This window comes from Nelumbo nucifera, chromosome 4 (assembly GCF_055504915.1).
Source record: "Nelumbo nucifera cultivar China Antique chromosome 4, China Antique-T2T, whole genome shotgun sequence".
Lineage (NCBI taxonomy): Eukaryota > Viridiplantae > Streptophyta > Magnoliopsida > Proteales > Nelumbonaceae > Nelumbo > Nelumbo nucifera.
This window is the reverse complement of record NC_142652.1, coordinates 72725844-72797583: the sequence shown is the minus strand read 5'-3', so window position 1 is coordinate 72797583 and position 71740 is coordinate 72725844. Positions and strand designations below refer to the sequence as shown.

The 71740-nt window shown below is 39.9% G+C and overlaps 3 protein-coding genes and 2 long non-coding RNA genes across 8 annotated transcripts; all 5 read right to left on the bottom strand.

Annotated features, from left to right (window-relative positions):
* Positions 1-19741: 19741 nt before the first annotated feature.
* On the bottom strand, positions 19742-22782 carry LOC104611236 (polygalacturonase At1g48100-like). 2 transcript variants are annotated; one of them, XM_088904346.1, is made up of 6 exons: positions 21482-22704; positions 21206-21373; positions 21059-21103; positions 20758-20965; positions 20577-20658; positions 19742-20454 (listed from the first exon to the last, which is right to left on the bottom strand). In XM_088904346.1, exons 1-6 carry the CDS (start codon positions 21842-21844, stop codon positions 19953-19955), a joined length of 1368 nt encoding a protein of 455 aa, XP_088760472.1. In that variant the 5' UTR covers positions 21845-22704; the 3' UTR covers positions 19742-19952. The 2 variants fall into 2 exon arrangements, with proteins under 2 accessions (XP_088760472.1, XP_010276513.1); XM_010278211.3 differs by having other exon boundaries at positions 20577-20965; positions 21482-22782.
* Positions 22783-24000: 1218 nt separating this feature from the next.
* On the bottom strand, positions 24001-34348 carry LOC104611238 (C2H2 and C2HC zinc fingers superfamily protein). Of its 2 annotated transcripts, none has more exons than XM_010278213.3 (5): positions 34111-34348; positions 33921-33982; positions 32908-32989; positions 32684-32758; positions 24001-24383 (listed from the first exon to the last, which is right to left on the bottom strand). In XM_010278213.3, the coding sequence occupies exons 1-5, from the start codon at positions 34238-34240 to the stop codon at positions 24274-24276; spliced, it is 459 nt and encodes a 152-aa protein (XP_010276515.1). In that variant the 5' UTR covers positions 34241-34348; the 3' UTR covers positions 24001-24273. The 2 variants fall into 2 exon arrangements, with proteins under 2 accessions (XP_010276515.1, XP_010276516.1); XM_010278214.3 differs by having other exon boundaries at positions 32926-32989; positions 34111-34345.
* Positions 34349-47142: 12794 nt separating this feature from the next.
* Positions 47143-50146, bottom strand: LOC104611239 (polygalacturonase At1g48100-like). Of its 2 annotated transcripts, none has more exons than XM_088904497.1 (6): positions 49311-50146; positions 49020-49226; positions 48886-48930; positions 48576-48783; positions 48393-48474; positions 47143-47882 (listed from the first exon to the last, which is right to left on the bottom strand). In XM_088904497.1, exons 1-6 carry the CDS (start codon positions 49707-49709, stop codon positions 47381-47383), a joined length of 1443 nt encoding a protein of 480 aa, XP_088760623.1. In that variant the 5' UTR covers positions 49710-50146; the 3' UTR covers positions 47143-47380. The 2 variants fall into 2 exon arrangements, with proteins under 2 accessions (XP_088760623.1, XP_010276517.1); XM_010278215.3 differs by having other exon boundaries at positions 49020-49187; positions 49311-50133.
* Positions 50147-59920: 9774 nt separating this feature from the next.
* Positions 59921-62137, bottom strand: LOC148800721 (uncharacterized). Its single transcript, XR_016085139.1, has 6 exons — positions 62034-62137; positions 61847-61941; positions 61102-61147; positions 60928-61006; positions 60263-60331; positions 59921-60147 (listed from the first exon to the last, which is right to left on the bottom strand). It is a non-coding gene; the product is annotated as an uncharacterized LOC148800721 (long non-coding RNA).
* Positions 62138-67511: 5374 nt separating this feature from the next.
* LOC148800720 (uncharacterized) lies at positions 67512-68748 on the bottom strand. The gene is made up of 3 exons (XR_016085487.1): positions 68632-68748; positions 68317-68428; positions 67512-67655 (listed from the first exon to the last, which is right to left on the bottom strand). It is a non-coding gene; the product is annotated as an uncharacterized LOC148800720 (long non-coding RNA).
* Between the last annotated feature and the right edge of the window lie 2992 nt (positions 68749-71740).

The window sequence follows — 71740 nt, the reverse complement described above, 5'->3', positions numbered from 1 at the left end:
CTCGGACCATCCATCTCTTATTCTTTCCGTTCATGGTCAGGTTGCTTTCATCACTTACATAACCTTGTATCTTTCTCATTGATATCATTAACAAGCTTTTTCTGCATCAATGACTCTGATGCCGTGTGGTTTCTAATTGAGCAAGTATACCATAGGCTTAGCTACATGTACATTGTAATCTTGCTGTTAATTTATATATTTTAGTTTTGGTGAAATGGAAAAATCCCTGATTGACATGTAGAACTCGAGTTCAAGTCGAAGAGCAACCATCATATGCACAGGAAAAAAGAAACCTAAAGATTTGGTTTGTAAAATATTGAGATATCCATAATGGTCCACACAGATGTGTGGATACACTCATAGAAAGGCATTTTAAAACTTTTAAAATCTTGGACCGTAAAAAGCATCCCTTTAATCATTATAGAATAGAAAATGGTAAAATGTAAAAAATAACATGTGTTCAGGTCATGGTTGAGTTGGTCTTAAGAGATACATGGTTGTCTAGTCATCGCCCGGTCACATCGGCCTAGTTTGACCATGTCAGCATAGTTCGGCCACATCGGTATAGCTTGACCGAGCTACGCTACTATTGTGGCCCTCCATCTTATCCTTTCAGCCACGTCAGTTACGCGACATACAGATGAGCACAACTACGGATAAAGAAGAGTAAGGAAGATGACTCCGCTGAGGAATGGGATTCTATCCCGAATACCTCGACGGCTAACCTCATCTCGACAACCCTGGAAGCCCAATTCGACCAGGACACGGATCTTCAGCTAAAAAAAGGTACTCCGTGCTCAAGGTTAGGGACCCAACTTCTGATACCCGTACTGCTACTTAGCTCGGACCAGTGTCCACATAGCTTGGCCCAACCATCTACCACCTCCTACTGACTTGAGCGTTGGAGCACTTACTCGGGGATAACTCCTTGGGCCTCTGACTCCTCCTTTCTTGATCATAGGTCTTGAAGCGCGGCCTCGTCCTTGTAGCTTGGCCCTGCCCTACCAGCAAGGACTATCTGCTTGCTCTCCTCAGTTCATGTACCACCTCGGATTGAGCAGCATCAGATTGGTGCTATCTGTGGGAACCACACAAAAAGCATTTCCTAAAAATCATTCTTTCCTTACTACGCAATCAAGAAAGCAATCAAGATGCCCAAGAACCAGCCCGAACGATCAATAGGCCGATCCCCATCTTGGGAGATTCAACACCATAGCCCTCCGCATTAAAATATTCCTTAGCCTCCAGCTGCGATTGATCCTGTGTAGTTCCAAGCAATGCAAGAAAATGTCGACAAGATCTTCGAAATGATGTAGAACCTAGGATCTGCGGCACCGCTCAACAAGACCGTTCCCCCTCATGCTTCGACGTGTATGAAGGATGATCCTCTCCCTGAGGACCCCAAAGCGTGTTGGATGAACAAGGGTAAAGTGTGGTCCAACCAAGAAAAGCAAGACACAACAAGAAGGTCGGCCCACTCCGCCCGTTCTCACAGCAGGACACACCAAACCACATAGATCCCTGCTAAGGAAAGGCTTGGTAGACGAACAATGCCTCATGTGATCTCCATTGTCGAGTCCAGCTCCGTGAAAGACCGCATCACGCGCCCGAAGAAGGAAAGGGAAACGCACACCGCGGTCCCAGACCATAGGGATAACGAGATTCGGGAACTCCGACAGCGCTTGGAAGAGCTAGAGCGCAACCAAGGCCAGAGAAGCATGGCGCCAGTTGTAGATCAATCCGCTGCGCCCACTACCAAGGAACCACCTTTTACCTAGGAGATTGTGGACGAGGTACCTCCCACAGGATGGCGGGCACCTCAGCTTAACAAGTATGACGGAAACACTGATCCTGCCAACCATATCGAAGCACTAAAGGCTCAGCTAATGTTGCATGGATCTTCCGAGGGTCTGATGTGCAAAGCCCTGGTGGCCACCCTCACAGGTCCAGCCCTAACCTGGTATTCCTCCCTGCCTCCACACTCAATAGCGTCATGGGAGTAGTTGGAAACTCAATTCTGTGCACAATTCACAGCGAGTCAAAAGCATTGGAAGACCTCGGCCAGCCTCATGCAGGTGCGACAGAGGAAAAATGAATCTCTCAAGGACTACCTGGTGAGATTCAACAAAGAGGCACTACAGGTCAGAAACCTAAACCTGTTCGTGGCTATCACTGCTATTCAACATGGCCTCTGCCCATCGCCGTTCAACTTCTCCATCTCTAAGAACCCTCCGCAAACCCTGGTTGCACTGATGAGCCATGCATAGAAGTATATCAATGCAGAAGAAGTGCAGACACAACTACGGGACGAGGAGGAGGGGCTTGACAAGAAGAGGAGAGATACTGAGGAGCGGAAGTCAGAAATATTAGATTAGTACCATAAGAGGCAAGATTGCCAAATCGACCATAGACCACAGACACCCCTGCCGACCTATCGAAACTTCACACCCAACATGTTGCGGTCTAAAGTCCTAATGCAAATCCGCGACCGCAACTACGTTTGTTGGCCTGAGAAGATGAAAACGCAAAGGAACAAAAGGAACCGCAACAAGTATTGCGAGTTCCATAGAGATCATGGCCACGATTCGGAGAACTACTTTGACTTGCGCAACCACATTCAAAACTTAATCAGGCGCGGATACCTCGGCGGATTCATTGACAAGAGTAAGAAGCTGGCACAGGAGGAACAACGCATGGAGAATGATCGACCACCACCCTGTGCCCCCCATTGGTGTGATCCACATCATATTAGGAGGAATCATCGTAGGAGGGGAGAGTAGCTCGGGGCGCAAGAAGTATGCATAATTGTGCAAGATCAATAATCGGGGGCATAAGAAGAAGCATGGCCAATCCGTCACATTCATCGATGATGACCTTCGGGGGGGTTCAGACCCCGCACGACGATGCCTTGATAATCACAATTGAGGTTGCCAACTTCGAGATAAGGCGGATCCTAGTTAATACAGGTAGCTCCGCTGATGTACTCTTCGAGGACGCATTTGAGAAGCTCGGCATCGACAAAGAGCGCCTCACCCCGTCATCACTCCCCTGATGGGCTTCTCTGGGGAGTCCCTCCTGCCCACTAGGAGAATAACCCTTCCCCTATTGATCGGAGACGATGACATTACTACGACGACCATGGTGGACTTCATTGTGGTTCGTTGCCCCTCTTCCTACAATGCCATTCTCAGTAGGCCGACCCTTAATGCTCTATAGGCTACGATCTCCACATTCCACCTTGCCATGAAGTTCCCCACTGAATATGGCATAGGGGTAGCATGTGGGGACTAAAGAATTGCATGGAAATGCTATTTGCTCTCCTATCGAGGACCACGCCCAGCCGTAGAAACATTAATGGCAGAAGCTTATGATCTAAGGGACGAGGTGAGGGCACAGTGTGGCCAACCTGTTGAAGACATACGTGGGGACAAAAGAACTGCACGACAGTGCTATTTTCTCTCTTGCCGAGGACCATGCCCAGCCGCGAAAACATTAATGGCAGAAGCTTATGATCTAAGGTACAAGGTGAGGGCACAATGTGGCCAACCTGTCGAAGACATACGTGGGGACCAAAGAACTGCACGGAAGTGCTATTTGCTCTCCTGCCGAGGACAACGCCCAGCCGCGGAAACATTAATGGCAGAAGCTTATGATCTAAGGGACAAGGTGAGGGCACAATGTGGCCAACCTGTCGACGACATCATCCAGGTGCCGCTCAACGAAGAAGACCCCAAGAGGACGGTCCAAGTCGGCTCTCTCTTACATGACCACCTCCGGGCCGAGCTTGTGCAGCTGCGGAGGGACCACGCTGATGTGTTCACCTAGTTGGTGGTGGATATGTCGGGGATTGACCCCGAAGTCATCACACACCACTTGAACGCCGACCCCCACTATCGACCTATCAAGTAGAAGAAGAGGAGTTTCGCAACAGAACAATGGCAAGTGATCACAGACAAAGTGCAAAAGTTGTTCGATGCCGACTTCATTCGGGAAGTCAAGTACCCCAACTAGATAGCCAATGTGGTAATGGTGAAGAAAGTCAATGGGAAGTGGAGAATATGCATCAACTTCACCGACCTAAACAAAGCCTACCCCAAAAACAACTTTCCTCTACCAAGGATCGACCAACTCGTTGATGCAACAACAGGCCATGAACTCCTGAGTTTTATGGATGCCTTCTCAGGGTACAATCAGATCCGAATGCACCCCGATGACCAGGAGAAAACCACTTTTATCACTGACCGCAGCTTGTATTGCTACAAAGTGATTACCTTCGGCCTCAAGAACGCCGACTCCACATACCAACAATTGGTGAATGAGGTGTTCAAGAATTAGCTCGGTTGAAACGTGGAAGCATACGTTGACGACATTCTAGTGAAGAGCAAAAAGGCCAAGCATCACCTTAATGACTTAAAAGAAGTCTTCGGTACCCTCAGGAAGTATAAGAAGAAGTTGAACCCAACCAAATGCGCTTTTGGGGTCGGCTAGGGTAAATTACTGGGATTCATGGTGACATAGAGGGGGATTGAGGCGAATCCAAAGAAAATACAGGCCATCCTCGACATGCAATCACCCTGAACTCACAAAGATGTGCAACAACTCACCAGTAGAGTAGCTGCCCTTAGCAGGTTCATGTCCAAATCCGCGGACCAGTGTTTGCCCTTCTTCAAAGCCCTCAAGCGACCGAAGGACTTCCAATGGATCGAGGAATGTGAACGGTTCTTTTAAGAACTAAAGCAGTACCTAAGCTCGCCGCCTCTCCTCACCAAGACGAGCCCAAGGGATGAGCTATTGCTCTACCTCTAGGCCGGGGATGAAATCGTCAGCTCGGTACTAGTCAAGGAGGAAGACCGAGTACAAAGGCTGATCTACTACACTAGAAAAGTCCTCAGCGGCGCGAAAACCTGGTACTCCAACTTGGAGAAAATGGCTCTGGCTTTGGTCACCTCGGCCAGAAAGCTCAGGCCATACTTTCAGGCCCACAGTATTCGAGTGCTCACCGACCAGTCGCTCAAATAAGTTCTCTAAAGGCCGAAAGCATCTGGCCGCTTGATCAAATGGAGCATAGAGCTAAGTGAATTTGACATCAAATATGCACCCTGACCCGCGATCAAAGCTCAGCCCCTAGCCAACTTCATTGCTGAATGCACATTGATCGCCGATGATCCTGTCCCGCTGCTGCAAGTATGGACCCTGCACGTGGATGACTCATCAAATCAGCAAGGCAGCGGGGCCGACCTCATTCTCCTCAGTCTAGATGACACGGTGTTAGAGCATGCTCTCAGGTTCGAGTTTAAAGAATCCAACAACGAGGCTGAGTATGAGGCCTTGATTGCCGGACTATGCCTCACCCTAGACTTGGGAGCTCGGAGAATATAAGCCTTCAGTGATTCTCAGTTGGTAGTCAACCAGATCCACAGACAGTTTGAGACACAAATGCCCACAATGGAAAGTTATCTACAAAACGTGCAAGAGCTCATCCACTGACTTGAGCACTTCAACATCCAGCAAATTCCTCGAGCCGAGAACATGCAATCCGATACGTTATCCAAGTTAGCTAGCTCTCCGAAAATCGACCTCGGCAAGACAACATGGTTGGACACACTGGCCCAGCTGAGCATCATACCGACAGCTCTCCTCATCCTCCTGGTACAGCACGACCCATCCTGGATGGACCCCGACACACAGTACCTCTGAGAAGATACACTTCTAGAAGATTGGAAAGAAGCAAAGAGACTCCAACATAGGTAAGCTCGGTACTGCCTTATCCAAGGTCAGCTTTACCGCCGCTCACACACTCTCCCCTACCTGAATTACCTCTCCCCATTTGAGGCAAACTACGTCCTCAGGGAGATCCACGAAGGTATCTTCGGAGACCATCCCGTTGCATGCACCCTGGCACACAAGGCACTTTGGCAAGATTATTTCTAGTCGACGATGAAGCAAGACGCAATGCAATTAGTTCGGAAATGCGACAGTTGTCAATGACACTCCAATCTCCACTACCATCCTGCAGTCCCCCTAAAGCCAATCACCAGCCCATGGCTGTTCGTACAGTGGGGGATGGACATCCTCGGCCCCTTCTCCACTGCGTTGGCTCAAAAAAAGTTCCTCATGGTGGCAGTAGATTACTTCACCAAATGGGTGGAAGCCAAAGCTCTGGCACGCATTATTGCGCACAATGCCCAAAACTTTTTCTAGCAAAGTATGGTCTGCTGATTCGGTATTCCACGCATCCTCATCACAGACAACGGGAAACAATTTACCGACCGAAAGTTCAAGGCCCTTTGCTCAAACTTGAAGATCAATCACCAGACCACCGTTTTACACCGACCCCAGAGCAATGGGCAGACCGAGGTAACCAACCAAACCTTATTGCACAGTCTGAAGACTCGGCTAGACCAGGCTAAGGGGAGGTGGGCCAAGGAATAGACGAGCATACTCTGGGCATACAGGACTACTCTGCGGACAACCTCTAGAGAGACACCCTTCAACCTGACCTACGAAGCTGAAGCTATGATACCTGTAGAGATTGGCTCTCCAACTTTCCAGACCGACTTCTTCGATGAAGACCAGAACGACGAGGACCTCCGCGCAGAGTTAGACCTGATTGAGGAAGCCCGGGACCAAGCACATGTCAAGATGGTATCACAACAGCAGAGGATGGCAAAATACTACAACTAGAGGTGTAAATTAGGTCGTGCTACCCATGGTTCGGCACGACGGTCTGCGGGCTGTGCTGGGCCTAGGATTTTAGGTCCACGGGTCGGCAATGCACATCACGACTGAGCGAGTCGTGCCACTAGCGACCTGCGGGCTGGCACGACCCAGCCTACAGCCCGACCTGTGGCACGACCCATATATATTTTATATATATTATAATTATATAATAATATATAGTATATAATATATTAATAAAACAAATATATTTTTTTTACTTTTATTATACTAATTTATTTAGTTATTGCATATATAAGCAATTTTATACATAAAATTCATATAAAATTAAAACTTTAAGTTTTTTTGTCAATTTTTTTAAATAAATAGCTTTGGCCCAATACACGGCCCGACCTGGCCCAAGGCTCGGCCCATGGGCCGGGTTGACCCGTGGGCCCTGTTGGGCCGACCGCAAAATTTTTCACCGGGGAGGGCGGCACGACCTATGCTGTGTTGGCCTGACACAACCCACTTTACACCTCTAACTACGACACCAAAGTTAGAAGACGTGAGTTCAAGACAGGTGACCTCGTCCTCCGCAAAGTCATAGTGCCCACGCCCGGGGAAGGCAAGCTCAGACCAAATTGGGAAGGGCCATATAGAGTCACCAAGGTTCTTGGTCTGGAAACCTACAGGCTCAAATACCTTGATGGCCGACCAATATTGAGGAGTTAGAACATAGGAAACCTTTGGATGTACTATCAATGTTTCGATGATAATAAAGAGCACCTTGTTCAAGCAAAGTGTTGATTACCCGACACACCACACGCACACACACCACAACAGACACACTGCTGCACGAGCATCGCGCTGCACGATCGAGCTACGAGACCACACAACATGTGTGTAGCTTAGTACAACAAACTGACTTGGCTGACCCCTGAATGGCCTGAGCCCACAAAGCATAGCTCAGTAGCGTATTGCCGACCAACTTAACTCAGCTGCCCATGGCCTGAGTCTAAAGTGGAGAAGAACACCCCCACCCATCAAGGCCTGAGGACGGTCAATCAAACTCCTCTCACCTACTGACTAAGTTGGTCAGAGCTAGTCGAGCAACAATTACCCCTCGAAGGGCCCCAAAGGCTCTCGAGACCGGAAATTGAGCATCCCAAAGATGAGAGCTCGGAATGTACTCTCGCCTCACCAGTCAGAGGCTGAAGATCTCGGCCAAGACAAGGCCGAGGAACCCAAAATAAAAATGATGATTGCACACAAGTTCAAAACCAGCAAATTGAATTGAGTTAATATAGCCAGTATAGTAGGTGAAAGCTCGGCATACCGAGCCATTACAGGAACAAAAAAAAAAAGGAAAGAGAGAAAGGAACCCGCAGTAGTGCAATCCGTAGAAGAGAGATTAGCAGCCACGTCACTACCATCTTCATCATCATCACCACCTCCGCCCTCCTCGTCAACAAATTCATCCGAGGCCGGAGGTGTCAGATTTGGAAGATCACCTTGTCAGTAATAGTGGGGATCACGTCGAGTAGGTTTACAGTTATTTCTCAATTTCTTGTCTATCACCCTACAATGTTATCTTAGGCCACCCTCTTTTGCACATGCTTTGAGCCATTGTATCGACTTGCCACCTCACCATGAAGTTCTCAACTGAGTTAGGAATCAATGTTACAGGGCGGCCTTAAAAGGAAAGGGAAAACAATCCCTAGCTATTGACTTAGTTCTGCCCGAAAAGATTGGTAAAAATCGGGGACAACCCATCGAGTAGGTGGTTTCGATGCCTCTTTTTGAGATTGACCTCAAGAAGAAGGTGCATATCAGGTCGCTTCTTTAAGACTCTTTCCGAACTGAATTGGTAAGATTTCTTCAATTAAATTTTGATGTTTTTGCTTAGTCTCCCATTTGTATGCCTGGGATTGACTCATTTATTATAACTCACAAGCTTAATATGAATCTGAATTCTAGACTTGTCAAATAGAAAAAGAGGAACTTCGCCCTAGATCGGTAAGGAACAATTAACGAGGAGGTCGAGAAACTCCTTAATGCTGAATTTATATGAGAAGTGAAGTACTTGGATTGGATTGCCAACATTGTACTTGTCAAGAAGGTGAATGGGAAGTGGCAAATTTGTATTGATCACATCAACTTGAACAAAACTTGCCTGAAGAATAGCTTTTCGCTCCCACAAATAGATCGGTTGGTAGATGCCACCTTGGGATTTGAGTTGTTGAGCTTCATAGATGCCTTTTCGGGCTGCAACCAAATTTTGATGGACTAGAGGACCAGGAGAAGACCTCCTTCATAACTGAAACTATATTGTAATTGAGTCATGCCCTTTGGCCTTAAGAATGCAGGGGCGACCTACTAGCATTAAAGTTTATGTTGATGACATGGTAGCTAAGAGTAGGACTTTTAATTCTCATATAGATGACCTGACCGAAATATTTGAGGTGTTTCGAAAATACCGACTAAAGATCAACCCAAACAAGTGTGTGTTTGGCATTACATCGAGAAAGTTCCTTGGTTATATAGTAAATCAACGTGGTATCAAAGGTAATCTTGAAAAGATCTAGGCTATGTATCCGTCGAGGTCAATAAAGGAAGTCCAAAGACTCATCGACCGAGTTGCGATGCTTAGCCGCTTCATGTCCAAGTCGATGAGAAGATGCTTGCCCTTTTTTCAAGCTATTAAGAAGGAAAAAGACTTTTAGTGGACCAAAGATTTCCAATATGCATTTAAGCCTGGAGACGAGCTCTACTTATACTTGTTAGTTGGTGACAAAATTATAAATTCAGTACTGGTTCAGATAGAAGAGGAAGTGTAAAGATTTGTTTATTACGTAAGCAAAGTCTTACATGCAGCCAAAACCAGATATCCGAACAACGAAAAAACTCACATTCAGCCTGATCATTTTAGTTTAAAAGCTACGACCTTACTTTTAGGCCTATACGATCATTGTACTCATCGACCAACCGCTATGCTAGATCCTATAGAAACCCAAAGTATTAGGAAGGCTCACCAAATGGGCAGTGGAACTCAACGTGTTTGATATCCATTTCAAGCTGTGACCAACTTTCAAGGCTCAGGTCTTAGCTGATTTTATCACCGAATGTATCTTCAACTCGATGATGCCGGAACCAGATGAACCACTAGTCTATTCAGAGGCATCCACTAGCATAGAACTTTCGTCCAACTAGGAATAACTCTGGATCCTCGACATAGATGGCTCGTCTAATCAAAATGGCAGTGGTGCTGGGCTGATCTTTCTTGGACTTGATGAAGTGAGGCTCGAGTATGCCCTTAGGTTCTGATTTAAAGTGTTAAACAATGAAGCTGAGTACAAAGCACTATTAGTCAAACTGTCACTAGCCAAGGAGATCGACGTGAAGAACATAGAGGTCTCTAGTGATTCCCAAGTCGTCAATCAGTCCGATAGACTGTACAAAGCCTGGAAACTGGCAATGATTAAATATATATCAAAGGTACAGGAGCTCACCCAATAATTTGATTCCTTCTCCATTCACCAAATCTTGAGGTTTGAGAATGCACTGACCGACACAATTTCAAAGCTAGCCGGTTCTACAAAAATTGCTAGGAGGATGGTTCACATCAAAGACCTGCCACGCCCTAGCATAGAAAACATGACAGAAGTCAAGGTTTCTCCAATACATGTGACTGAACTGAGTTAGATAGACCCCATTATGGAGTACCTACACCAAGGTATGCTTCCTACCAATGGAGGAGAAGCTCGCAATATTGAATGCAAATTTACTTGTTATGTCATTATAAGCAACCAATTGTATTGGAAGTCTTTCACTCTACCCTACCTTAGATGCCTTCGACCTACTGATGTAGAGTATATGCTCAGAGAAATCCATGAAGAAACCTATGATGGACACTTGGGGGGGCAGGTTGCTAGCTCAAAAATCACTTTGGCAAGAGTACTATTGGCTCACAATGAAGGAATACGCCATTTGATTGGTCCAGTGATGTGACTGATGCCAATGCCACACCAATGTACCTCATGAGCTTTCCAAGAACCTGTTGTACCTCACTATCCCTTGGCCATTCGCCTAGTGAGGAATCAACATCCTCGGTCTTTTCCCACCAACAACATGCCAGTGAAGATTCCTAGTGGTAGTTGTCGACTACTTCACTAAATGGGTAAAAGCTGAACCACTCGCCACCATCACAACTCGGAATATTCAAAACTTCTTCTAGAAGAGCATCATCTGTAGATTTGGACTACCATGGGTTTTGATCTCAGACACTGACAAATAGTTCATGGATATCAAATTCCAAGACTAGTGTGTCAAATTGAGGTGCAGTAGAACTTCACCTCAATTGAATACCATCAAGCCAACGTGACCAACTGAACGATCCTCTGTGGTTTAAAGACTCGCCTTGCCCGATTAAGGAACAATGGGTGGAAGAAATTCCTAGTGTGTTATGGGCCTATTGTACAACAAGCAGAATGACCACCAGGAAAACTCCTTTCAACTTCACATTCGGCACTGAGGCGGTCATCTCAATTGAGATTGAAGTGCTGACCTTATGAGAAGAGACTTATGATGAGGAAGAAAATGACAACAAGCTAAAACTAATTTGGACCTGATAGAAGAAGTATGGGAACAAGCCCGAGTCTGAATTACATCCTACCAACAATGAGTTGCTCAATATCACAACACGAGTCAAGAGACGGTGTTTTCGAATTGGCAAATTATATCTAAAGTCTCGAGCTTGTTCTTTCAATTTGATTTACTTCACTATCTTAATTGATTTATTTCACCTAACTTAGCCCGACCTTGCGAGTTAGAAAACTCACCCTTGTTTTAGCCAACACTGGGATGGGTAACTTGGCCCTGATCAATCGGGGTAGCTCGGGTGGGGGGGGGTGGGGGGGGGGGGGGGGGGGGAATTGTCAAACTACCTGAAAGTTACTTATGTGACCTCCACTTATGCAACCTCACTTTTCGCAACCTTAGTCGGGTAAACGTCATTCCTAAGGAATGAAAAAGTTGAGCTCGGAGGCCTAGAATGCAGTAGTTCATGTATACAAGACCTAAGAAAAGAGGTCAAATTAGGTATCACTAGGGGGCACGTTGTCAACAACCACCTTGTCACCCTTGGTTTCCTCATCTTCCTCCTTGGAGTCCTCCTTCTTGTCAGCCTTCTTCAGCATATCATCAGTAATGACTGACATCTTTAGCTTTGATAGGTTGAACTTTGGATAGAGCGCAACAATGAGTTGGTGAAAAATCATGAACCCTTCACCAAGGAGGGGAGGCATACTTGTTCCTGTTAGCCTGAAACTCGGTGGAGGCAATGTACTCCTCGACAGCCCTCGCCATGACAACCTTCATCTCCTTGACATACTTAGTTCTCTGTTCAGTGAGCTAGGCCTCCTGCTCCAGGTCGTTGAGGAGCACAACAGTGTTCTCCTTCACCTCCACTAGCTTCTCTAGTAGCTTTGCCTTCTCCTTAAGTATGGTAGAGAAGCTTAATTCTGCCTCAATCTGGAAGGTCTACAATGTGCCAATTTCCACCTTGACTGCCTCCACCTTCCCCTTGGATCTCTCCACTTTGGTCGCACTTTTATCTATCTTGGTTATTAGCACGTGAGAGAGAGAAAGAGAGAGAGAGAGAGAGTTGGCTTGAGAAAACATCTAGTTTGCTCGACTTACAAGTAGGAAAGGAAAAAAAGAAATAAGGATAAGTCCTTACCATCATAAGGTGTTGATCCAATCAGAAATCAAGGCCCTAGGATCCCAAGTCTTGTTGGTGGGCTGCATTGTCACCATTGGCCTGACCGGGGGGTGTGCTTGGCCTGACATCGGCTCACTCACATGGGTTTGAAACCCCAAGTTGCTGACCTCATCCATGCTGGGGTCAATAGAAAGTTGCTCTATAGGGGGGACCGCCGAACTTACGAGCTTGATGTGCTCCTCCCGCCTAGGTGGCTCGACGTTGTCTACATCAATGTGAGCCACTTCTTGAGCTCCCCGCTTGCTGATTTGGGCTTGGAGACACTTGGGACTGATGAGTCGAACCTGCAGTCTTCAGGTCATGGGCCTGAAGAGTCGACCAATTCCTCTACCTTGCTTCTTCCCCTTCTCTTTCTTTCACTATTCCCACCTAGCTGAAAAACGGATGCACGCGCTAGCGCGCTAGATCGAGCGGCACCGTTGCTTGCTTTGGTTGCTTGGCCGGGATAGAACCAGCGCTTAGTAAGTGGCGGCAGCGCTCCATTCATTAGGTTGGAGCTCCGCTCTTCCCCTCGCTAGCCCTTCGTGCATGAGCAAAGCCGCCCTCTTTGAGGCTGCTTGGAAAAAAGAAGAGTAGCGCACTACAACTAGCAGCTAGCTGAAAAACGTGAGCGCGCTAGCGTGATACGGCTTTTCAGCCGCATCTTGCTGGCTGCGCTAACAGCATGATTCAAAACTACAACGCAACAAGCAACGGATTGAGTGCTAGCGCGGCGCTAACGTGCAGCCAGCGCAACGGTAGCGTGCTAGCGCATGCATCCATTTTGAATCTTGCTGCTAGCCGCGCTAGTGCTCAAGCAAGTAGGCTCGAAAGCCGGAGTGCGCGTTAGCGCACTGTGGTTTTCTCGTTTGTTGCATCCATTTTCTTGCAGGGCGTTAGCGCAACCGTTTTGAAGCTGGGCGCGCTAGCGCCCAACCTAGGTTAGGGGCTTTCTTCGCATGCTGCTTTTCAGTCTTCGTTTGCAGGCTTAACAGCATACTTGGGAGATTTATAATTTATATTGGATTTAACTCGAACGACTGGCGACATGTGACCCTTGCAGAAGATATGTCAAATGTGGACCTTGTCGATGTCTTCTCAACAGCTTAGAAGAGGAGAAGGAAAGATGACCTACCCATTAGACTGAGACCAGCCCAGATCAACATCTCCTTAGCCAATCCCCAAGTTGCAACTTCTTACCAATAAGGTCATTTACTAGAGCCTTCACGAGCTCATCTAAGGTCTCCTCCCCTAGGTCAGTGATGCCCACTCTCCACTTCAAGGTGAAAGGCCACCCTCCTTCTCCCAAGTCTTGACACTCGAACTCCTCAGGAATTTGATATCATTCCCTAATCCGATGGATGTCGACAGGAGTCAGCTAAGTTGGGCCATACTCGGACCTCTTCCTAGAACTCGTAGCCCCGTTATGGGAACCTCGACGCTCCTGAATCAAGGACCCTTCCTCGACCTGAGTGCTAGCTCGCTCCTCACCCTCAAAACCAGAACTAGACATAATTAAAAAGGAAGGGGGGGAGACTCAGTCGAAAAGACTTAAGACTGACCAACTTGACTTTAACTGGACTTTCCAACCACGCACCGAGCTCTCCAACCTCTCTACATTGCTCCTTCGCAATGGACAAGTGAAAATGAACCCCCTAGCCTCACTATTTGTAGATGGGGATGGCGGATCATTGGCGATTGATATCCCTTTGATTTGACGATTTGTTTCCCGAGGTCCAAAATCAATTTAGCATGTTTTTTGGCATTTGCAACAACTAATTTTCACGTGAAGTCTACACACTTGAGTTAACACGACTTGTCCAACAATCCCAAACCAGTAAACTGAACTAGCACAAATCTGTGGCCTGGCAAGAACCAACCTCCGAAGTGTTTGACAAGAATTGCCTCAGACCAAACTACGTCCTTCCCTCAAGCTGTTCACCTTGATCTTGGAAGTGGGGGACAATTGATGAGGGATGATTTTCCCCTCGGATTATATTCTTCCATGTGGTAGAAGAAACACTTGTATTGCACCTCAACAACACACGTGGTAGGATCTTGCTTGAATGCATCTCGACATATCGACTTATGAAGCTCAAGTGAACTCCAACCTCACTTAAGAGCACCTTAGCAACCAACTTAAGTACACCGTGCTCCCAACTTACCTTTTTGACCTAGGCAGCTCGTGACCTGAGGGACCTCTTCGACCTCAACATGCCTCCGACTTACATGGCATGATCTCTCCCTTATTCGTGGGATGATGCCTACCTACCAACGATAAGCCCGCTTTCCCCCGCTTCGTGGGGAAGTTGATAAGGACACTCATGGTGCGGTGCGGACGCATCCTAGAAGCAACAAACAGATAGACATCAACAACTTGAACATTCCAAACATGTCTCAACCAAGTCTCAAGGTCTATATAAGGGTGAGCCTTCGCCCTCAAAAGGTACGCTTACACATATATGCAAACATATACACTTGCTTTCCTGCTTGCCTATCTATTCACCACCTCGGAGAGTTCGGCCAATATTGACTTGAGTGTCAGAGACCCTTGCCTGAGACATCCACCCAGGTTCTTTGACTTCATTCTTTTTTTAGATCAACTATCATAGTTGGTGTTCGAGCTCCAAGTTGTCTCTACCAATAGGGATCACGAACTTTTGATCATCATCAGATACAAAGCTCATAATGTATGAAGACATGAAGGTTGTACCATCCCATAAAAATGACTCTTTTCTTAGATGAGCGTTCAATATTTTAATGGTACTCTCACTTTGTGCACTTTGGACTATGTTTATGTACAGTATTAAGTTCACCAATAAGATACTGGATAGGCATGAAATAGGCTACGCAATTGGAGAAGTAGTGATTTATTGAAATTATATAATAACGAAACTGAAGAGAATCCACCCTAATAAGCACGTGGGTCATTCCCATCTGTTCCATTATTGTATGGAGATGGAGGTTTAGAGTTAAAATCCATGTCACAAATTCCAGAATTTTCAGTTACTTTGTAAAATTTTAGAATCAGTTAAATGCTTCTCAGTTCTTACATTTCACTTTCTCACTGATATGCATGTCAAAAGAATCATTCAGCCTAAAAACCTTAAGTTGTTATGTCATTAAATGGGTTTTTATTCTCTATTATGCCCTTCACACGAAAGTTCATTGGACTTAAGCATGGACAAGGACAGGCTCACCTATATCTTGTAGTAAAATTTAGGCTATGTTTTGCATGTCTTTCTGAGTGGTTTTTCGGTTGTTTATAAGTTGGGAAGACCGATTTTTGGTTTATTTCTGTTTGGCGTGGGAAAGATCTAGCCGCCAAAAGATGGAATGCTGAAAAGATGCGAAAAGCCTATTTTGGGCTGATTTCGGAAAGCTCCAAATGAAGCTTTTCACGATTTTGGCGTTTTATTCTCATGCAAAAAGACGCACGGAAAGATGTGCATCCGCCATACATACTTCAGGTTACTCAGATCTTAATGTAAAAGCTCAATGCATCTTTTAATTGTCAAAACTACCAAAAGATCTTTCCAAAAAAACACACCAAACAAGACTCTAATACTAGAATGGGGTGAAAATCAAATTAATACTAGACTATTAGGTTAGGTTCTTAGATAGGCTTTGATATCATGTCAAACATCCATTCATCTTAAAATCTTAAGCTGTTAGATGAGGTTAGTGAATAGGTTTTTATTCTCAAATAGTATAAAATGTGTTAAATAATATATTTTTCGATAAATAAAATGTGTTAAATAACATCCTTTTATAAATTTATTTTGTACTATTTTACTCTGTCTGTTCTCTTCTCAATTCTGACGTCAGCACGCCTCCCTCTCATCTGCATGTACAAGAAAAGAATGACACTTTATAATTAATATTATATTTTATGCGGTTCCACTATTATTATTATTTTTTTGAGCGGTTCCACTATTATGTGTGTGTATATATGTATTGCATAAGGGTGATTCTCTTTATAGATTCCTTTCCTTTGTGAATTACTTTTGGGCTTTATTCCATGGCCCCCACATTCCTTCATTCCATGGCAGTCAGGTTCGTACCTCAGATTTAAAATTACAAATGAAAGCACTCATGTCTCTCTTTGTTCCCAGTCCCAAATAAATTTGAGTTGGGCTTCGTTCCCGTTGGAACAGTTTTGATATAACCTTCTGTTAAGAATATCTTCATACTTATATACTTTATTTCATGGAACGGTATTCCTAATGCAAAATTGCAAGAGGCTGTTCGAACGGTCTGAGCATAGGCTTAATTGCATTGACCAAAGTTGAATGATATTCTTAATGCAAGGTTGCAAGAGGCTGATCGAACGGTCTAAGTACAGGCTTGCACTGATCGAAGCTGAATTCCATATATCTCTCTTATCAGACCAGATCCAAATATCAAGAGCTTTCCATAGTTTGTTTATACACAAGAATAAATTGCTGAAACCTTCCTGTACTTTCTAACAGTTGCGGTTTAGTACCCTGTTTTAAGCTAATATCACTCTATTCCTCTAAATTTTTTGACATTGTTGTATCTACATCCCCTCCATTCTCTTGAGCCGAGGGAAAATGGCAAAAAGATATATCCTGGGAAGGAGAACCCAAAATTTTGTTGAGAAAAGAAAGGGAAAAAAGTGGGGGGACATTACACTACACACTGTCATATCTATGCCGACTATCATTGTAAACCCACTATGTGGCCAAGGTCAGTGGGGAATTCACTAGGACTTGTAGTGAGTTCATACCAAATGCATAATGAGCAATTCTACATGGAGTTGGCCACATGAATCCTGTTTAGCAATTCCTTTCTGTGAGTGCCATAGTTTTTGTTAAATTATGAGTACTGAAATCATTTCTTATTGCTCTTTCTCTTATGTGTGCCATGGATGAAAACACACTTTTCAGTAGTGGCACCACAAAATGCACCAAGTGCTATAGATTTTGCTCTATAGCAATGCAAAATTGCACCTTGCCATGAGTGCAATGTTACGTTTTAGCATTGGTTTGCAAAGGGACATGAACATGATGCAAAAATGTGGGCTTCATGTTGAAATATTTACAGATTGAGGTGCATTTCACTGCACTGATCTCCAAAAATATATTTCTATACAATAGAATTTGTATTATATCTTGTGACCTGTGGAGTAAGTTCTCTGTACACAGCAGTAAACTTTAGAAGGAGTACAAACCTTATATTTTGTATTGTTTTATACGTATTTGCACTCTGTACTCGTTCCAAACTGAGCAAGGAATGAATCCCAAGGAGAAATCATCAAATGGAGCTGGGCCTTTTTAAAATATTTTCATTGTTATAATCTCTGGATGAATCATGCATCTTCCTGCAGTCCTCTGTTTATTTTCCTCAAATTTCCTTGTTCTCATCTAGTGAAAATACTATATATACTATATAGTCCAAAATGGGTTCTTGGAGAGAAAACCCCACCAAGTTTCAGAATTTTTCTTTGTCTATCTTCCTATTCGATCCCATAAAGAATAAACAGAGCAGCAAGCACTGAGATACAGACATCAAATTTGTCAAAACTTCTGAAGCGATGTGCGTGCTTGCGAGAGACAAAGAGAATAAAATGAAAAAGTTGAGTTTGGTGGGTGGCTTTTGGAATTTAGCTCGTGCACCGCCCTCACCTTACTAATGATTATTGTAGCCGTTACGCGTGAGAGAGAGAGAGAGAATCGACGGCCGCCGGCCGCCTCCACCACTTACGCAGTTCACACCTAAGTCACTGTCGGATCAATTTCAAAACCTCTTCGCTTTCGATCACTCTCACCAAATATTCTCTTTGTATTCATTCATTATTCCACTCCTCCTTAATGGCTTCTTTTTCTATTCATGAAAGCCTCGACCTTATTCCTTTTTGCATCTCTGTATATCGTCCCATCCTCCTAACAAGAGGAAAAAGAAAAAATCTCCATTTTCCTATCCTCCTCTACTGTATCCTTTCTCTGTCTGCTTGTATGAACAGACATGAAATCATCCATCTATTGTTGGAATAACTTAAAACAGAAAACATTTGTAATATGAATCTTGTTGACAAATGACGACTATATATTCATACTTATGGGCAGGATACACAGTCACAGAAAGCATTTGTGGATGATCAATTAATACATGAAAATGTTTATGATCAATTGAATGACAGAAAATTATATGTAAATGATCAGCTAAAACATTTAACATTCGTGACCCATTGGTTAGTTCAGTCTTCTTTCCAATTTGTTTCCTGAAACAACCATCCATATGGAACTTCATCTCTTGGTTTTAGGGAGGGGGTTGTGGATTAATGTTGAGCATATGGATCTTCAATTTTTATCATTTTCTTCAGCTTTTAGTTTGGTGGGGTTTAAAATACTAACCCCCCCCCCCCCCCAAAAAAAAAAAAAGCAGTAAACGTACTGAAAAAAGCCGATTAGAGAAAGCAGTTGATGGGCGACTTCTGGCTTCTTGTGTTTTCAAGAAGTGCTTTTTCTTATTTTTCGTCACGGTTTTGCTCATTTAAACTTTTGTTAACACCCAGAATGCTTCTGTCGACTCTAAAACCCTCGCCCCATCTTCTTTTTCTTCTTCTTCACTTTTTCCTTTCCATCTTCACTTCTCACCACTTTAGCGATGGCAAACTACGATTTGGTTCAATTTTCAGCTATTTTTTTTCTTGTTTTTCCTTAAAAAAATTAATCTAATATTGATTCCCACGGTTCCATCTCACCCCTTATTTATTTACTTTTTATTTTAGGGGTAAAAACCCCTTTATCTTTTTGTTGTTTGTTTTGAATATTTTTTTAGTATTTCGGTGCCATGCACTATTCATAACTTCCCCCTTGACCCCTTTTTCCCAAACCAGTTTATGATTCATATATTTTCTTATTTCATTATTACAATTGAGTATGGATTAATTGATTGAACCCCCTTGCCATTAGTCGATTTTGGACCAAGCAATGTTGTTAAATAAATGCCTTTTTCAATGGAAAAAAGCACTCCAAAAACCACCTTGTCAAGAGAATTTTAAACAGTTTGGCTTCCCTCAAAGCAATGCCGTTCAAACAGTCTTTACAGCCTTACATCAGGAATATCTCTGTACTTTTATGCTTTATTTTATGGGAAGATATTCTCGATGCAAACAGTGTAAGCACGGGTTTGCCTCGACCAAAGCCGATCTCCTAAAAAGCCCTTTAAAAGCAAAAAAAAAAAAAAAAAACCCACCAAATGCAGCCTTAATCCTTGTTCAGAGATCATTACTGTTTCTATGGATTGATTATATGGTAGTGCGTCTGCAGAGGAAAAAATGAAAGGAAAAGTATATAAAGAAACGGTGACAAGTACAAAACTAAAATTAACTAGTATAAAAACAAAGTATGGTGGAGAGTGCAGTACATAGCCAATAGTCATCAGTTTTCTTTTCTCACTAGCTATCATACTTTTCATCTCTTTCTCTTTATGCAGTTTTAAATTTCTTGGAAGTATATATATAATAAATAATTTTGCTTTGCACATCATTCATTAATAGTCCAGTGGTTCAGCACTGTTCTATGTCGTTCTCCAGTACTGATCGCGGTACGCCATCCAACAAGCAGAAGACTGGTGGAATAGTAAGCGTCTCGGAAGCGCCATACGCGTTCCAACAGAACGGGTCTAACACAATCTCTCCTTGAGCAGGGAGAAGCTCCACGTCCGAGAGTGTTAGATTGGTGCATGGCACAGAATCGCTGCAGGCGAAGTGCATCGGTGGACTCCGCACATCGTAGGTGCCCTTGATGTTTGTGTACGAGATGTCCGACACATAGACCGCAGAGGTCTGGTTGGCGCAGGCTCTGCTCAGGCAGTAGAACTGGTCAATTATGATGGGGTTCCTCACAGCGTCCATGTGTATGTTGCTGAACTTCACCCCAGAAACTGAACCTGATCCTCCTTGCCATGTCTTGATCCGAACTCCATTATCAGAGTGTTTTATGACTGAATTGCTCAATGTGATATTGGAGACACAGGCCCTCGAATTTCGGTTGCCTAAACTGCCAATGCTGAGAGCAGGAGAAGTACCAAGTTGGTGAATTATTAAATTCTGGGAATGAAATCCATGGGCGAGTGGTGAGTGATGAATCAAGAAGAAAAGCGATGAGTGGGGATCACCATTCATCAATACCTGATTCCATGACTGGGGCCGCAGGTGATGTTGTTTATATCTACATCATAACATCCGGACCCAATCGATATACAGTCATCACCTGGAGTGAGGTTTATATATATATATATATACTCGTTAGGTTGGTGAATGGACAGACCAAGGGAGGGAGCTTCTGATGACGTTAGAACTCTGAACATACCATTTGAGATGAGGGAATTATATATACGCACGGAGTCTGTGTTCTCTATATGAATTCCATCGGTGTTGGGACTCAGAGAGGGCGCCCTTATGGTAATTGTATCTACATAAACGTTCCTGCAGTTATCGAATCTGAAGTGGAACTGGGGGCTGTTCCGGATTGCAAGCCCCTGTATAGTCAAGTTGGAACTCAAGAAGAATCTCAATGCCTGCCATTAATTAGTTTTAAGATTAGATGAATGGAGTTCTTAGCATGGAATTACTGTGAATAAGTCGCCTAGCTAGAATCATGTTGAACTTACAACAGGGCTGTCACAGGGTCCAGGCAGTGTCGTTCCGTTTACTCCCTGTAACAACAACGGATGACCCATTAACTGATGAAATTGTAGGGAGTTTATATAAAGAAATCTGTCTCTCTCTTCAGTGCATTAAATTGCAGAGCTCTCTACCTTGTGGGGTTTGCAGGGAAGATTCCACCACTTTTCTCCTCTACCATCGATAAGGCCACCCCCTTGCATTGTCAATCCATTTATTCTGTAGAAGACTAGCCATTGGCGCCTACTGTTATTCTTCGGCCAAGCGTCTGGCCCATCAGGCGGCATGAGTGTGCCTTCAATCTTCTCAGTGTTCACAGAGTAGTACCAATCCCATTATCAGCATTCGTTTTCTATATAAAGCAAATGTGAGTTCAATTAAAAAAAATTTACAGTTCACAGTCATATTACCTGAAACACGAAGCCATTCTCACAAGGGCCTGTGAAAATTGTAGATTGGATCATGAAGGAGTAGCCATTGGGAACAAGCAGGGTTGCTGATTCTGCTTGACAGGCTGCATCCCATGCCATCTTAAATGCAGGTGTATCGTCTGTAACGCCATCCCCAATGGCACCAAATGAGAGCACATCGAAGACGGCGTCATTGGAATTAGACTCAGGTGGTGGAGAAGGGGGTTGTGAAATGAAGGACACTCGGTGGCCTAGCTTGCGGTTTATATGGTTTTGCAAACTTCCTTGAGCGGGAAGAAGGAAGGAAGAACAGGACGAAATGCAGAAAACTAAAACCAGTAGAAACACCCTGGCCAACTCCATGGTTGATCCTTGAATCTCACTTAACTATTAGCTGAGATGGAGAAAGAAATGGAATAAAAATTGTGGCTTTGAAATTCAAAGAACCTGACTGGAAATGGACAGGCTTTGTCAATATTAGCAACTAGAAGTTAGAACCAGAGGAGAAAGATAAATCAACCCACCACCCCATCCCCACGTTTCTGTAAGTTGAAGCACACTTTTGAGTTAAGACTTCCTCCTCTGTAAACAACTTGCAGTGAGTCAGTGACATAAAATAAGAGGGACAGTCATGGAAGCTAGAGAATCAGAGAGGTTGAAGTCACATTTATACTGCCAAGACTTAGTGGAAGAAACTCTTTTGAGGTCATTTGGAGCCTACCATTAATCCCGACCAATTTTTAATGGCGAAGACCGACCAATTCTATTGAAGCATATCTTTTTTGAGAATGTGGAGTCCGCATATGATCGTTCAGGCCAAAAAGGTGGAGTGGAGAGAAGGAATAAGAGGAGATGGTATTGAGAGGGATAGTAGTAGATCATCTCCCCATGTTCTTCCCATTAACTTCCACTTTTTTTGGTCCCAAGTCTAGTTATTACACCGCAGTAATATATTATTCCAAGCTTATTTTAAAGGAACCTTTTTCAGTTTCAGTTTGATACCAGGCCCATCTCCAAGAATCAGAACGATTGCTGACACAGAAATCAATAGAATCCTTCCGGAAGCATTTGAATCAAGCAGCCTAATCAAAGAATCTCAGTCTGATAATTACTAGTAATCATTGCAAAAACAGTTGCAATCACTATGAAGCTAGAATATCCCCGGTGAAAAATTCGGCGGCAAGCATTTTCACCGGGGATGTGAATAAATTTTTCTTTAATCAGGGCACAAGAAGGAACTCATGTTGGAATAGTCATTCTGGTTGGGCTTTCAAATATTTTAATTTTAGACTAACCTTTCACAGGTTCAGAAAAGAAATGATTTCTTTTTTCCCTTTTGCTGTTTGTCTAGTGAAGTCTGGACAGGCCACACTAGAGATGTTATATATTGAGAAGCTTGATCTACCCATCAATAATATGTGCGTGGTCGGCTTCCGCTTCAGTTTCTGTTGCTGACATCTGTTAAAGCCCACTTTGGTTTTCTTTTTGTGTGAAATGGGTTTACTTGGCTTTAAACAAAAGGTTTGATCTGAGAAGTTCAACGAAAATGGACAAAGTTTGGAATAATAGAAATATCTTGTTATTATGAAACTGTAAATGGATTCTGTAATGGATCAAAGCGATAGCAAATTTACTAGGTTTAATGAATTTGACTCGATGTTTAATTGTACTCCCATGGAATCTAGATCTCTGTTATTGTCATTTGTTTGACTAGTGCAACAAGATGTTTCAGATGGCCAAGTAAAGATGCTTTGAGCCATCAAGCAAACTTCGAATTCCAGTTCAATTAGTCCTTAAGCAATAAACTGACCTATATCAAGAGGGACGATGAAACTAGCCTTCATTGGTGGAATTCCTTTATTTAGTGTTTGCTTTGAATCAATAAGATAAATCTCCAATCCAAGGAAGTGTACGAGGATGATGTGGATAAAAAGGAAGTTAATTAGATGGTGTTCAATAGAATCTATTTGTCATGTTAGTCATCCATCCAAAATAGGAACATTTGAGAGTGAGACATTCAAGAACCTGTAATATTACCACCGATAAAAGAGATACCGATGGTACTTGATCATTGAGGGGGCGGATAAGCAACTTTTCTACCGATATCACCTTTATCATCAAGCGAGCGTCTTTTTTTTTTGGATTTTGAAAGGGGAGAAAGTTTGTCAATGGGATTTTGATTCCCATTGACCAAGAAATCTATGTTCATTTTTCAGATTTGTGGAGATCAATGAAAGTTTATTTTCCTGGGTATCACCTGGATAAGTGATACCCATCTCCTAGGTGAATAAATTAACTTTCCCATCTAGGGGAAAGTTGCCAATACTTGGATGGGACAAAAATGCCCCTTTTAATAATGTGATTTTTATAGCTAAGATGGTCATTGCCTTATTTACATGGAAAATAAAAGAACATGGGCAAATGTACTTACCCGGGTAAGTCTTTCTTGAGAAACACTTAACCAGGTAAGTGCATTTACCCGGATAAGTGACTTACCGAAAAGCGAATGGAGCACAATAGAAAAATAAAAAGTATATTTGATTTCTCATCAGCTTTGATAAATACACATAGGTACATTAGACCATACACGAAACTTTCAACAAACAGTAACGACCATAAGTAACTTATGTGATGTAAAAAAGTAACTTATCAGAAGCCTAATGATGAACCAAAAACAACAAACAGTAACTTATCAATGTGCCTCAAATACAAAATTAGTGGTTGGAAGAGTGCAACCTAGGGATGACAGTATAAGGAGAGAAAAGAAAGGATGCTCTATATCTACAAAAGACTTATCCCCAGTCCACAAAAGGAAGAGGTGGATATCCTCCCTCCGGTGGTGGCCTTAGTGATGGAGGTAAGTTACCCAACGATAATCCTGCACCTTCTCTTATGACAACCCCTGTTTATCAAATAGAAATAAATAGATTCATTAAGCTAATAACCACAGCCCTAATGGGTGTTTACAGTTATACATAAAGAAGGAAAACCCATGTAATTTTTGTTAATTGCACTCAACAGCCTGGGATTGTGAATAAATAGACAAAACATTATTGAAGTATCAGTACAGATATAACTCCAAATCTCTAATCATAATAGTCAAATTGGACAAGACAATCAATCCGTCATAAGGGTTGGAATTTTAAGTCCAAAATAAAATTTTTATCATGTGACCATGGGTTTCATAAATATTTTCCTTATACATTAAAGAAAAAAAGAAAAACAAAAAGTAAATAATCAGAAAATATTGAAACTTGAACTGCTAAAAACATCCATTTTTTGAACAGCATATCACCATTAATGCACAAAAAAGTTGAAATAATAAAGCTACTAACCTACCAGGCACACCCATGGTCACATGATAAAAAAAACGATGCTTGAATTTGTAGTGGTATTATGGAAAGATAACAAAGAACAAAAAATAATAGAGCTTCTGACCTACCATGCACACTTAATGAAAAAACCTCCCCTAGCTTCAATACATAAAGCCCATTTTGAGATTTTATGTTTTTCTTTTTCTTGGGTGGAGGGAGGATAGTTGGACTATATGATGTAGGACAGTAGGGTTCCAAGTTTCCAACAGCTTTCAGCCTTGGTGAGTTTATTATTATTATTATTTTTTGACTAAAGGTAAGGTAAAATTTTATTAATTCAGAGATAATAATACAAGAGAGTCCCCACAAAAATATATTTTGGGTTGAGACAGAATGGATTTCAAGCCATTACAAATTCCAGAAATTCTCAGAACCCAACCTAGCCCCCAATTGGGTGGTCTGAAACCCCTTGTTAGCCGAGACCCAAGACAGGAGTTTTCCAAAGACAAAAGTAATAAGATCTTCTGAATCTTTGAAAGTGTTACAGAAAATCCTTTTGTTTCTCTGTCCATATAGAGCTAATAACAGCAGCTAGAATGGTCTCCCAGATGCTTCTTGCAAGCTTTGACAGTCCCTGCAGCTCCCAGCAATTTAGCAGCTCCTTCACAGTGTTTGGCATGATCTAGCTAATATCCAGTGCTGAAAGAAAGTGATTCCAGCTTTTTGTTGAGACAGAGCAGTGGATGAACAGGTGGCTGTTGTCTTCCAGTTTTTGCCCGCATAGCACACAAACTAATTCCTGGATCTGCATACCTCTTTAACATATGTGTTTTAGTTAAGCATCTGTCTAAACATGCAGCCCGGACTAAAGCATTAACCTTTAAGGGGGCTACAGAATTCCAAACTTTAGCAGCCGGAAAATCCGCTGGACTGAGGTTAGACAAATGTCTAACAAAAGATCTGACAGAGAATCGGCCATCTGAACTCCAACTCCATACCCAACTATCTTCCAGAAGCCGATCCAGGGGCTGAAGGGAAATCAGCTCCAGAAGTTCGGTGAAGCTTTTAATCTCCCGATCTTGAAAATTCCTTTGGAAGGAAGGGCACCAGATCAAAGAACCTTCATTAATTTCATAATACTCCCAGATAAGCTGTGGGAATAGATCTGAGAGAGTGGATTGCCCACACGGCCACACCAAGGATCCTTCCAGAAAAGCAATCAATACCCTTTCCCCAGCTTGGGTCTCAATCCTCTGCTAAAGACAGGAAAAATGTCCATGATTTTTTTTCCAAATTGAACAGCCAAGAGAATTGAAAGAAGTGCTAGTGATCCATCATTCTTTTCTTTCCATTCCAAACCTCCAGATCCATTTCCCAAGAAGTGCAGTGTTAAAGTTCCTTACTTTTCTGATACCCAAACCTCCTTTATCTTTTGGTAAACACACCTGTTCCCAGCTTACCAAGTGAACTTTCTTCTTTTCCTCCCACCCCCTCCACAGAAATTCCCTTTGCAGCTTCTCAATTCTTTGGGCTATTTTCCCTGGGATAGGAAAAAGAGAAAGATAAAAAGCTAGGAGATTAGTCAGAGAACTTTTCGGAAGTGTAATCCTGCCCCCTAAGGATAAATACTTAGGGCTCGTTTGGCACGTCTTTTTGGGAAGATCTTCTGGTAGCTCTGACAGTCAAAAGACATTGAGATTTTGCATGAAGATCTGAGCAGCCCGAAACACGTTTGGCAGATGCACGTCTTCCGTGCGTCTTTCCGTGTCTTTCTGTGCGAGAATAAAATGCGAAAGACGTGAAAAATTTCATTTGGACCTTTACGAAATCAGCCCAAAATGGGCTTTTCATGTCTTTTTGGCACTCCAGCTATTGGCGGCTAGATCTTCCGCGCACCAAATGGAAATAGACCGAAAATCGGTCTGCCCGGCTTGTAAACAGTCGAAAGACCACACGGAAAGATGTACCAAACGGGCCCTTAGCCTTCCAAGAAGCCCATTTCTTTTCCAAACGCTCCAGAACTGGTTCCCAGATCAAAGCAAAAGTACATTTAACTCCAAAGAGAAGACCCAAGTACTTGGTTGGTAAGTGCCCCACTTGACAAGCTAGTCTTTCTGCTAAATCCTCAATATTTTCCACCTCTCCCACCGGAAACAAACTGCTTTTGTTCCAATTTATCTTCAGACCTGATACTACTTCAAACCAATTGAGCAGCCCAGCCAAAATCTCAATTTGATCCTCCTTTGCTTCTACAAAGCATAAGGTATCATTTGCACCAGTTCCCCACCTGGAGTCACCTCAAAACCTTTCTATAGGGCCTCCTCCCCCACTGACTTAATGAAAATAGTGAGAATTTCCATTACACGTATAAATAATAGGGAGGAAAGAGTGTCTCCCTACCAAAGTCCCTTTGAGCTTTTGAAGAAACCCATTGATTGTCCATTAACCAGAATAGAAAATTTAGGAGAGAAAATACAGACTTTTATCCAATTCCTCCATTTCTGACCAAAATTCATCTTCTCTAGAACGAAGTCCAAACATCTCCAATTAACATTCTCGTAAGCCTTTCTCCAAATCCAGCTTACAGATCACACCTGGAGAGGTTTGCATAGAACTAATTATTTCATTTGCCACCAAGACACTATTCAACATTTGGCGCCTTGGAACAAACGCAATTGGATGATTAAGCAGACAACTTACTGTCCACCAAGAAATGGGCAGGAAATCAATAAAAAAAAGAAATTTTTTTATTAAAACCCAAGAGATAGATTGCTTAGGAGAAGAAATAAGAGGGAGAGAGGGATAGGGAGAATGAGAGAGAGAATCAATATAAGACTGCAATTACATGACTTTATTTATAGACTCGATGTAAGAACTCAAATCCCTCTTTACAAACTCAATTTTTTTAAAGGTAAGGTAGTTTTATTAAAAACAAAAGAATAGATACAACAGGGTCTTCACCAGAGAAGGACCGGCCCAGGAACAGATCAGATTACAGACTCCACAGAGACCAACTCAAATTCCAGACTCCATAGGAACTGAGAACTAAGCAGCTGAGGCGCATTCAGGTGCTTGAATTCAGAGTTAGCAGACACCCAAGAGATCAGCTTGCTCACAGCCCCCTGTACCAACTCCTCTGTGCTTTTGAATTTGTTACAAAAGACTTTGTTGTTTCTCAGACCAAATGGACCAGAGAACAGCTACTGGAATAGTTCTCCACACCAATTTTCCTTTCTTCTTAAGGGCCCTAACCTTCCAATAGCACAGTGTCTTTAACAGTGTGAGCTCCGGAAAGCTCATGGCCGGATCAAAGAACTGGAATCGCCACCCATTTTTAGAGGAAATGGGCCCTCGTTTTTTATATTCGAAAAATCGACTTACTTGCTTTGATAACGACTCTGTTCTTCGCTAGGAAAGGCACCTAACTGAGATTTTGGATCCTAAGATTGGGAGAGGGATATAGGAGTTGTCTAAGCTCTATTTCACACGAAAAACAACAGAAATAGTTGTTGGAATTTCTGAAATCTGGAGAAACATGCTCTCAACTTCTCCTAAGACTGATTTTGAGGTAATGTTATTGGGTCTTAGGTACTGACTTCCCTAAGACCCTTGCCTCCCTACCCCTATTCTCAGTCTAGAAGAAGTTGAGAACAATGGCAATGGTTCTCCAATGTCTCAGAACTTCAAGCAATACAAAAAGCACAAACTTGAGCTACAGATAGGGTGAGCGGCTTACCCCTCGTATGTAACCTTGAGAGCAATATTCTAGCAATTGAATTGATCAAAAGAGTAGTTCAATGGGCTCAAATAGAGGTTTGATATGGATGAATGCTTAGGGATTTCGGGAAAATTTTGGATCTGAAACATAAATGGTGGTTTTGAAGTTTAAGGTTCAGATATCTAGAGGTTTCTCACAAATGGAAGTTTCACAGAGGTTGGGAGTGCTTCTAAGATCTCTTTTCTTCAGATCCGCACCTCAAAGGTCTCTCAAAAGCCCCCCCCCAGGTTTCCTCTCTTTGATTTTCTCCCCCTTTCCAAAGTTTGAGTTGGGTCTGTATTTATAGAGGAAGGGAGAGGAAGAGGTCTGAAAATTTGTTCAGCTACAGTACTTGGGATTCAACAGAGATTTTTTACATAAATAGGCAAAGACTTTTCAAAGAAAATGGTGCCCAATCAAGCTTTCTTCTTTGGTGAAAGGTTTTCTTCGATTTAGGGGTGGTTTTCACGGGTTTTGTACATCCAATAGGAACTTGGGGTGTGCCTATCAAGGCAGTCTCGTATTTGGGGCTGTCAGTGGCAGAAAACGTAAATTTGATTAACTTTTAAAAGTGCTTGTCTTTTCTTAGTTTTAAGTGGGGGTATCTTTGGGTTTTTGGGTCTATTAGGCTCAATTTCATTGGTCCAGGTGTTTGAACGTGTCAAGAATGGGTCTGGCATCAGCTATCACCCTTTTGAGGTTTCAGATTGGGATAGATGAGGTGGCAATTCAATCTGCACGTCAAAATGGCATTTTCCTAGTTTAACAGGCGAATTAGGTCATGAAATTTGATGTGCTAGGGTTTTTTAGGTCTCTGAACACAATGGTGAGGTATGATTGGTCAAATAGGGTCCGGATGATGGAGATCTATGGCTGCCACGTTCGGATCAATAATATTTACTGAAATAGAATCTTTGCTTTATGAAAAGTCAAATGGGAGAATTTTGGGTTAAAATTTGGTGAGCAGGCATTTTTGAACGTCATGAATCCAATGGAGGTGATGGATCTTTGATTAGAAGTGTAGACTAACAGATTTAGTTTGGGTCAATGGTTTATCAATTAACGAGACGACCCAAAATGAAATCTCACTTTTTAACAGTCAAATGGAGGAGTTTGGTTCTGAAATTTGACGTGCTGGGGTTTTTGAACACAATGGTGAGGTATGATCGGTCAAATGAAGACTAGGATGATGGATGATAAGCTCTAATCAATGAGATAGGATCTAGGCTTGATGGTAGATCAAACAGAGGAATTTTGTGATGAAGTTTGGTGGGTAGACACGTATTAAGGTGAGGAGTCAAGTGGATGGTTCTGATATGAGAAAGAAATGGTTAATCTAGGTTTTCTAATTCTAGTTGTGTAGGGTCATCTGAATGAAATCTTAGCACTTTTGAGGTTGGTCATTGTAGACTTGCAATGGGATTGTATCCCGTGATCTTGAGGCAATGGGTGTGTTGGATCAGGGCCATTAAAAAGGAACTTAGCGTGATGAATGTTGGATGTGTGACTAATTTATAGTTTCCTAAGTCTGTGGGCCATATTTGATTGGACATCGATGTTGATCTCGAAGTTTTCATTTGTCCTGTGGATTGTGTCAAAAGAGGAATTTTTGGCTTTGTAAAGTCTTGATTTGATCTAGTTGTGCTTCCAAGTTTTGGGGTCTAAAAGGAGGGTACAAAGAGGTAGGGTGAAGGGACTGAGCAAAAATGGGGTGCTGATAAACAGTACTTGGCATAACCCAGTAGATTCCCACAACTTTCAGGAAGTGCTCCCACACCTAAGTGGAGATTGGACAGTGGAGACAAAGGTGATCTGTAGATTCCAACTGAGACCAACAAAGCCGATGTAGTTGAACACCTCATTTTTCTAAAATAAATCTAGAAAGGCACTTATCTAGAGCCATTGTCCAAACTAGAAAATTAGATTTGGAAGGACTGATTGGATTCCAGATCTGACTGAAAGGAAAACTCATAGAACTTGAACTGCTAAGCTTGAAAGGCCAAAGATTTGATTGAGAAGCATCCATCACCATTCCATTTCCAACTCCATTCACTTCCAAGTTGATATCTATTCCCTGTCCTTGTAACAACTCCAACAACTCCATAATCTCATCCATCTCCCAATCAAACAAGTTCCTTCTAAATTGAGGGGCCCAAGTCATCCTATTTTTAGAAAAAGTGTAGGAAAATAGGGTCTGAGAGTTCTTGGATCACTGTTGAAGACTTTTGTCGTCTTAACCAAGATCTTTATGAAAGGTACCATACTTTTAACTTGTTAGGGTCGAGTTCTTTCAAGCCGGGGAGAGATGATAGGAATCAATCAGCACCCTTGAAGACTTATTCTAGAAGAAGGCCTTACAACAGGTCCTGATATGGCATAATGATGGTACTTGGGATTTGGACTGAATTGAACACCAAGGGTATTTTTGCCATTTTATAATTTTTATGTAGGGTCCAATAATAGGGTTTGATTGTGTAGTTATAGTTTGTTTATGTTTAAAATTTGAGAGTCATTGCATAAGTAGGATTATAAAGTTATTGAGTCTTCTTTGAATTGAAATAGGATATGACAGTTTAATTTGAGTCCTATTAGTATTATTGAGTCTAACAGTTTGACTCCTAATACTACTATGAGTCTAACAGTTTGACTTGTAGGATAATTATGAGTTTAGAGTCTATAAATATGTATGGACGTTTTACAAAAAGGCAATGAATTATATTGAGTTTTCTTCAGCTTATGCTAGCTATGATGAGTGATTCCCATGCCCTAGAGTGATTCTAGGCACCCTGTGAGTGATTCCAGGTATTTTCTCTCTTCTTTCTCTCCCTATTTTCTCTCTTATTCCTTCAAGAATCCATTACAACCATTACAGACATAAAACTTTGATCAAGAAGACCATTCAACATTCTCTAAAGACTAGAACTGAGCTGGTCCTACATCAGTTTGGTATCAGAGCCAAGGTTATAGGTTGTTACCATCATGGCTACACGTAGTGGAAAGAAGTACAGGGGTCAGCTAACTGATACAAAGAGATTCATTGATTTCTACCCTTTGCAAGAGAGTTGAAACCCTTGAAGCACAAGTAAAAGAACTTCAAGAAGCTAAAGAAGAAGAAATCCAGCAAGAAGCACCTCTAATTAATGAAAGGGATGGAGGACGAAACAACGGAGTTGTCCATGAAGATGATAATGGTGAAGATGAAGGGTCTGTTAATCTTAGAGGATGACAAAGAGCTACAAACTGCACAAGGGTACCACCTGCTCAAGCTAATAGAACCCAAAATACCCAAGGGATTGATCAAGAAGCATTGGTCACAAATCTATTTGATGAGATGATGGGACAAGTTGAACATGGTGGTTATGCAGATGATATAACCAAGAAGGTAAAGGTGGATGTTTCTGATTTCAAGGGAGATTTAGACCCTCAATCTTTTTCAGATTGGCTGGCTGCACTAGAGGAATATTTTGACTGGTATGACATGACTGATGATCAGAGGATCAGATTTGCATGCATGAAGCTTGGTGGTCATGCTAAAGTATGGTGGAGAATCATGGAGCAACGATTGGAGAATAGAAGTTATGGTCCTATTTCTACATGGTTAGAAATGAAGAAAAATTTGAGAGACAAGTACCTCCTAATGGCTAAAACCGACATAGCCAAATCTAGATTGTTTACATACCTATAAAGGGGACTAAATCATAGGTCAACAATCCAATAACTTGGTAGACCCACTGACCCATCACTTTATAGTTAACAAAAGCATATAGAATAAACAATTCTAATATACACTTATTGGCCTCTTTGTCTTTGTCCTTGACTCCATACAAATGACTCTGGTTTGAATCTTTCTAATTGCATTCTTTAACCAAAAAATGCATACTTTACATCTACACAATTATTATACAAATGAGACATTACACAAGCTAAAGTTGTGGTTTTATGATCATTGAATTTGCCTCTAGAAAGGTGATACAAATTTTAAGTCCTTCAAATTTCACTTTTATTAAGGCCTTATTCAAATTCCATAACTCCACTTGCATGTTTATGGACCCAAACATTGGTAACGAGCATCAAGATTAAGTAGAACATAGTTCCCCCAATTAATGGAGTAGTATAATGATTTTAACTTACCTGGAATAGAGCTTCCTACTACAGGTTGATTCCCCAGGATATAAGGCAATTGTACATTCTCCTTGAAGTTTGTTGCTACAAGATAATGAACAGAAACTTCACATAAGTTGGTGGTGAAAAAGCCACAAAGTAGATATTTTTCATCCAAATTAGCACTTTGGCTTTAGATTGGTAGAGAATGAAGGAGCGCCAATGAAAATAAATATAATTGAGGGCCATCATACTGATCAAGCCTTGTGCACCTGGGCTCTGAATGTTTTGCTTGGGATGAAAGTATTTACAAGAATCTCCAAACTGGCAGAATCCCTTCAAAGCATGACAAGAAAGGGAAAACATGTGAAGATGATGACCAGGGCAAAATTTTCCAAGCAAATGGAAATTGTCATCATCATCATTCAACCTGATGACACCCCAAACCAATCACAATTCACAACAAAGAAGCAACAATTCAGAAATAAAACCAACCTTAAACAGCAGAATTATCCAGGGCCCAAACATGTAGATTTAACACCTTTACCTAACCTCTACATATTTTATGCCATATAGTCTACAAGTAGACCATATTGAATGGTTAGATTGTCCAACTGGTTTCATTTTGGGGGTATGGACTACGGCGTTGTCAGGCATCTGGAGTATGCATTGTAGGGAGAACCATATAATTATGCATGGTTTTAAGAATGAAAATTATAAAGAACAGGTGTTGATGTAATGGTACAAGTCCATGGAAGCATTTGTTTTATTAGACATTACCCAATTATAATGCCACTCGTTCATTATTTTGAACATTCAAATTAACCACGAATATCCAAAAATCAGTCTTTTAATTAGAGTATTGAATTACATTCCTGAAGCTATTTCTTTGAACTGCACAATTTTTGGATGTCTAAAATCATGACTCATTACAATTGATTAGATGGTTAGTATCGTCTAACTAACCAATGGAACATTTTCCAACATACAGCCTACAGCCTGGGCGGGATGAACATTAAGAATAAAAAATGCACTATAACTGAAATCGCCTGTCATATTATTTACAGTGTTCTTGGTATCCTTTATTTCTCGCCAAGGCCTAAATACTATAAGGTACCTTGATAGATTTGGTGGAACAATTTGATATTTTGAATTATCCAAGAAAGCCCAAAATTCACTGAAGAGCTTAAGATTGCCGTGAGAAATTAACAGAAAGCTCTCAAAACAAAGAAAGGGTAAAGGAGTGGGGATAACAATACAGACATACCGTCCTCATGAAATGGTTGCAGACTCCTTTTCCGTAGCCCTCTGCTTGAACCAGACTCGGATCTAAACCGAGGAAACGAAGATAACATTACGAAAAGACAGAGAACCAAGGGCATCTTTCATGAATCGTGGTTGGTATAGATTCAAGTGCAGAGAGAGATTAGGGTTTGAATAAGAAGAAGAAGAATTACCTCTCAGAGAATCGTACCAGAGAGCTCTGGCTCTTTGGTGTTGTACGCCCTGGAGATGGCGCTTCCTAGCCGACGGTGTGTCTTGAAATTGTTTGTCGCAGTAGTCGCAGTAGTACTTCGCCAACGGCATATTTTTGCCTCTTTACACTTGCGTTTGCTTCTCGCTCCGTCTTCCAGACTCCAGACTCCAGCCGGAGGCCGGGGACGGAGACATTCTTATTTCTTTGGGAAAATTCCAATTTATAACCCTGAATTTTGGGGTAGTGTCATGTTAGTACCCGAACTTTTAAATATGTCATTATAGCATTCGAAAGTTAAAAAGTGTCAAATTCCGTTAATGGACAAGTGGAATGACACAAATACCCCTTATAGTGTGAAGAAGAGAGTATTTTTCAAAATAAAAAGTGCCCATTCGTAAATCCTTACTCTCATAAAGAGTGAATCACTATTCTCTAAAATCGTTTATGTATTGTTCGAAGTTGCAGCATTCGTCGCCTGCGGGTTCGCCTGTGAAATCTTTATCAAAAAGGACTTAGATGGTGTTTCTCGTCATTGTTGACGATCAAGATAAGACAAGACCCTTGTAGACGAGAGCTTTCAGCCCATTTCCAACCATTTAATAGAGGAGACAACCTTTGATACTACTGCCGTCGCTGGAGAAGACAAACGAATATTGCCGTCGACGGAGAAGAAAGGTCACTTTGAAGATGACATTTTCCCTTTTTTTTATCATTTTCTTATTCGTAATATGAGATACGAAAAAAAACCCAAAATGTTTGAGCAAGCATCAAGTTCACATAGTTAGACCAACAATCATTAATATGCTCCAGAGTAAACAGGTTCAAAGATGAAACTTGACTTCACATAGACCAACAATCACGGTAACTTTTCTAAGAACTTTCAAAGCATGTCAGTTTTTTTGGCCATCCACTTATCAAAGTTAACAGGTTTGAATTTGGCCATCCACTTATCGGAGAAACTTGGTAACCATGTCTACTTATTAGAGAATTTGGCCATCCACTTATCAAATTAGGTAACTTATCTTTAAGACTCTCCACTCAAAAAAAATTAAAATTAATTTAGAAAAAGGAAAATCAGAATTCTGAAAAGAACTTCTCAAAAGAAGCATACCTTTTGAGGCACCTTACATGCATCAACAACAATTAGAACTGTTTTTTCCAACCTGTTCTATTTAAAGCCAGCTCCACAAAGTCCACAATTGAAAGTGTTTTTGCAGTTTCTCTTCACTTAGTTTAGGTTCACAGACCCAAGACTATACTTATACAGCTTTTTTTATTTTTAAAATCTAACTTCATTTGCAGCATGGATACTTGGTAACCATGTCTACTAGTTCTTTTAGTTTCTCATGAAAAAAGTTTTAGGTATTCTGGTGATACTAAATGTTGCATTGTAGCATAATTAAGGGAGATTCATGTATTTCATTTGGTTCTTCAACTCTATGGCTTACTAAAGCTTATCTGCATTAATTATTTATCAAAAAAAAAGTTGAGCTGCATTAAATGGTTCTAATGTCCCTAGAGTGCATTGACAGGCAGCTTAGCTTAACAAGTGCCAGTTGTTTTCTAGGATGCTTGATATTTTTTCAAGAATCCTGAAAATGTTACAAGCTATGGATCCACATGATAAGTTATTATTCATAATGAATTATTGCATATTGTACCCTTTTTATCTACAGTCAAATTTATTAAATTTTCTTATTGTTAAGTACCTTCTAGTTATAGACTGTAATCATTATTCCCTAATAAACCAACAAAAAACCAATCTATCCTTTCTGTTTTCCCTAATAAACTTAAATTGCACATGGTAATTACTTTCAATACAAATGTTCGCATGCAGCAACTTCCTGGAATATTTAATTAGAAATTCTTTGATAAGTGGTTTGGTGCAACCAATATTTTGTCTTGGCTTTGCATTTTTTTTTCTAAAAATGACTGTCTGAGATTCACTATTTTAGTCTTAACTTGCTTTTAGGTAGCAAAGTTAAAATGTAACGTATTTACATAAAGTTAGCAAACACTTCCTGTTCCTTCAAATAACATTAAGTTATTTGAAACTTAGTGCTAATCTATCAAGTTAAGGTTACTAAATGAAAGAGTTATAAGTGCAAATGCATTGTTGTGGGGCAGGTTGGATCTGTGATTTGGGTAGGGATAATACTACTATAATGGCAAAGATTATAGCCTTAATGCAAAGATTGTGGTTAAATGGTGACGGTGAAGAATATGGACCATGGGAGATGAAGCATCACATAAGAGAAGCCAAAACTGTTGAAAAAAGTAAGAAAATGACATTGAATTTAGTTTTCTGATAATCTGTTCAACAGTGCTAGAAAATATAATTTGTACTTGATTATTCAGATTAATAATCTATTTTGCGTTTAATTGCATGATGTTGGAGTAATGGTCTAATGGTTGGAATTCAACTTGGAACTAGAGGTGGCAACGAGCCGAGCTTTTCATGAGCTATTTAAGCTTGTCTTGTGAAAAGCTCGGCTTCAACCGAGCTCGAGTTCGAGCTTGAGCCCAATTCAATGACTTGATTATTAAATGAGTCGATAGAAAATAATATATATAATAAAAATATTATAATTCTTAATTTTTAAAATCTAAAATAAAAAAATTTATATATAATTTTTTTTTATAAAATATTTTTTTCTCAAAATCGAGCTCAAGCCAAGCTGAGCTCGAGCTCAAGGTTCTGGCTAGAACCGAGCTTGAGTGCCTTATAGAATAGTCTCGAGCCGAGCTCGAGCCTAGTACTATTCGGCTCGACTCCGCTTGAATCCACCCCTACTTGGAACTATTCTGGAATTCAAGATTGGTGATTGGGGGGTATAGGTAGGGTGTTAAGGCTAGGGAGGTTGATTAGTCTCCAAAGGTCCGAAAATGGTGACGGGAAAGAGAAAGGACGTGGGGAAGAGAGAAGAAGATAGGAGAGAAGGGAGTTGCTCTCTTTGTGAGAAACCCTAGGTCAAAATCATTATTGTGTTGTCTCCCCTAGGGAATAATTGCTCTCCCCTTTTTATAGAGAGAAAGGGGAGACTATATAAGGAGAATGAGTTAAAAGGAGACCTTTCCTATAGGAAAGGAGATTTTTCCTTTATGTTTGACCATTAAAGGAGCATTATTGGGCTTTTGCCACATGTTCGGTGAAACCTTTGAAGACAGGGTTTCCTTTCCCTTAAGATTCTTTATGTATGCTACTTCTTTTGAGGCCCTTTTATGTTGACGTGGGGTAAGTGACATCATCATTCAGCGGGTGCACTTTTAGTAAACCCACACATGTAATTTAAAGACGCACGTGTGATTGGCTTTTATTCTCGATCTACTGTAGTTGCGTGATTCTGTAATGATCTCGGGTTCATCTATAGCACGCGCCCTATAGATCACTGCAGATTTGTGCATATCTAAGCTTTACCATAGATTTATGTATGTCTAAGGTTTATCGCGGATTCGCGCTAGCCGAAGTTTATCGCTACCTATTTCAAGTATGAGTTCATCGTAGATTTGCGATGAGTTATAAAGTCATCGCAAACATATGATGGGTTATGGATTCATTACAGGCATCCATGTAGTGTTGGTTTGACACCTTCGGTACTCTAATGGTCTTATTGACCACTACGTACCTACATTAGCCCCCTAATAAGCATTTTTGTCATCATGTTTGCTTCGGGGTTTTCACAATGGGGTGATGAGGAACAAAATTGTAGATGTTGTGGCATCTTGATTTTTTTGCATTAGGTCTAATGATCGTTCCTGTTCTTGGTGAGATTCTCTATGAACTTTGCATATGGAAATTGTCAATAAGCATTGTGGCATTCAACTTAGTAATGTTCTTGGATGGGAATCGGGAGTTTTCATCTTGTCTTTTTGATAGGGTGCCGTGTTGACTCGTACTTGCTTTTTGGGTCATTGGAGTTTTTTTTTAAGATGTAAGTGACGATAAAATCATAGGAGCGTTTTGTATAGTATACCTCAATACTTTCTGTACTTTAGCCCCCTTGTTTCTTGATAGAAGTCATTGTATCAAGAAACAAGTAAAATAAATAGTTGGCTATTTTAATGGTCCGCCCCCCTGTATCTTGATAGAATGTCTTTTATCGCAAAACACTTAAGTGAGGTTTGCTAAGTGTGTGACCTTTGTCGTTCCCCCTATGTGAGTGAGAGGGTATTGCATGGGTGTTTTGCAGGTAGAGTACCCAACTACCTTTCGCTTAATAGAAGGCATTGCTAGTATTGCATCGGGTGTCTAAAATATAGGACGAAGGAAAGCTCCCCATTTATTGTGCGAGATTTTGGAACATGCTAACATTGATGTGATTTGAGCAACATATTGATATTTTTGTGATAATATCATGGATCGTGTAGTGATATGGTGTACATTTGGGAAGGCTACATGCCATCGCATATGCGAAAGTCGAATGATATCACAACTTAGGTTTAGTTGCTATTTTATTTGAGAGAGAATAGATATCATCATGAGAGGTAAATATCATAGCAAAAAGGAAAATTGAAGTTCGTTATACTTCGAAAAGCTAAGTGTCGACATATCTTATCACATTTCAACGCATCCCCAAGTAACTTTGTTCATACTCGGATAAGATTTGAACATTATTTCGGGACTTAGGTGTCATCAGTCATGAAAAGGCAACAATATCCAATGAAACTTAATCATAAATAAAAGGATTTTGAATTTTAAGGGAATTGTATGATTTCATGAGATACGGTGTTCATGTTTATAGCGATCCTATATTCACTCGGAAATGAGAGGATTAAAGCTTCGAAGGAAAACATTATCGTAACTCTTTGTGCCAACGAAACAAATCGTGCGTACTCCTTAGTTTGGAAATTCAGTGCGAGCGTCAAAATAAGATTCGATCATTTAAAGTTGGGTGTTTTGTGAACTTTTATTGCAATCGAGTACCACTATGATTGGAATGTAATCGTGAATGGGTATTGACATAAGTATAATTCAAACTTTAATCGCAAACCGCCGGAGGAAGGAATCGAGTGTTGTATCGATTCCCAAAATAACATCTAATGTGAAAGGGTATTATAGTAATCATAACATAATTAATTAGGGAGGTTGAGCCTTTGTATAGGCAGATGCGGCTTTTTACACATGCGCGGGGTAGATATCTTCCCACCTTAGGAAAGACCCTTCGTGCAATACGGCTAGAACTTAGTTGGGGCTTAGTCATAACTAAGATAATTATCATAAGTTAGGGTGTTGTTGTACTAGCCTCCTATATCATGAACCGCAAGCCTTTGTTGTCGTTGTGGTAAAGTTTTGGTCACCACATGGGAATGCTGCTTGAGCTCTCTGGTGAAAGCAAGATATCATTAATCAGAGTGAATGTTATTTTTAGCAAAGTATTATTGTCCATGAATGGGATGGATTAAGTTTGTTCTCCTTTGGACCATTGCATTTATAAGTTGAAAAGAGTATTTGCATTTGTAAGTTAGGCAAAGATCATACTTGATGTCACCAAAGCCTATTTAGGGCTGCCAGGGGATGTGAGCATGCGTGGGGTTGCTAGGGAATGTGTGAGCACGCCTAGGGTTGCCAAGGAATATGAGTGTGCACTTGGGATTGCTAAGGCCATCCTGGGGTTGCTAGGGAATATGAGTGTGCGCTTGGGGTTGCTAAGGCCATCCTGGGGTTACTAGGGAATATGAGCGCACCTAGGGTTGCCAAGGCCTTTCCAGGTTTGCGTCTGGGGTTGTTAGGGCCTTCCTAGGGTTCCCAGGGAATAAGAGTGCAAGCCTGGGGTTGCTAGGGGATATGAGCACGCCTGGGGTTTCCAGGGAATATGAGCGCGCCTAGGGTTGCCAAGGAATAAGAGTGCAAGTTAGGGTTGTTAGGGGATATGAGCATGCCTAGGGTTGTCAGGGATTTCTTGGGGTTGCTAGGGAATATGAGCGCATCTGGGGTTGTCAGGGCCTTTCTGGGGTTGCAAGGAATAATAGTACAAGCTTAGGGTTGCCAGGGAATATGAGTGTGTGCCTGGAGTTGCCAAGGCCTTCCTAGGGTTGTCAGGGAATATGTGTGTGATGCTGCAAGAAGGGATGATGAGCAAAAGTGGGTTTAAATATGCTACTGTTCAAAAGAAAATGATGAGCAAAACCTGAAGGGATGAGAGATCCATCATATGGATGGCCGAACCCTACAAGAAGGTTGGGCAAAATTTCAAAAATTTCACTCTCTCGTTTGGGAATCACATTCCCTATTTTCGAAAACGGCACTTTCAATGATCATTCTTGAAACAAAACCAGACTAGATCTGAAACCAAAGAGAGGAGAGGGATATGCCTGATACGAAGTAGCAGTAACTCCCAATGAAGGTGTTCACGCCCAAGGAGAAAACCAAAACCTGCTTTCACTGAAAATGACACAGTGCGTAGTGAAGCAGGATCAACAGGATGACTCTTCAGCAAGAATGGAGTAAAGAGTTGGTGAGTACGACTTCAGATTGTTTCTTCAGCCAATAAACAATATCAAGAAATCTTCTTGATCAATTCCACAGGTGGAGATCAAACTAGGTAGGGATAGCAAGAACAATGAGAGAATTCTACAGATTGCTGTGATTTTAAAACTGAGGAATTCACCCCCTATTTATAGTCTTCTTTGGATTAGCCTCCTAATCTAATTATGAGAGAGTTTCTTGATCCAAATCTAATATTTGGATCTGGACTCTTAAATGGATAAGACTTATCTTATCCTTTCAGCTAATCCTAATCAGATTATAAATCAGATCTTGCCTCCTTTTAATTAACCAATTTAACCCTAGTTCGAATTGGGCTTTAGGCCCATTAAGCCTATGTGCTCATTTATACCTTTAACCTGTTACCCAGTTGGCTCTCTTTGCATGGCGTGGAACCCTTACATCGATCTACACATCAGCCACATGGGTTCAACCCAGCCTTTGTTACAAGGCCTGGCCGAATTCACTGTAGAAGACAGTGAACCCCTAAGTCCATCACCATGGACTCTTAATGGGTCCAAAATTTACACTAAATGGTCTTTGGGTCCAGCCACCTTATGAAAACCCAAGGACTATGGGCAAATGCAAGATTAGCCCATCAGGTATTACCCTCAATGGTCTTACATTTAATCTCTCAACTCATATTGATCAAACACTGCTCGACAAGATAGGACATCTCCCTCGGCTGCAAGGAATAGTGTTGCACTCTCTACTCACATGGATCCCGAGAATTAAAACATTTTGCAAACATTTTGAAACTATAACATATATATGTATATCTCTATATAAATATATTTTGTAAAAAACAAATTTCAACGTTTGAAATCAACCGCCAGTAGTTTAGGTCTCCATCAGAGAGAGTGCATCCCCGATCGTTCATTTTGTCCAATAAGGGGTTGATCCTGTCACTATGATCACCCACTCAAATGAATTATCGGATTGTCCCAACATACCTAGGTTTTGACCTCTAAGGATCTCACTGATTGACATATCAAAGATACCTCAATCGACACCTAGTGCAGTACCATAATCGAGTCTAGGGGTCAGCTATTACATTCCAATTTTGCCCATCTATCTCCAAGGTCTAGGGCAATATTGGATATTTGGTCCACTTTAGGGTTTCAAGGAAACCCACACTGCATGTACCTCAGGTCTTACCCTGGTAGCTGAGACAAGCCACCCCAACCAACTTGGCAGCACATCAGTGTCAGCCTTGGCAGGATAAATCTCCCCAGATCTATCCAACGACTGTGAAGATTCTAAAGTAACACGAGTTTCATAAGTGTCCAGTTTAAGGGTATTATATAGAAACATACCAAAACACATGAATTAATTATGTACTTTTATTCATTTACAATAAATGTCATCAAGTACATCAATCTGATTGGAGCTAAAGGCATACACTATCTAACAGCTCTCACTTGCACTTTGGTCTAATCAGGTATAAGCCGAAGTCTCATACTTTCCACGTGTTTCTCAAACACTTTCTATGTCAGTGGCTTAGTTAATGGGTCTGCTACATTTTTCGTTGATGCTGCCTTTTGAATCAAGACATCCCCTCTTCCAACTATCTCCCATAGTACATGGTACTTCCTCTCAATGTGCTTCGACTTTGAATGGGCTCGTGGCTCCTTAGCTTGAGTAATGGCTCCAGTGTTGTCACACCACAATGGAATAGGTGATGTGATGGATGGAACTACTCCTAATTCCTGAATGAACTTCTTTAGCCAAACGACTTCCTTGGTAGCTTCACTTACGGCAATGTACTCGGTCTCAATTGTGGAATCTGTTGTGGACTCTTGTTTGTTGCTTTTCCAACTAACAGCACGCGATCCTATCGTGAAGATATAACCAGATGTAGACTTTCTATCATCTAGATCTGATTGAAAATTGGCATCTGTATACCCTTGGATCTGTAATGAACTACCATCGAATACCAGACAAAACTCTTTTGTCCTTCAAAGGTATTTTAATATGTTTTTCACAGTGGTCCAATGCTCCTACCCTGGGTTAGATTGATATTTTCTTACCACACTCACTGCCTGATAAATGTTAGGACAAATGCACAGCATGGCATACATGATACTCCCTATGGCTGAGGCATAGGGAATTTCTTTCATGTCCTCAATCTCTTCGGGAATCTTGGGAGACATGCCCTTGGAGAGAGTGATTCCATACCTGAAAGGAACATTTCCTTTCTTAGAGTTCTCCATGCTTTATCTTTTGACAATCTTGTCAATGTAAGCAGATTGGGATAATCCTATTATCATCTTCTATCTATCTCTATAGAGTCGAAGACCCAATATGTAGGAGGTTTCTCCAAGATCTTTCATGGAGAATTACTGTGAAAGCCATACTTTCACCATATTTAACATTCTTACATTATTCCCAATGAGTAAAAAGTCATCTACATACAGAACCAAGAAATAATCTTATCTCCCACTGTCTTCCTGTAAACACAGGGCTCATCCAGATTCTACTTAAAATCAAATTGTTTGACGATAGAGTCAAACTAGGACGAGTACACAACATGGCATACATGATGCTCCCTACGACTGAGGCATAGGGAATTTCTTTCATGCCCTCAATCTCTTCGGGAGTCTTGGGAGACATGCCCTTGGAGAGAGTGACTCCGTACCTAAAAGGAACATTTCCTTTCTTAGAGTTCTCCATGCTGTATCTTTTGACAATCTTGTCAATGTAAGTAGACTGAGATAATCCTATTATCATCTTCGATATATCTCTATAGAGTTGAAGACCCAATATGCAGGAGGCTTCTCCAAGATCTTTTATGGAGAATTGTTATGAAAGCCATACTTTTACCATATTTAACATTCCTACATTATTCCCAATGAGTAGAATGTCATCTACATACAGAACCAAGAACATAACCTTATCTTCCACTGTCTTCCTATAAACACAGGGCTCATCCGGATTCTACTTAAAATCAAACTGTTTGATGGTAGAGTCAAACCAGATGTTCCAACTCCTAGAAGTTTGCTTAAGTCCATATATGGATCGGTTGAGTTTACATACCATGTGTTCTTGACATGCAGATATGAAACCTTGCGGTTGCTGCATGTAGATATATTCAATAAGATCTCTATTCAGGAATGCGGTTTTGACATTCATTTGCCAAATCTTGTAGTCATGGTATGTTGCTATAGCTAGCAAGATCCTAATGGATTTAAGCATGGTCACAGGCAAAAAGGTTTCCTCATAATCGATTCCCTCTTTCTGAGTGTATCTTTTCCCCACAAGACGAGCCTTGTAGGTCTCAACTTTACCATCAGGGCCTTTCTTTCTCTTATAAATCCATTTGCAACCAATTGCCTTTACCTCAGGGGGCGGATCTATTAGAGTCCAAACTCCATTGGTCTTTATTGAGTCCATCTCAGCTCTCATGGCATCTACCCCACTTCAAGAAATCTATGTCCAACATAGCTTCTGAATAAGTCACGAGATCCTCCTTACTAGTTGTGGCTTCCACCAAGTAACTTTCTTGGTCATAGCCGTAACGAATTGGAGGCTTGCAAAGATAAAATTCGGTGGGACATCTCCCACTACCCCTGGGCTCTCATCATCAAGAGCAACTTCTTTATGATGATTTATCTAGGATGTAATCTTCCTAAGGATCGTTTAGAAGTTTTACTTGAATCATATTGTAAAAATATGAATATTGAAATTAGAAATAAAAAAAGAAGAAATTAATAGTTTATTATTTAAAATATATAGTTTATATGAATCTCAAGTGATAGGGAATAAGAAATCTTGTACAAGTACAACTTCTAAAATAGCTAGTTCTAGTGGTGGAAAAGATAAAATTTGGTCTCTAATAAATAAGAGGCAGAAATCTACTACCTCTTCATCAACAAGTTCATATTCTGAACTTAATTTTTTTTTACAAGCAAATTTTTCTACTTTAGCCGATTCCTGCGACTCGGTGAAATGAAATAGTTTTGACATTTTAGTTTGGTGGAGAGGACATGAAAAAAAACTATCTAGTCCTTGCCGCCATGGCACGTGATCTACTAAATCTTCGGTGTCTACAGTCCATCAGAATCTTGTTTTAGTGCAGGTACTAGGGTGTTGGGCGACAAGAGAAGCCGCATGAATGATGAAAGTTTGGAGATGCACATCTACCTTAAAAATTGGTTGGATGATGAGGATAGATTACAAGACAAAGGAGGGCATGACATTACACCTGATGTTTCACCTGAAGCAGATGATGAAGATGTAGGTGGAGGTGAAACTTGAAGAAAAATGAAGTCAATATTTTTTATTTTTTTGTATACTCAATATTTCAATTATTGCATTTTTTTTTTCAATTTTTAAAATTATTGTAATTTTTTCAATTTTATTTAAATTAGTTGTTATTTTTTCAACAATGTAATTTTTTATTTTCAATTTATAATTGTATTGTAGTTTTTTACATTTTATTCCATTATCTATATTTCATTCATCCATTGACCATTGTATTGTTCAAATTCAAGAAATAAAATTCTTATTTTTTTCCAATTTGTTGTCCATTTTGTGTTTTGTTGAGTATTAAGTATTTTTTTCTTCATTTCTTTGTTATATTTTTTATTTTTCCAATTTGTTCCCAAAGCTCAAAGAAATTAAGGAAAGTAAAGTATTTTAGTTTTAGTGTTTGCTTAGCAAAAAAAAAAAACAGTATGGCCTGGTTTGGCCTAGGCAGGTCCATGGCATGGCCCAGCACAGGCCCGCATGGGCTTGGGCCATGCCAGGCCGACCCCCCCCCCCCCCCTTGAAGTATCTGGGGGCGGAAAGGATGGCCCATCTCAGCTCACAGGCCGACATGGCATGGCCCACACTTTGCATGGGCCACACACGGGCCTTGCCGCGCTGTTGAGGAAGGTTAAATAGAAAGGCAATAAGAAAACCATCCAGCTTACCTTGTTCAGATTTACAACCAGTCCAAAGTTTTAAATTTTGGTAACTACCGAAAAAAAATTCACCCAATATATTCGTATTGCGTCGTGTCAAACAAGATTGGGATTTAGCAGCTCAGCCCAGACCCAACAACTACCACTCTACCAGTTTGATGGATCAAGAGTCAAGAATAGCCCTCTCTAATGTGAGGGAATGAGCCATCCAGGCCCGTTTAGGATAGCTTCTCCGTTTGGGTTAAGTGCCCATGTTCTGGATAATCCATTCAAAAGTAATTTTATGTTATATGGTTACGATTCTGGTGTTTGTAATGCCAATGTTGGATTTGGGATTTTCAAAGACCGGATCTGCTTCTCACACCTGGCGCCTCGCACATTTTACATATATTGGGAACATCTCCCATATTTACTAATTATTTATGGGAGATATTTTCAATGCAGCGGTGATTGTGCATGTGAGGCGCCCAATTGTGACGAGTAGAACTCGCGTCGGATTTTCACCAAACACGGTAAATGCTAGAAGCCTCATCGCCCTCCCAAGTATGCAGCCAGAGCCAATCAAGGTGGCTTTGGAAACCTGGACAACGTGAGATGGAGCCCATGTATATAATCATAAAGCTGTATTTAGTTTGAAAGAAAAAAATAGGGAAAGAAATAGAAAAGTAGCGAAACCTTTACAAACCTGAATAGGTTTCCTTACCTTTTCTTTCTTTTTCCTACATTTTTTTCCTTCGTTTTATAAATACATCGGGTGATCTGATTTGTGCGGGATTACTAGCGCGTCCATTTTTCATTGGGTGGTGGCATTGTTTTGCCGTGACCATAGTCACAGACAGAAGATGTGGACCATCAAATGTGATGCACCAAACCAATTATTCTTCATATGCTCATCGTGTCTGGGCGGCAGTACAAATCTTTCATTTCTTTCCCTGAGCTAGCATTCAAATTTCACATCTGTTACTTAAACAGTAACAGATGGACTGATGACATCAGTATCTGCATAATTTCACAACTGATGGCCACTCTGTTTGTAGCCATGCCTGAGCTCTGCATTGAAAACAACTTAGACAATGTTATTTTTTATTCGGATCGTGCTTGCTAATTTAATTTTCTAACTTTGTAAATTGTCTTGGTGTTCTAATGGAGTTGCTCACGAAGCCGCATGTTTTGTTGAAAGACAGATTTTGCTTCGCTTATTTGTTAAGGATATGTTTGGTTTACAGTTGGAATTAAAATCGGAATGGTCTATTCCCATAGTCTGTTTGGTTTAGATATAAATGGAAATGGCAATTGGAATCAATAGGAACGTGGGATTTCCTTCCCAAGGAAGGAGGAGCGAATGGCCATTCCCTCAAATATGGGAATGCCATGTTGCCATTCTACCAGGAATAGAAATAGGATTCTGATTTTGACTCCGCCCAACCAAACAGTTGGGATTGGAATAGCCCATTCCAATTCCCATTCCAGACCCCTATTCCTGCGAACCAAATGGGGCCTTAGGTTTTCTTTAGTTTTCTTTTCTTCTTCTGCTTGTCTTTTTTAGTGTCTCGTCTGTATCTTGCTTCCTGGTTTTCTAATGGAATCATCTTTCTACCAGAAAAAAAAAAATAAATAAATCTGTATAGAAAACCAACGACGGTGCTGAACTATTATTTATATGCTTGGCTTCTACAGTAATCCTGTAAAATTCCATTCTATTACAATGAAGGGATAAAAAAGAATAGGCCCATTTCTGCTACATCACATCACACTGTAAGGGAAACAAGCCCCAGAAGGGATGGAGTAAAAAATATGGGCTACTGGGGTGTATGCAGTTAAGTTATTAGTGGGTTCATTCTAGTAGGACTAAGAACTCCCTAACAACCAAAACTAGAGCTCTCTGCTATGGACTGAGGTTCTCCGTCTAGCAGGCAGGAAATGGGAGGGATTGTGGCGGTCTGTTGAGTTCCATAAGCATTCCAACAGAAGGGATCATCCACCAGCTCGCCTTCTGCAGGTAGAAGCTCCACCTCTGAAAGTGTAATGTTGGTACACGCCACCGTGTCACTGCAGGCGAAATGTATTGGGGGGCTACGCACATCGTAGGTGCCCTTTATGTTCTTGTAGGATACATTGGTCACGAGCACGGCGGACGTCTGGTTCAGGCAACCCTTTGTGAAGCAGTAGTACTGGTCCACAATGATGCAGTTCCTGACATTCTCCATTTGGATATTCTCGAAGCTTATAGCTGACACAGAACCCATTCCCCCTTGCCATGTCTTTATCCTCACTCCATTGTCTGAGTTCCTTATTAATGCATTGCGGACTGTTATGTTCGAGACACATGCTTGTGAGTTATGCACTCCTAGGCTCCCAATGCTGCATCCAAGAGTTTATTCAGTTCAGTTCACCACTCTGACCCAGAAACTATTCATGTCTACAAGTCTAAATTATTGGAAAAAAGTGATTAAGTTTATGCACCACTACTTGAAGAATGAGTTTTGAGTCCCCTCCATTCACCCCCCAAGCACAGAGAAGGAAAAAAAAAGAATTAGTTCAAAAGTGATTCTCAGAGTTAGCAGTCTTGGAGCCTGTTTTCATTTACAGTCAAGATCATAGCTTGAGAACCTAAATGGATTCAAAACTGGGCTGTTAATAAAATATTGGAATCAGGGCACTTCAAGATTTCAGGAGATGATTCTTATTTTGAATGGAGGCTATTGGTGGCTGTTGTATTCTCTTCCAAGAGAAAGTAATGACTGATCGTGACTCCAGGCAGCACTTCCCATTCCCAATCCTCTGTCTCTCAGTATTAAGCCTGGAAAATGGATTGACCCAACTGATTCAACCTTAATTCTAGGTTCATACCAAGGAAGAAATGCCACTCACCTAATTCCATGGCTAGGCCCACAAGTGACGTTCTCTATGTCGACGCCTGAACAACCTGGTCCAATGGAGATGCAGTCGTCACCTATTGAGACATCAGATCATACTGTTAATGAGCTTGAGGTGTACAAGTTGATCAAGCATTGTTAAACTGATGACTTCAGATTAAGTATTTGATAGGGTTACCGTTGGCTATGATGGAATTGTATATTCCAACAGACTTTGTGTTCTCAATGTGGATTCCGTCTGTGTTGGGACTACGAGCAGGGGAAGATATGGAGAGCTGTTCTATCAAAACTTCCTCGCAGCCATCAAATTTCATGTGGAATTGGGGACTGTTCTGGATCCGTAGGCCACTGACCACCACATTAGAACTCATGAAGAACCGAATTAACTGAAACAAAAAAAAAACAAAGCAGAACATCTCTAAATTACTACAAATCCTTGTTGGGTTGATGGAACCTTGAATTGGGCTTCTGCTAGAAAAGCAACTTACTGCAGGACTGTCGCATGGTCCAGGCAATGTCGTTCCATTAGGGCCCTGCAATGGGATTTCAGCAATTTAACTACAAAACAAACAGAAAAAAAAGGAGAAGGGTTTATTTATTTAGAAAATGTTTGATAAAATACCCTGTGAGGTTTGCAGGGGAGTTCCCACCATTTTTGTCCATTCCCTTCAATGGTGCCACACCCAGTAAGAGTCATTCCATCTATCCGGTAAAACACGAGCCATTGCTTATTACTATCCGATTTAGGCCAGCAGTCTGGTCCGTCCGGCGGCATCAGGATTCCCTCCACCTTGTCATAACCAAAACTTGAAGTAATATCACCGGAATGCTAAAACGGAAGGTTGGAGTCTAGACGATTATATTGAACAAGCCACAAAGATGAGATGAAACTAGAATGATGCAGCATTGCTACCTGAAACACAAAGCCCGGTCGACATGGGCCTGAGAAAATTGTCGACCTTATCAGAAACACGTAATCAGACGGAGCAAGAAGAACCCCGGATTCAGCCGCACAGGCCGCTTTCCAGGCTGCCATGAATGCGTCAGTGTCGTCAGTGGAACCGTCTCCAACCGCCCCAAAAGATGTGACATCAAAAACACAGGGCTCCGAGGTTGAATACCCAGGATCAGTCGGCGGATCGTCTGCATCGGGGGGATTAGCAGGGGGGGACTGCCAAAAAGAAATCCCTGCATTTGAGCTCTTACTCTTCTGTTTCTTGTGAAAATGGTATCTGCTTTCCACATTGATTAAGTTGAACGAGAGAAAGATGGAGACGACCCAAATAAGCAAGAAGCCACGAAGGTTCTCCATTGGATGTGCGATTCAAAGGGTTTACCGCAGGCAGTTCTCACTCTATTGAGAAACCTGCAGAGACCTGAAGAACTACTCCTGGTTTGGAAGGAACCCAGTAGTTCTACCAAGGAATCTTAGTACACGAGAGAAAGTGAGAAACTCCACCGTTTCAAAGGCGTTAAAAAGTAAGCCTCATGTGTGAAGTATATAATCCGACCTGGTGGTGGCAGGGGACTAAGGGGAGTTTCTATGGAGTATGGACCAGCATTGAAGTAGAGGCTGTAATTCATAGTTGTGCAGTCTGTAAACAGAAGCTCTCTTATGCAAAGGTGAAACATGTCAGGCTGTAGTTGACTAGAATATCACCATCTTTCAGTTAAATGGTTAGAGGCTTTGGGGGATGGTCTTGGGAGAAGGATTTTCTATAGCAAATTTGGCAGGTCTCTACTTGTTTTGATCAAGTTCTAAGCCACCCCTTGGTAAACTGTAAACAACAGCTTAGCAGGTGCAGCATTAACTACCAAGGGCGTAATTGCTGAATTAAGAATTTGATCAAAATCCCTTTTGAAAGAACAATGTGTGATTTATAGAATCCAAGATTAAATGAATAGAATTCTTAAGCAACTTGATTAGTTAATTGTACCTATGTGGTATCTATTTCTGTAACTACTAGAGCTGATGGTCACTGCTCGCCAAATTGGTAGGATGATTAAGGCTTTGTTTAGTGAATAAACGATTTGAGAACCAAGTACTTATAAGTATTTAATTTTGAGTACTTATAATGAGTGTTTGGGGGTCTTACTATTTCATGGTTGCAATATGCAATATTCAAGCAATTGAGTTGTGGGGATGAACAAGTTTCTATCTTTCTAAATCTTTACTTTCCTCTCTATACCTTTTATCCAATGCAACCTGTAAGCCATTTTTTCCTGGTTGAGAAAGCTATAAAAAGTTATGTGAACATATAGAATGCTGGTGGTGTTCATGAACCATATTAAACAATAATCAATTGGTAGCTTTAAACATGAGTCTATCTTCCATGGAGAAGAATGATCGATGGTTGAAATGGCTGAACTTGTTGGTGATGCCTTTAACAAACGAGACTGGATCTGCTCCTCACACCTGACGTTTCACACGCACATCTTATCATGTATTGGGAATATCTCCCATACTTATTAGTAATTATTCACGAGAAATGTTCCCTCATTCGTGAGGAGCAGATCCCGTCACTTAACAAACATGTTCAAGTAAAGTCTTCAAGAAACTCTTAAGGCTCAGTTTATAAAAAGTATAAATATAAATATATGCAGTACAAATACGTGTAAAATAAAAGGTTTTGCCATACTCTATATATTTGTATTAGAACGAATACAAATGTATAGAGTGCAAAACCTTGTATTTTATATATATTTTTATATTTGTACCCATGCCAAACGGAGTCTAAACTCCACATGATATATAGTATGGTAACATTTATTGCTGATTTCAGAAAAGGAATTAATTAAATGTTTCTCTGACCTATGTGGTGAATCTGGTGAAGGTCCCCTATTGAGTGCAAATGATCCAAATATTAATTTGCCACAGTATGCCTCCGGGTGAGGCTGAAAAAGGGATCACATGGTCAAAAATCAAAATTTCAAACAACTGGGTGACCGACCCACGAAAGAAAGGTTTATTAATGCAGTACCCATGAATTACCACCAAGAAAATGGAATCTTTTAACCGAGAAAAATAGAAACCAATAATCAATACCTTGAGTAGCGAACAATCAAAGGTTCAAAGGGAATGAAAAAAAAAAAAAAAAACAATTCGATATATAATTAATATGAAAAGTTGAAAACAAAAACAAAAGAGAACCATTACAAAGCATATTAAGTTGTAGCTTTTCTGGATGTGAAAATCCCTCGAATCTGGGATCACCACCGAAACCTCGTAATGTCCAGTACGTCTAAGCTATTTGGTGTTCTCATCATAATAATAAGAAAAGATAAGAAAAGAGAGATCTAAAGAAATGATGGACGCCCTCCTGCTCGTGCTTAAAAAATTGATTTATGAAAATGTTTATGATCTCGTGACACTTTGTTGTAATTTAGTTTTATGTGGGCTTGAACAGAAGTGGGTGGAAGTCCTTGTAAGCAGGCGACATGAGAATTAGAGATTTTTTATCATTGTCACTTCTATTTGTAATATTTTGATCAATAAAAATTTTTGAAAAATTGTCTTGTCATATCATATAAAATAACCATTTCCACTAAAAAATATAGGTATTGAATTAGGTATTAGCATTTATAGTAGAACATTTCGGGAAGAAGTAACAATGGTATATCCCATGTTATATCGATAATTCAAAACCATGATTTTTAAAACCGACCCGATGATCGAACCGGTCAAGGATTTGGTTATCGGGTCGAATGGTTTGACTGTTCGAACCGAACGCTCAACCTATTCGGACAAAAAAAAATAAAAAACGATCAAAATTGTTCAAATGGTTCAAACGGTTAACCATCCGGTTCAACGATTCGCTAACCAAAATCAACAGTTTTGGAGGGAAATCCGGTTTTTGGGGAAAACAGAATTGGACACCTAACTGGTTCCCGATTTTTTCAGTCCGACCGTCCGGTCTGGTCTGGTTTTGAAAACCATGTTCAAAGCATTTGGGGTAGAAAAACTATATTCTCATAAAATTTACATTGACTAGTGTGTTCAAAACCGGACCGGACTAGAAAAACTGGGAAGTGGGAACTAGTCTCCTAACCGATATTGTTTTACCCCAAAATCGCTGCTTAGCCAAAAACTACTGATTTGGTCAATAAACCGTTGACCTGGGCAGTTGAACCATTCAACCCAGGAATGATTTTTGACTGTTTTTTGGGTTTTTTTTTAATTTTCTTTTTGTCAGAATAGGCCATCTGTTCGAACTGGATGATCAGACTGTTCGACCCAAGAGGACCCAAAATGACTCCTTGTTCAATCCGATTTTAAAAACCTTGATATTTACCAACCTAAAACCATACAAGTCAAAAGTATCAAACACAACCTCAGGCTTTGAGTTTGTGAGGTTTAGTTAGTACTTAGTAGGCATGAGTTGGGGTATAGACATTCATAGGGGTGGCAATGAGCCGAGCTTTTTACAAGCTGCTCGAGCTCGAGCCCAATTCAGTGGCTTGATTATTAAATGAGTTGAGCTCGAGCCTAATAGAGTTCAGCTCGTGAGACTCGCGAGCTCATGATATTTAATATATATATATATATATAATAAAAATATTATAATTCTTTATTTTTTAAATATAAAATAATTTTTATTTTTATAAAATATTTTTTTTCTAAATATATTTATAATAAAATATTTATAAAATATAAAATGAGCTGAACCAAGTTCAAGCTTATAAACTTTTAACTCGAGCCGAATTCAAACTTAAGGTTCTGAATTGAACCGAGCTCGAACTTGAACCTTATATAATAGTCTCGAGCCGAGCTCGAGCCTTATAGTATTCCACTCGACTGGCTGGAATCCACCCCTAATACCTTTAATGCGCCATGTGAGAGAGAGAGCTTTCACCGTCCCAACCACGAGGTTAAAGTTGGTCAGGGTGAGGAATCACACTTTTTACTTACGATGAAAAAAAAAAACTGATGTGATTGGCTAAATTGGTATGATTTAGAGATGGCTACCACCACACCACACGTCGGCTTCCTTTTCCTTTTCTCTTCATAAATGATTCTCGTGAAGGGATCAATTTCCAACACTCAATTGGCATGCATGGTCTCCATTGAATTGTTTATGATGAATCATTTACAATCTCTCTCTCTAATTGACGTGTGCGTCATTTGAGTGCTCACGGTTTGGTGTTTTGTGTCACGGGTGGAACAAGCTTAGAGGTACTGACTGCAAACAGAGTACATAGAGAGATCTAGAGACTCCAAAAATAAATAATATAGCTTGGACATGGCCATATGGTTTGTACCCTCGGAGCTTTTCGTGGAGACAATGAAAGGGACAATTAGTGCAGAGAAAGAGAAAGAAAAGGTGGGAACAATTGAAAAGGAGAAAAGCAAAGGAAAGGTTGGTGGCAGAGATTCAAAGCTTATATCCTTGGTTCAGAATTCAGATAAACCAGATCAATGGCTGCATCTTCCCTTTGCCTGCCACCAGCTAGGTAGCTAGCGCCATTACAAAGCTCTACATCTACTCTTGCTCTGTCTTTCTGCATCTATGAACCACACAACAGATTTTTCCATCATTATAAACAAACAATCAGTTTTTTTGCTTTTCTCCAAAAGTTAATTTATCAATTCAACAGACACGTCTGCTGATCCCCCACTTACACTCCAAATTGGCTGATCCTCTCATCTTCCTCAGTCGTATAAGAACAAAATCAAGCCTTGGCACGGGTTGGGCATGGATTTTTAAAATATGGGCTGCGCTTAGATCTACAAATTCAGGATCAACCTCAACTTAGGGTGTGCTGCACTTGAATTGAGGCATCAGGTGACTAATCGTGCATATGTAAATTATATATTTTTATATTTTTACTAGCGGATGTATAGGTTTTGTTAAATGAAAGCTAAATAATAGAATTATATAAAAGTATACAATTATTTTATATTTTAATTTTTTAAATAATTAATAATTATTTATATTTTATATACTACTTTTAATAATTTTTTACAATACAAAAAATAACAATAATTAATTTCAGCTAGGATTGTTCATCAAACCAATGAAACCGGCCAACACAACCCAATTCAACCTGAGTTGGTCAATTTTCTAGAAAATTCCCATATTTTTTAGTCTAAAATATTTTACACCATAAATTTATTTTTCTAATAATAATACCATTGTAATTTTTTTAAATTTAAAATTTTTAGTTTAAATCTTTTGAACCAACCAATTAAACTGAAAATTGAACCAAACCAATACAATCCAAGTTGGTCGGTTTTCACTAATGGTTAGTCGATTTTAGGTGATCAACTCCCCAACCTGACTAGATCGACTTGGTTAGCCAAACAACCTACAACCAAACTGAACCAACTCATAAACACTCATAATTTCAGCTAAATTAATAGTCTGATATCTAATAAATAACAATAGTTTAATCTCTAATAATTATTGAAAATTTATAGCAATAATACACAATTAATGGAAATAAATTTATAATGAAAGTACAATAAATAAATAATAAAAATACAATAATTACAAAATACAGAAAATACAGAAAATACAGAAAATATATTAAATTGGTCAATAAATAGTGTATTCTCAAATAATAGTTTAATCTATAATAAATATTAATCAATAAATAATAACAAGAATACATAATTACTAAAAACAAATTTATAACAAAAATACAATAAATTAAATTTTAAAAGTTAAATAATAGTAGTTTAATCTCCAATAATTATTGAAAATTTCTGTCAAATAACAAAACAAAAATATATTTATACATAATCATTGAAAATACATTTCTCACAAAAAATAATAAATAATTACTGAAAATACAATAAATATTAATTTTAGCATATATAAATGTATAGTAAATATAGATTAATATTTTAAAGATATTATTAATAAATATTAACTTTTTTGAAAGTCGTTTTCTAGAATTATTAATTGATATAAGTGAAATTAATTATTGACAATATTATTTAGTTATTTAGATAATATCATTATTTAAAATTTTAAAATATTAATTATTTATTGAATTTAATAATCCATACAATTATAATTTATGCTATTCTTACATAATTTTGTTATCAACTTTGTAAAATATTAAATTATTATTAATTTAAATATTATGAAATATATTTTAATTAATTTTCTACTTTTAAAAAGTTTTGAATTTATTATAGAATTTAGTTATTTTAACTATTAAAAATTTAGGGTTTTTTATAAAAAATTATAAAGTTTCATTGATTTACAAAATCATATATGTTTTGAAAAAAATGGCAAAAATGGTGAAGACAACAAAAAGTTATTTTTGTTTAACTAAATTGCCCCTTATTATAGCTTTCGTCTTTTCATCTTTTCTAGGTTTAAGAGTCTGGCCATCAAAATTCTAAAAGGTCAGCGACGAAGAAGGAAACAAAGAGGAGGGACAACTCAGACTCCCCCATTCCACTTTTGTAGAAGTTTTCCATTTCCGATTTTTTGTTTGGTGTGTGCATCGAGATCAAATCAGCCCCCACAAGATTGCCCCCCATAATGTCCCACAGCATATCCCCACCTTGTATTGGGAACATCTCCCGATGATAATACCAGAAATGATGATATCATCGGGACATGTTTTCAATACACGACGGGGATGTGCTGTGGGACATTGTGGGGCGCTGATTTGAACTCGTGTGCATCTCCTGATAATTAATCCAAAGGAGGCCAATACTCTCTGTACCTCCTTCTTCTCTACTTCTCTTTGCAACATGAAATAGAAAGACATTGATGTTTTTTTTATTTATTTTTTTCTTTTCTCTTAAATTTGGTGTCAATTCCATTGATGTGTTTTTTTAGGAAAATTCTCGATTAGTACCCTGTACTTGGGCTTAGTGCCACTTTGGTAACCAACCATTAAGTGGAATTTGAAAAAGACACAAATGCCCTTCAAGTGTTATTTAATTTTCTTTATCAACCATCTAAGCGTTGACAAAAAATTAACTGTCCCAAATCTTTGCCTTTTCCATTTAAGAAAGTTGGGGTCATGTTTGAGTGGGCATTCTGATGACCCCAACTTTCTTGAATAAAGGAGGCAAAGATTTGAAACTGTTATTTTTTTGACAATGTTTGGATGGTTGATAAATAAAATTAGATAACACTTAAAGGGCATTTGTGTCTTTTTCAAATGCCATTTAACGATTGATTAACAACTAATTAATAGTAGGTAATGGATTGTCATGTTTTGAAAGTTGAAGTACTGAACTGTGGTATTTTAAAATTCAGGTACCAAAATGGCACCATGCCCAAAGTAAAACAGGTACTAATCGGAAATTTTCCCTTTTTAACGGTAGCTTTTGAAATCACAATTCTTTCCTAGTTAGTAATCTGTTTTTGATGCTGATCGCTTGTTGTTTGCCTATTTCTAGATTGGGGTCCATACTCTATAGCAACAGAATACTTCTTGCTGTCAATTATGATGAGAGCCACTCCGGACAGGTTTGCATGCACATTTTTCAGACAGTGACCTCCGGGTAATGTTAAAGAGATATCTAGCTCAGTGCGAGAGACCGAAGGGTTTTGCCATTAAAACCGATGTGTTCCACTTCGTCACTAGGATGAGGGAAAATCAGGCTAAACGTTCCTTCCTCTATATGAGTGGCTTTTGAGTTCTGAATCTTCTAACCATTGGAACTCATTAAGCGTAGAGATGGGCCGTTGAACAACGAATTATCACCTCATTGATTGAGAATAACAATTGCAGTTACAATTGGAATTCTTGTGGCCGGGTTGCGTCTGTGGCTTTTTCTTTCCTCGTGGATTTGGGGGCAGGGGTCTTTGTCGTCCCTCGACTCCTTCCTTTGGGTGAGTTTGGAAGGAGTTTTCCAAACTGAGCCTTTGTATTTTCTTCTTCCATGGCTGGCCTTTTCAAACTTGGATGGGATGATGTCAGAGCCTGGAAGAGGCAAAAAAGGCGGGTTATTTGAGAAACAATAAAAGGGAGCAATTGGGTAAAACAAAATTAACTTTTTGTTCCACCCACTGTTTTTACAATTTGTTTTGAAATGTAACTGATTTTGTCATTAGTAAAACCTTAATAATTTTTTGTCTAAATCCCTAAAATTTAGTTATGTTAAATATTTCATTGTTTAAAATATTTAAATAATTGTAAAATATTAAAAATTTTCATTATTTGAATTTTATTTATTTTAAAGTTATTACATAATATTAAATATTTAGTTATATAATTATGGGAAAACTCTCGATTAGTACCTTGTACTTTGGGCCTACTGCCACTTTGGTCCCCAAACTTTAAAATGCGACAATTCAATACCCAAACTTTTAAAACGTGACAATCTAGTACCTACTGTTAACTAGTTGTTAATCAACTATTACATGGCATTTGAAAAAAACACAAGTACCCTTCGAGTGTCATCTAATTTTCTTTATCAACCATCCAAACATTGACAAAAAATTAATAACCCCCAGTCCTTGTCTCTTCTATTCAAGAAAGTTGGAGTCACCAGAATGCCCACTCAAAGGTGACTCCAACTTTCTTGAATGGAAAAGACAAGGATTTGGGACTATTAATTTTTTGTCAACGTTTAAATGGTTGATAAAGAAAATTAAATAACAGTTGAAGGGCATTTGTGTCTTTTTCAAATGCCACTTAGCGATGGGTTAACAACTACTTAATAGCAGGTACTGGATTGTCACGTTTTGAAAGTTTGGGTATTGAATTGTCGCATTTTAAAGTTTGGGGACCAAAGTAGCACTAGGCCCAAAGTATAGGGTACTAATCGGGAATTTTCCCTATAATTATTTATCTATTTTAATGTTTTTCATTTAAGATATTTAGTTATTGAAATATATATATATATATATATATATATAATATTTTTATATTAAAATTTTATTATTTCAATAACATTTAAATTGAATAATCCATAAAATTATAAATTATATTGTTAGTACATAATTTCATAATGATTTTTGTAAAAAAAAAATAAAATTATTAATAATATAAATATTATCAAATCTATTATAATTATTTTTTGTGTTTTTAATAATATTTTAAAGTTATTATATAATTTTATTATAATATTTAAATAATTCTTAAAAATTTTAATTCAAAATTTCTTTAGATAGATATAGATAAAAAATGAGGGAGAGGATAAATATGAATTAGAGATAATTTACGAGAGAAACTCTCTAATAAATTAGAGATAATTTAAGAGATAAATATGAATTAGAGGTAATTTAGGAGAAAGTGGAGGATAGTGGTGCCACTTGGATAGACATTAGAAAAGCAAATCCCTCTTTCTTTATCTAATAGTAAGTGTGCATGTACGTTACCTGGGAGTAGGGTTGCAAGTCGGGCTGGGTTAGGTCGGGTTGAGGCCAACCCTAACCCAACCCTATGTTCTAAACCCCCAACCCTAACCCTAACCCAACCCAACCTTCAACCCGACCTACTCAACCATAACCCTAACCCTAACTAATTCCTTCAACCCTAACCCAACCCGACCTAACCCAATGTCAAAAATTACCAATAATGAAACATAAAATTATGGAAATAAAATCACTAATAACAATTCATAGGATCAAACAAATAATTTGAATCTATTTGATAGGTCACACATAAAAATTACAAGACAAAAGGAAAAGCCAAGTAGTCAAGTACCTGTGAATAACTTAAATAAAGAAAGGCATGATAGTATGTAGGGGGGGTTATACAACTATCATGCATCTAAACAAATCAGCATATATATAGTAATCTAGTACTATAGGGAGTTGGGTTGCCCGAGGGGTCAACCCTAACCCTAATCCGATCATCAACCCGACCCAACCTAATGCCAAACCGGCCCAAATTGCAGCCCTACCTGGAAGGTTATCATGATAATAATTAAAGTATGAAAAATTAAAAGGAGATTGCAATCAAGGTTCAACCGTTCAGTAAAGAGAGATCTTAAATAATGCTTTGTGGCAAACAAGGACATTTTCAAATTAACAAAAATAGAGGTTAACTCATATATCCATGATCGAATATTCATTAAGCCCATCATATAAATTAAATGCACAAATTAAAGTATTTGGTGTGATGTAAACTACATGGGCACCTTCTTTAGTTTTAAGAACGAAATGTCAAAAACCATATAACTGCTCACTTGTACTGTTGCAACAGCTTTAACAGCACGTGCAGCTCCTAGTAGGTGACTAATCATTGATTTTGTGGAGTTCACTCTTAGCTCCAATAATCAAGGTATAACCAAGCATGCCAAATGGTGATTGTGAAAATTCATTATATAATTGAAAGAAATGAAAACATAACTAAAATATTAAAATGCATTCACATTACCTCGGGATTCTGGCCAAAGCAACAAATAAGTGGTTGGTACTCTTTGAGATCATCAACCTGTGTTGATGTATCATGTGCATTTACATAATTGACATCTTCTCTAGCTACCCTAAACTGAGCTAAGGCTTTGTCTATGAAAAGAACAGTGCCAGCCCCTGTTTTTCCAATGGAGAAGGGTAAGAGACATCTTTACATGTCTTATCTGAATGGATTTATTGTGAAGAGGAAGAAGTGCCAAGAGAACAAGAGAGGAAGTTTGAGGACCTATGCTTGTCTCTCCCATTTATTCATCATTTAAGAAGTGCATCTTCCCAACCCCTTCTCAACATATCAAATGTTTCAAACATGGAAAATTATTGACAGAAGATTTATTACATACCATCAGGCATATGATAAGCATCAAAAGTGAAGCTTCCACCAAGAAATTCTGCATTGATATTTGCACCTCTTTTCTACATAGAGAAATAGGATTTTCAAATGGAAAATATTCATAACCAAAAGGGACACTTCTCCAAGGAACTTAGTCTAATGAAATTATTCATAAAAACAACACTTTGTAAGATGTACCTTAGCATGTTCTAGTTCTTCTAAAAGCAGGACACCAACTCCCTCTCCCATAACAAATCCATCACGATCCTGTCCATAAATAATTCCTCACATTAAAAATACCAAAAGTATATTTTTTTCATTGAGTGAAGAGATCTGCAAATTCCTTTGCAGATACTCCGGCTAAACAAGGGGTGGGAAGGGAACATTTGTTTTGGGAAGCATACCAAAAGTACATTTTGGATTTCTTCACCAAAGGAATACAGATGGACGGATGGATGGATGAAAGTGGATTGTGGCTTATGGGAATATCAACCTTGATGACACTGATTATTCACAAACTGTTGACAAAATTTGATGGAATCCATAAGCCACAGAAGTAGATAAGATTCTTCTTGGATATTAATTTATTCTTAAAATATTTTTTTATGTACCAAAAATTTCTTTATTTATTTTCTTTTTGGATAGGCCCAGTTATATCACCTTCGTGAGTTTTAAACATAACTTAAAGTTTACAATAAGTTTTCGCTTAAACCTCTTACATCAAACTTGATTTCTTACAACATACAACCAATCAAAAAGGCTCTATCTTTCAAAGTTGACTTATTCATGTCTTCAACAAAAGTATCCAAAATTAATTCCTGAGGTCTTCAAATGAAAAGAATAAGGGAATTTAACTACATTACAATGTTCCATGGGCGTAAAGCTTTAGTTGGATCACTATATCTCTGTGAAAGTGTTCTACATGCAACAAAGCCCCCAAACCTGAAATGACAACCACCATAAAGAAAAGAATGATTCTATTCTTCACAAAGCTTAACCCTTATACACATCAAGAATGAGAAAAGAATAATAGATACCTATAGGTATGACTGCTGCATCAGAAACACCACAAAGCATCATGTCCTGTAAGCTCATAGAAAATAATAAAATTATTCAAGTTTTATAAGGTAAACTCCTTTTAGATGCAACAGAAAATAGAATTTTATTAATAATAAGAACAATGCTCAATTTCTACAAGAAGTTGTCATACAGAGCAAAAATACAACATAAAGCTTGTCACCTTCTTTCTCCCTTTCACACTAATTTCTCTATAGTGATCCCTCTACTCCTAGCTCAACCCAACAAAAATATTTCCAAGACACACCAGCCCTAGTTAATGAGTCATCCATACTATATGTTGATCTAGGAAACCAATTGAATGAGCAATTCAGGTTAGATCCCAAAGATATAGCATGTCTAATCAGAAAAATGCAGTGCCCATGGCACATCATCGCCATTTTCAACCAGTTAACGACAACTTAACAGCCTCCCTCAACTTGTATTCCTGTATAGATAATTGTCAAATTTTAGCCCTTATAGAACTGCTAAAATTTCTCTCTTAAAGAACTTCTAACCCCGATGGTCCTGAAAATCTCAAAACAATGTTTCCCCTCTCATCTCTAATTATTCCCTCAATACCTAACATCAGTTGCCTAAACTACAACCATCAGAATTTTATTATCATATTTACTTTAAATGAACACAAGAAAATGAAAATAAAGAGGCATTTCCAGCATAAGACCTCCAACGAATAAAGCCTGTGAAATGAAATGGGCCACTTACAGGTTCACCTTTGAAAATATGGTTTGCAGTTTAAGTATATAAAAGTTGCTTGTTGCACAAGCAGTTGAGATTGAATAATTTGGACACATCCATCCCTGCAGTAATGTAATTAAAGAAACAGTTAAAAGGTCGGGTTCAAAATTTAGTAACCCCTTAATATTTTTGTAGTATCAACTTCATATCTTACCAGATCCACAGCAAGCATGGAATTCGTAGTAGCAAAAGGCACATAGAAGGGATTCATCTTCTTTTATGAAACCCTTAGAGCTTCTATTGCATCATTAAAAACCTGATCAAAAAGATTAAACATCCAATAAGGAAAAAGAAAGTAGAAAACCAAAGAAGCACCTGGTTAATGAAGCAATAAAAACTTCTCAAGTGAAGTGTTCTGTGAGTACAGGTTATATAAGTAATAGTCCTATCAATCAAAGCTATAATTAGGTTGTCTTTTAATTGTCAAAACAAAGCAACTTTTTGAAGGGATGAGAGATCCATCGTATGGACGCCCAAATCTTGCAAAATAAGGTGGGCAAATTTCAAAAAAAAATTCTCTCCCTTTTAACTGGGAATCACATTCCCTATTTAGAAAATTATATTTTCAAAGATCAATTTTGAACCATAAACTGAACCAGATCTGAACAAAAGCAGTATGAGAGGATTATACTTGATACGGAGAAATATTATCTCCCAATGGTAGTGTTCACGCCCAATGAAGGATCCAAAGACTGTTCCCACTGAAGATGGCGCAGTGCAGGATGGAGCAGAATCAGCAATGTTCTTCTCCAAGAACCTAGCCCTTCGCAAGAAATAGCAGGATGGTACGTGAGCACAGCTTCCAATCAGTCCATTCACAAGGAACTGATATCAAGATCGAATCTTGATTTCTCCCACTGAAGAGGAGGTCAAACTGTTAGGTGAGGCAGTGGCAGGAAGGAGGCGGTAAGAGAGTAATTTCGTAGGTATGCTGAATTCTCCCTTCTGTGATTTCAGCTCTAAAGACTTGTAGTGATCTGATGATCTTGTGATAATCTAAAGGCTGCCGCCCCTTCCTTCTTTTGTAACCTTAAAAGATCAGCTCCTAATCCCATTAGGACTTGTTGATCCAAATCATATTTGGATCAGACATCCCTTTAGGTGATAAGGATAAACTCTTATCTTATCTGCAGATTAGATCAACCTTCTCCTAATCTCATTAGGAGGTTTCCAAATCTAAATCACATTCCGATCTGGACTCTCTGAGTGGATAGGGTTAAGACCCTATCTTATCCTATCTATTAATCCATCCCAGAATTTGCCCCATATTTAACTACTTAAATTAGCCCAGTTCGAAATGGGCTTTAAGCCTAATAAAGTTATGTGCTCACTTAGCCTTCCTAACTGCTATCCAGTTGGGCTTCCTTATATGGCGTGGGACCCAAGCATTGATCTACACATCAGCCACATGGGTTCAGCCCAGCCTCTGTTACAAGGCCTGGCCGAATACACTATTATGGATAGTGCACCCATTGAAACCCATCAAATGGGCTCTATGGGCCCAACACTTACCCTAAGTGGTCCCTGGGCCAAGCCACCTTATAACACCTAGGGACTGTGGGCAGATGCAAGATAGCCCGTCAGGTATTATCCTTAATGGTCTTACACTTAACCTCTCAGCCCATAATGATCAAACACTGCCCGACAAGAGAGGACCTCTCCCTCGGCTGCAAGGAACAGTGTTGCACCCTCAGCTTATATGGATCCCGGGAATTAAAACCTTTTTGCAAACATTCTAGAAAACCATAATATATATATACTTTTATATCTCATATAAAATATATTTTGCAAAACAAATCTCAACGATTGAAATCGGCTGCCGGCAGTCTTGGTTTCCATCAGAGAGAGTGCATCCCCAATCATTACCTTTGTCCGACAAAGGAGCTGATCATGTCACTATGATCACTCCCTCAGATGAATTCTCAGACTGTCCCAACATACCCAGGTTTTGACCCCCGCTAAGGATTTCACTGATTGGTACATCAAAGACAGTCCAATCCGACACCTAGTGCAGTATCATAATCGAGTCTAGGGGTCGGGTGTAACTTTCCAGTTTTGCCCATTAATCTCAAGCTCCAGGGCAATACTGGAAATCTGGTCTGGTTCAAAGATTCAATTGATCCTACACTGTATGTGCCTTAGGTCTCACCTTGGCGGCTGAGACAGGCCACCCCAACCAACTTGGTGGCACATCAGTGTCAGCCTTATCAGGATAGGTCTCCCCAAACCGACCCACTAGCTGTGAACATTCTAAACTAACACAAGTCTCATTAAGTGTCCAGTTTAAGGGTATTACACAGAAACATACCAAGGGAACATGAATCAAATATGTACTTTTATTCATTTACAATAAACTCATAATGTACACCATTCTGATTGAAGCTAAACTGTCCAACACTTTTTGTATTTGAAAGAAAAAAGAACACTTGGTAACCATGATAAAAAAGCAACTTTATTGAAGCACATAATCCAATTTTCTTGTTTTTGGTTAAAGTAAAAAAAAATGGCTTTGACTCAAAGCACAAAGGTTGCTTCTATTGAAAACTGTTATTAACAAATAGAGTAAAGGTGTCTGATGGTTTCATATACATGACAGTGTATAATAAATTGAGTTTATTATACTTGAAGTAGGATCAATTAAAATCTGAAACCAAGTGGATCACACAGTTTTTTTTTCTAAGATAATGCTACTAAATTTATTTTTTGTTTTTCTCTCCCAAAGTAGAAAATTTGTTACATCTTACCAAACTCAAATTGGTCTAATTATCTACAACGGATTAAACACTTCGCCTATGCTTTTGCTTAGGTGTTCAATTGAGTACTTAAGAAAAAAGCAAATCCAAAAGTAGAATGGGTCTTGTAATCTTTTATTCCTGGTCAAGATATTTCTCCAAGACAGGGAAAAGGGTGGAAACTTTTGGACAACCATTGGAAATATGGATTTTATAGATAAGATAAGAAATGGAAATGTAACTTGTAAACCAATCATGATCAATACCTTCACTTTCTCAACTCTGATGTGCTTAAGTCTAAGAGAAACAGGTTTCTCCATGGCAACCAAGCAAAGAACCTACAATTGATGGGAAACAACAAGCATGTGACTTAACAGACAACAAAAAGAAACTTTTAGATTTAAGTTTCACATTGCAACTGAATATTACCATATTATAATAGAAAAAGAATCATTTTCCAATAATGGCTAAAAAAAAGATCCTAGAGTTCCATGCAACAAATGATTTTGAATGATATCACGTATTATTCTATCGAAACAACAAAAATGTTTAATTGAGTGGGAGTACACAATCCAATAGCAAAATTGTTAAACAGTTTGTATGCCCTTAGCTTCAATCAGTTTTGATGTACTTTAGACAGTTAGTGTAAATGAATAAATGCATGCTTGATTCATGTTGTGTGGTATGTTTCTGTGTAAGACCCTTAAACTGGACACTTAATGAGACTCGTGTTAATTTAAAATGTTCACAGCCAATGGGTCGATCTGGGGAGACCTATCCTGATAAGGTTGACACTGATGTGCCGCCAAGTTGGTTGGGGAGGCTTGTCTCAGCCGCCAGGGTGAGACCCGAGATACATGCAGTGAGGGTTCAACTTGAAACCTTGAACCGGATTGGGCTGTCTTTGATATGCCAATCAATGAGATCCTTAGAGGGGGTCAAAACCTGGGTATGTTGGGATGGTTCATGAACCCATCTGAGTGGGTGCTCATAGTGACAGGATCAGCCCCTTTGTCGGACAAAGGTAATGATCGGGGGTGCACTCTCTCTGATGGAAACCAAAACTGCTGGCAGTCGATTTCAACCGTTGGAATTTTGTTTTGCAAAATATATTTATGATATAATATATATGTACAGTTTCAACTCGTTTGCAAAAAGGTTTTAATTCCCAGGGTCCATCCTAGAGGAGAGTGCAGCACTGTGCCTTGCAATCGAGGGAGAGGTCATCTCTTGTCGGGTAGTGTTTTGGATCATTATGGGCTAAGAGGTTAAGTGTAAGGCCATTTAGGGTTATACCTGATGGGTCTTGCATCTGCCCACAGTCCTTGGGTTTTTATAAGATGGCTTGGCCCAGGGACCACTTAGTGTAAGTGTTGGGCCCATAGAGTCCATGTGATGGGCTCAAGGGATTCACTGGATTTTCTAGTGAATTCGACTAGGCCTTGTAACAGAGGCTGGGCCGAACCCATGTGGATGATGTGTAGATTAATGCTTGGGTCCCACACCATACAAAGAAGCCCAACTAGGCAGCAGTTTGGAAGCCTATTGAGCATTTGATGCATATTGGGCCTAAAGCCCATTTCGAACTAGGCTGATTTGATCAGTCACTTAAAGGGGCGGATCTGAGGTTAGGTCAAGCCAAAAATGATTGGGTCTTAACCCTATCCACTCATGGAGACCAAATTCAAATTAGGATTTGAATCTGGTAACCTTCTGATAAAATCAGGAGTGGGCTGATCTAATCTGTAGATAGGATTAAGAAGACTCCTTATCCAAACACAGATTTGGATTAGGATAACTTCTAATGAGATTAGGGGTTTCTTAATCACTAAGAAAAGAGGAGAAACCCTAATTTCAAATTACAAGAATTCGAACCTTAAGGGTATTTGCAGAACATACTGCATTTTGAGGTAGGATCTCAGAGAAAACCCTAGAGAGAAGAAAGCTATTCACCACCTTCTGCTCTAGCTCTCTCCTCCAGTAGCCTTCGCCATCTACTGCCAGTTTGTTTTCTCTGTGAGGGAAAGATCAAGAAAGGTTCTTGATATCAATCTTTGCTGAAAGGGTGATCGTGTGTGGTGCTCATTGCTTCCTTCGAGTTCTTCAAAAGGACCTGGTTCGTGGGACAAACACTGTTGGTTCTGCTTCATTATCACTATGTTATCTTCAGTGGGAGCGGTTCTTGGGAGTTTCTTTGGGCGTGAACACCGACATTGGGAGATACTGTTTCTCCGGATCAGGTATATCCCTTCCCTTCTCTTCTGGTTCAGATCTGGTTCGGTTTTGGTTCAAGTCAGATCCTTGAATACTGTATTCTAAATTTTAGGGAATATGATTCCCAGTCACATTCTAGTCCAAGAGAGAACTTTGGCTCCTATTAAATCGTAGATATAATCATCTTTTCATGGTGGATTTAAGGCCACTCCATCGAGCATTCAAAATTTTTGACAAAAAACAAGGAGGTATTGCTTTGTATTAAACTATATTGTAGCCTTTCAGAGGCTAAATGAACATTAATTTGTAACCTAAAATACATGCTTGGTCAATCATAGGCATGAGGCCTATGGATTTAGCATGAAGAAAACATCTCAAAAGAACTGGTTCCTATAAATGTTTGCAACACCATAAAGAATCAGTGAACCATGCTTCATCAATGAGAACAACTTAAGGACACCCCATTCTGAAATGTAGGCACGTCAGAAACTAGATTGTGCTTCAAGCATCAGGCACCAATTATATTCAATATGAACTTCAGTTTATTATTGTTAGGATTAGTACTCTGAATTACCGATTAATTAGTATGGCAATCAGATAGCAAACTCAAAAACAATTGAGAAATATGTGAATTATAAAGCAAATAATAAAAGAAAAAAGAAAGGCAAAGATGACACCAGATTTACGTGGTTCAGTCAAAAAGACCTACATCCACGGGAGAGGAAGGAGAACTTGTTTTATTCATGTCCTTGATGAGAGTACTACAAACTGGCCACCTTAATAGTGCCGAGATGCTTTTAACAAAGCCTTGACACACTCCATGGCATAGGCTGCAAAGGCAGAGAAACCAGTAGATAACAACATCAATTGAAGTATTATAGAAGTTCAAACTTCTCTAAGTTGCAGACTTATATAAGTTTCAGAGTTCTCTGAATATGCAGACTGCTCGAATGAAGGATTTCTGGAGTTCAGATCTCTGTGTTGCAGATTGCAAACCTCTTTGTATAAGTGCTCTCTAATGCTCACTATCCACGCACAGATCTTCTCCCTGGAAGCTCCCTTTTATAGAGAAGAAAATGGGAACGTGGTCCCTAAATTTTAGGCAAGATGGTGGAGCAGTTTAGTGAAGTAATTTGTGACTGTTGAATTACTCAGCCACACCAAACGTGAACAATTATATTTCAGTTTTTTTTAAACTTTTGCCAAGAATTATCTTTTTACCATTTTTACCTTTCAAAATTTTAGCTTTTCCTAGTAAATTGTTTCTATTGAGACTTATTTATTATTTCTATCAATGATCCATGCCCAGTTTCAATTGGTCTGGCACAACCCAAGTCTGGAAAAAGAGATCTAGTTATGGACCAAGTAATGGGTACACAAGAGGTCTTACTGCTAGGGTCCATATCTGAGGACCCATTTCCCCATTTGGATGTGGAATAAACCTTCATATATGTAATACTTTGACATGAGTAACATAAAATTTGACAATACCTGCATCAGGATCAAAACATCCAATAATTGGATCACTATCCTCGTAGAGCGTATGTGGAATGAACCCATAGTTATGAGGGTAGACAAATGATGAATACAATACATTATCAACCTGCACAATAAACCTTATGGATAAAGAGAGAGCTCAATCAAGAAAAATGATAGACAAAGGGTTTCTTGGTTACCTTGATCAAGCCAGTTTTCTTGTTCAGTTCATATTTCACATAATCAAGAAAAATGACTAACAGTTCCATTAAATGATTCTGCTAATGAAATGATTTCCATGCATAGGAACAACAATATAGGATATTTTACCTCAAAACAAGGCATGGAGGATCAATTTGAACACTTTTCCTAGCATGGGCGTTCACTTTGACAAAACACAACCACTCGGGCAAAATAGGTAATCCTTGTTCCATGTTGAAGACAAACTGCAGAGAAAATAGAAAACTAAAATTAACGAGTTCAATAATAGAAAAGCAGCACAAAATTCTACTCATTTTCATTTTAAAACAATGGAGGAAACCATAAGGGCAGAATTTAGATGTTAATACCTTGTTGTAGGAGTTCAAAATTCTACTCATTTTCATAATAATGAATATGTATTGTAGGAGTTCAAAATGCCCAGAAGGGCAGAATTTAGATGTTAATACCTTGTTGTAAATGGACTGCTATAGCAATCCTTAATAATGGGGTTTCCTTTGCTGAAGGGGAAAATGGAATTAGTAGACAGAATTGAATAATACAATGAAATGCTGATATGGTTAAGTTCTCAGAAAAGGGAGAGAGAGAGGAAGAGTAGGAGAAGAGAGAGGAAGAGCTCGAGGGTATGAATGCCAATGCTTATTCACTTCCTTAAGGCTATATTTATAGCCTTATGGTGCTACAAACAATGAAAATATGAACTACTCTCCCATGAACATAGGAGCTTATCCACTAAAACAGAAATGACTTATCAACTAAAACAGAAATGACTTATCGACTCCAACAGAATTGCCTTATCGGCTAAAACAGAAATGGCTAAGGCTTATCCCAGATACTACAACTAACTTGACCGAGTCTCCTACTTCTGCTGCCGCATTGTGCACATATCATTCCCCCTCTGAAGGACCCTTGTCCACAAGGAAGTCCGGATATGATTTGGTGAAGCACCACTCATTCTCCCAGGTTGCGTCCTCAGCTGGTGCTCCTACTCATTTCACCAGGATTTCAGATTTTGGATGGTATTTGCCTTTACGGATAATTCGACAATCTAAGACAGCTTCTGGTTGCGGAAGGATGGTCGACGTATCTGAGATTGGGGGTAGTTGGGTGGAAGTTGGGGTGACTGGTCCCAAATGCTTCTGTAGCAAGCTGACATGGAACACATTATGGATTTGAGAGCCAAGAGGCAAGGCCAATCGGTAGGCCACCAATCCTACCTTCTCAATGATTAGGTATGGCCCAAAGTAACGTGGGGCGAGCTTCATAGAGCGCCGAAAAGCCACAGAAGTCTGTCGGTATGGCTGCAATTTCACATACACATAATCACCCACGTCGAATGAAGCTTTCCTTCGGTGTTGGTCTGCTTGACATTTCATCTGATCCCGCGCTACCCGAAGGTTGTGTTGCGACTCACATAGAATGATGTCCCAGTCACGCAAGTATTCATCAACGGCCCCAATGCGAGCCGTTCCTAGTACATAAGCCAGTAGACTTGGGGGTGGGATACCGTAAACTGCTTCGAAGGGTGTCATCTTGGTGGAAGAGTGAGTGGATGTGTTGTAGCTATACTCTGCCCAGGGAATCCAGTCGAGCCATTTCCGCGGCTGGTCTCCTGCAAAACATCGCAAATATTGCTCCAACGTTCGGTTGACGACTTCAGTTCGTCCGTCGGTTTGGGGGTGGTAACTTGAGCTCATACACAACTTCGTTCCATGCATTTGGAAAAGTGTTTGCCAGAATGAGCTAATAAACACCTTGTCGCGGTCGCTAACAATGGAGGTTGGAATTCCGTGTAGGCAGACAATGTTGGCGACAAATGCCTTAGCGACAGTCGTGGCGGTGAATGGGTGTTTTAAGGGTATGAAGTGGGCATATTTTGTCAATCGATCCACAATTACCATGATAACCGTATACCCATTGAAAGGCGGTAACCCTTCGATAAAAACCATCGAGATATCTGTCCACATTTGCGTGGGAACCGATAGTGGCTGAAGCAATCCCGTTGGCTTCATGCAATCTGTTTTGAACCACTGACATACGTCGCATTGTTACAAGAATTCCTTCACCGCCCGATGCATGTTAGGCCAAAGGAAACTATGCTTGATACGAGAAAGGGTTTTATGGAATCCAAAATGCCCACCTATTGGGGATGAATGGCAGTCAGCAATCAATTTAGAAATCAAGGTGGAGGCAGGGCTCAAATAAATTTTGTCCCCCTTGAACCACAATCCATCTCGTTGGAGCAGCTTGAGGGAGGGCCGTTTCTTCATCAATTCCCCATAAAATGCATCTTGTTGGACTTCTTTTTGTAGTATCGGCCACCAATCTGCACATGGTATAGAGATGGACAGAATTTGAAATTCAACCATACGCAACAGGGAATCCGCACTTTGATTTTCAGCCCCTTTTTTCCACTCGATTTCGTAGTCATAACCAAGTATCTTTGGCAGCCACCGTGTTTGTGCTGGTGTAGTTATCCGTTGCTCGAGTAGATACTTAAGGCTTTTCTGGTCGGTGCGGACTGTAAAGGGCTTCCCAAGCAGATATGGGCGCCATTTCTTAATGGCTTTGACGATAGCTAACATCTCCTTCTCATAGGTGGATAGTGCCAAGGCCGAGCCTTTCAATGCTTCACTAAAATAGGCTACCAGTTGATTTTGCTGAGTAAGGATCGCACCAATTCCTGTTCCACTCGCATCGCACTCAACCACAAATCGTTGAGAAAAATCCGGAAGACATAAAATGGGTGGTGAAGTTAGTGCTTTCTTCAACTGTTGAAAGGCCAACTCTGCTGCCGCGTTCTATTGAAATCCTCCCTTGGTCAAGAGTTGGGTCAAGGGAGCTGCTATGCTTCTGAAGTTACGGATAGACTTCCTGTAGTAACCGGCTAAACCGAGGAAACCACGGACCCCTTTTGCTGTTATCGGTGTAGGCCAATCGATAACAGCTTGTATTTTGGTTGGATCAACCGACACGCCTTGCTCCGAAATTATATGTCCCAAGTATTCGACCTACGAAACACCAAATCGACATTTCGACAATTTTGCAAATAATTTGTTAGAGGACAAGATCGTTAGAACAATTCGTAAATGAGATATATGATCTTCCCATGATTTTGAATAAACCAGAATGTCATCGAAGAAGACCAAGATAAATTTCCAGAGGTATGGATGGAAGAGATCGTTCATGAGGCTTTGAAAGGTTGCAGGTGCATTTGTCA

Bases quoted from the DNA above. Each gene is read 5' to 3' on its own strand.
- LOC104611239 (XM_088904497.1), bottom strand. From the start codon at position 49,709: ATGGAGAACCTTCGTGGCTTCTTGCTTATTTGGGTCGTCTCCATCTTT. The intron at 49,227-49,310 runs GTAGCAATGCTG...CTTCCGTTTTAG, and splicing joins GACCGGGCTTTGTGTTTCAG to CATTCCGGTGATATTACTTC. The intron at 48,784-48,885 runs GTAAGTTGCTTT...TTTTTGTTTCAG, and splicing joins GACCATGCGACAGTCCTGCA to TTAATTCGGTTCTTCATGAG.
- LOC104611236 (XM_010278211.3), bottom strand. From the start codon at position 21,844: ATGGAGTTGGCCAGGGTGTTTCTACTGGTTTTAGTTTTCTGCATTTCG. The intron at 21,104-21,205 runs GTAGAGAGCTCT...TTGTTGTTACAG, and splicing joins TTCCCTGCAAACCCCACAAG to GGAGTAAACGGAACGACACT. The intron at 20,455-20,576 runs GTATTGATGAAT...TCCTGCTCTCAG, and splicing joins GGCCCCAGTCATGGAATCAG to CATTGGCAGTTTAGGCAACC.
- LOC104611238 (XM_010278213.3), bottom strand. From the start codon at position 34,240: ATGCCGTTGGCGAAGTACTACTGCGACTACTGCGACAAACAATTTCAA. The intron at 33,983-34,110 runs GTAATTCTTCTT...TCCTCGGTTTAG, and splicing joins CTGGTACGATTCTCTGAGAG to ATCCGAGTCTGGTTCAAGCA. The intron at 32,759-32,907 runs GTATGATGGCCC...ATTATCTTGTAG, and splicing joins AGGTGCACAAGGCTTGATCA to CAACAAACTTCAAGGAGAAT.